Genomic DNA, 60,948 nt, shown 5'->3' on the forward strand with positions numbered 1-60,948 from the left:
AACAGAAGTCTGAGTAGGTCTCACAAGCAAAAAAAGTCCATGGTGGCCCTGGGACACTTCCAGCAGAAAACCTCCTGCAGAAATAATTTTTAAAAGATCACTTAAAATTTTACCAGTAGAGGGAAACAGAGCACCTCTGCTGCAGCATGCTCAGAGACTCAGGGCTGTCACTGCTTCTCTGATGAGGAGCTGTTCTCCTGTCCCTTCTCCTGCTCACCCACTGCACCCTGCAGCTGCACACTTGCATGCAGGCAGCCCCATGCCTGGGGGCAGCCGAGGGCCCTGCAGTGGCCACTCCATCTGCTCAGGTCAGAGATGAGCAACTCCTTTATCATCTTGCTGCCCAGGCTTTTCTCTTCCTGAAACTGGGATCGTTTGCCCTTGGTATATAAATGAAACCTTCAAGGTTTGTTCATGAAGTTAGGTTGCTAAATATCCATTAAAGCTCTTAAATACAAGTATCTTAATCTTCAAAGCTGTTACATACCTCTGACTTAATGGAATTTGTGGCTTCTTAGTACTTCTGAAAATCCGGGCCCTAAATGTGCACTTCATCACTCACATTTGGCATTAGGATCCTGCTAGAGAGACAGAGTTGTTTGGAGCGGGGTAGGTTGATTTGTTTTCCCTCAATCTGCCATGAAATATTTAAATGCTTTTATATTAAACCTATAATTGCTATTTTCACTTGATCTTCAGAGTCTGCTATTTTCATAGATGTGATTTGTGGTGTACAAGTTTAGATAAAAAAGCATTATATCTGTGCCTTGTATGGTATAAGCACAGCAGCAGTTTCTTGCAAGCAATGATATCATGAAGTCTCAAAAGGAAAAATAATTCCTTGCCCCATCCCTTGGTTGGATCCTGTCTTTGGCAGCTGGGTAGAAATAGCATGGTCAGAGGAATTTTCTGCTTGTGCAAACCTACGTGCAATTTGTGCTTCACCAGCCATCCCAGCTTCCTCTTCTGTGTTCCATCTTCTGCAGTGGCACCCTCACATCCTGAAAAATTGCTTCTGTTCGCAGTGGTAAAGAAGGGAAGCAGGCAGGCTGTGTTTTAATTCTGCCATCATAGTGCAGCAGTTACACAGAGCTAGGTCAGTCCAGTTGTTTTAAGCTACAGCAAGTTGTAAATAACTTTTTAAATGGATTTCATTTCCTGAAGTCACACAGTGGGGAGGAAGAGCTGGAGGTCAGGGTTGGTGGGAACCTCACCAAAGTCAGGAGAGGTTCTGCCTTTGGCCAGAACTTGTCAGACAGCACAACTCACTCTAGGATGTGACTGTGATGGGCACTCAGGCCTTAAGGGCACTTCTGGGTCCTGAAACTGAGAGCACTTCTTGAAGAGACCTAAACTCGCAACCACTTTTCTGTGTGCACAAAGGCAACAGCCTCGATTGGTGCTTTAGTTCCTGAAAGCCACAGTCTCACAGCAAAGTGCTCCAGAAGTGTGAGTCATCATTAGTGGAGCTTTTACAGGTTCAGTTTCATTGTTGAGTATCCCCATGCCCATTAATACAGCCTTCTTCTTAAAGGAGTCAATATTCTACCATCATTCAACAGCAATTTAAATAAAAGTGTCTCATTAGGAGGATTATCATTCTCTAGATGATTTTTCCAAGAATCTAGGTTATTTTGGGGTTTTGTCTCACCACCAAAATTTCCTTGCATTGAGAAATTGGTCTTACAGAGAACCATTGAGGAATTACTGGAAATGAGAGAGTCTGGCAGTGTTGCACAGGAAATCTGTGTTTTTTCAGTTGTGCTTTTACAGGTTTGTCAGTGAAAGGTGTACATGCAGCACCACATCAGTATTCTATGGGCAAGAATCTTTAATTTTACTCTTTCTTATAGAACATACTATTACAAAAATCACTGCTTATCATGATAAACTTGTACATTGCTGGGAAAATGTTGAACAAATGACACAGCACATGAAATTATCAGTATCATTTATTTCAAGTGAGACTAGCAGACTGTTTTAGTACAGGCACTTTTACAGTCTTTTTTCTGCAATTTTGTTCTGTTTGGCTTTAATAGCAGTCTGTGCAGGAGTGATACAGAGAAATAGTTACAACCTCTTTTTCAGAGTGAACTATAAGCTACAAGTAAAATACAACAGATAGGATTATATTAAATTGTCTCAGCCATCAAGCCTTTTTTTCTGCCAGTTATCTTTTACATTTAAAGCATTGCTTATTTGAATCATTTTTGTATCTTGTTTGTTGAGAGGGGAAAATGAGAAAATTTTCTTACACTTCCCTCATTTTAGCTGAACTTCTTTTTTTTTAAAGAGTTATTGGATTATCTAAAACTAAACTTGGTATTGACAGTGGCAGCTGTTCTACAACATGAACTAGGTAACAGAAATCATAACACTGGATCAAAAATAATTTCTTCCGAATAATTTAGGCTGAAAATTTATTTCCTTTTTAAGTAATGTGGATCATGCTTAAAGGTATCATGCTTCTAGGTAAAAGGACAAGGAACTTGCTTTCCAATGGAAGCAGTGGAGTTTTATTCCATTTTCCTTTGATACTAAAGGATAAATATTGAATACATTGCATGTATAATAATGAGAACTTCCTGAGAGCTGGAAACAAAAACCAACAGTATTGTCAAGATTTTCAAGGGCTGGTGGATAAAGCTGGAAGACAGCTTCATCAAAAGACTTTTATTCATCTATTTAGCTCTTGTATTGACAACTGGAAAGAATAATTTTGTATCTTTAAATTATTTTTAAGCCTCTTTATTTCTGTATGAGTTTGGCTGACAGATGCTTTAGGTAACAGAAACTTAACTATAGATTTTTTCCTTTTTCGTAAAATATGAACCCCTGTTAAAAAAAAAAAAGGCCACACACTGAAACCTAGAAAAATATTCTCTTCCAAAGCAATAGCTGATAGCAGTACCAATGATATTTTGCTTACCTGAGCTCTATTGCCCACCTCCCATGGTATGAAGACTACAGAGAAAATAATTTCAAGCAAGCCATTAGTATTCTTTAAAAATGTCTGAATAAAAAAAAATCAGCACATAAGGCAATACCCATAGGTATTGCCTGTTCTTTTTTCTTCTTGCATTTAAAATTGTTACAATAAAAAAACAGCAAAAACACAAGAAAGTAACAAATAACAAGCAAAAAAAAAAAACCAAAAAAAAAAAAAACCAAAAAAAAACCCCCCAAAAAACCCAAAAAACCCCAACACAACAGAAAGGCCCAAAACAGACAAACAAAAATAAATAGTCCACCTGGTGCACCCTGTCTCAGTCAGAGTGTGGCTTTTTGATCATTTGGGCAGCAGCAGTGTGTCTCCTCTAGTTCCCCTGATTCTCCTGCCATTTGCTGGAAGTTATCATCAATGCTGACTGCTTGATCTGAAGTTATTTTACATTTTTCCACCTGTTTCTCCCATGCCCTGAAGATTTAAGCAAATAGCAAGGCAGATTTGGAGGTCCAAACAAAGCATGAAATACACTTCTTATTTCACTAAACTGATCTACATTCAAATTAGCTATTCATTGCAAGAGGTACCTTCCTATGGCAATAAGTTCCAAAGAAAAAGTGCTTTGCAATGACCAGGTGAAAACCATTTTTGCTGCTATATCTCTGGAAATGTTTTCATACTCTTCTTAAGTGCTTTTAGCTTGCTAATTATTCAGATGGAAACATTATGCTGCATATGATCACACTGAAGAGCTGTGAAATGAAGAGTGGTGCACTGGGACAGAAGAGAGGTACGCAGAGACTTTGCAAGTAGCTTCTTCTGTTCCTCAAAATCCTAAATCTGCAAGGATTTCTGATGTGTACAGGACAAAATATTGCTCTCCAGTGCTTAACTTGATAGGGAATGTTCTCCTCAGCCTTCCAGGCCATTACTCCTGCTGAAGCACTGTAGCGGCAGACAAACACAGTTCATAGTAGGAGCTTCTGGGGTTTTGTGCTATTTGGTTAACTTCATAACACTAAAAAGTTTAATATTGGACCAGCTTTCTTCTCCCTTATTTTGTCCCCATAGTCTTGCCTTGTTTTTATTTTGTAAGCTCTTTGTAACACCTCAGGCAATACAGACTGTCAAAGACAAAATAAAGCTCCTGGTACCACTCAGTTTGGCTTACAGCAGTCTCTGGTACCTGGCTTCTGTGTGGACATGACACAAATTCCAGCCTGTGTGACAACAGCTTAGGACTCAAGGATTTTTGCCCTGCTTGCAGTCTTATGCATGAATTTCATGCTAACAACTCAGTGTGGCAGTCACGTACAGCCTTCCTCCACCTCCTCCCCCACTGCTGGTGTGGTAGGAGAAATAATTCTCACTCTGTGGCTGCTAGATAACAAAAGATAACAAAAAAGTCCCTGTAATGCATGAACCAGGCACCCCTCACTGATTCAAGCTCAGCTGTGACATTGTGTCCAGGATGGCCTCACATATGACCTGGAGTATGGACCACTGCTCCATCAAACAATTTTGTAAGGATGCTCACAGGCATGATTTACAGGAGGTAGGGATTGCAAGTGTGCTGCTGGTTGTAATCTCTGCCCAAGTGTGTAGCAGGGATGTTTGGGTTTTCTTTTTCTGCATGCTGGAGCCTGGGTGAGACAAGCTGTTTTTTGATTATAGGGATTGGAGCTACATGCATATTGTTCTCAGTTACACAGCATGTTAGATTACTAACATTTTAGAAATCACCAGCTCTTCTTCTGGCAAAACCAATCCTTTTCTGCAGTCTCACAGCATGAACATTGTTGTCACTTGAAAACGAATTTTTCAGGATTGTGGTTTGTATTACAGCTCTCTTCTTTCCCTAATGTAGCTTCCACCTGTGTTTTTCACAGATGCAGATAGAGTATATGCTGGAAAAACACCAAGCAGGGCATCATTCTTTTGCTTTCACTAGTAACATGCTCCTGCTGTGACAGGTGGGAGCCCTGAATCTGCAGCAGATTCCCACTGAGGTAGTGACTCCATAAACCCAGGAAATGATGAGCTACACCGTGGGAGTTTACATCAGAAGTGTGTGCAATAGGTACATATCAAATACATGAGTACGAGAAAATCTATGGAATATGGCAGAGGGGATACAAATAAAACAAGCTTAGTGAATATAGAATGGCTTGGTTGGGGAGGGGCATTAAAAATCATCTAGTTCCAACCTCCCCCAAGGCAGGGACACTATTCTAGACCAGGTTGCTCAGAGCTCCACGCAGCCTGGCTTTAAACACTTCCAGGGATGGGGCATCCACAGCTTCTCTGGGAAACCTGTTCTGGTGCCTCACTACCCTCACAGTAAATAATTTCTTCCTAATATCTAGTCTGAGCCTGCTCTCTTTCAGTTTGAAACCACTCTCCCTCATCTTGTCACTACATGCTCCTGTGAATTGTCTCTCATGGTAAACGCATCAGAGAGTACAAGTGCTCAGCCTCCCTTCAAGCCTGCAAAGAGCTTCTGGAAAGGAAATGTGTGATGAATGCTGCACTGTGCATCCCTCAACCCCTAAATGTCTCTTCTGTGAATGGGACTTGGCAAAGAGGAGCCAGACAGCCAGACACAGAGCTGTCACAGGCAGTTTGGGAGAACCTAATTACCAGTAATGTGTGAAAAAACCATGGGTTTGGCATGCTGAATTACGTGGCTGGCTGTTCAGATGGAAGATGGAGTATAAGCCAAAAACATCCAAATGGTTCTGCAATTCTAACTCCACATAGTCCTAGGTATTGGCTTTGCAATGAGCAGTTCTGATCTGACAGAGGAATCAAACCTCTCATTTTCATAGTATGAGCTTTCCAAAAGGGGGGTTGCTGCTCAGACAAGCCATTCCCAGACACTTCCCCATGTCAGTCAGGCCACAAGCCAGCAGTGAATCCACCAAGTGTGGAGCTGAGGTGAAGCTCTGCTTTTCCTGACTTAGCTCAGCCTCCAAGTGTTGGAGGAGAAATGAAAGAATGTGTGGATGGGCAGGATGTAACACTGAGGAAGGGAAGCTGGGATGCTGGAGCCTACAGGATTGTTTGAAGAAAACAAAAGCTGCTGAGGATGCGAATCCTCTGGCAGCAAGTGCAGCTAGACAGGCATAGGAGAATCTACTAACTGGAAGAAATTCCTGCCCATGAATGTTGGCTGCTTTGTCTTCTGAGTCAGGCTGGGTTTCTGACAGGACACAGTGACATGAGCTGCTTCCTGGGGAAAGACAATGCTGAGGCTGTGTGCAGGACCTGAGCGTGCGTGACATGAGTAACAGATTTCCACAAGTCAAATTTCTCTGAATAAAGAAATGTCATCTCTTTCTTCAGCCAATTACTTATTCACTTTCATGAAAGCAGGATGGGGTGAGAGAAAGAATACCAGCAGACACTGGAATTCGAGGGTAGAATTCTAATTTTAATTTGTCTTTTACTCATGAGGCAAAATTCTTAATATAAACGTTAAGATTGCATGCTCCTATTACGATGGCTGCATGAGTAGGCATTGCTGCTGGTGGTGTGGGGCCCTGCCTTGCCAACAACTGGCTTTGATGCAGTCAGGTGTGCAAGAAAGAGAGGTAAAGGGCCAGGCAGCAGCTCTTCCTCAGGGCACAGCAAGAGAAGGAGCCAAGGCTGGGATGGATATAACCTGGGGTTAAAAGAAAGTTGAAGTCAAGTCTGGCTGGAACCTTCTGCTGCAGGGGAGATAGAGATAACACTAACAGGGGCAGCAGCTGGAGCTGTCAGGGCTGGGCTTTGCAGTCACTTGGAGATGCCTGTACAATCCTGCTGAGGCTGCCTTTGGAAGGCCAAGAGAGCTGAGCAAATTTCCATCCCTTTCAGTATTGCCCCTCTTACTTCCTGCTCTCCTCAAATCCCTTCCCAAAGGTTTCCTGTGCAGAATACAAAAATGTCTGCTGTGGCCAGCCCTTTTGCTGCTTTCATCCTGCTGCCTCTCCTGCAGGCTCTACCCAGTTCCTGCTTCAGCAGCTGGATCCTGGCTCTGGGCTGTGTGTGCAACATTACAAATGTGACAGCGTGGCTCTGGATTGATCCCTGCTGATGCCACCTGCAGTGTGTGTGCTGATAATGAAGCAAAGTGCTGCTCTGCCCCCATCACTTACCATCTCAGCAATCTTGTTAATTACTACTGCTCAAGGAGCTTATTTGTGCAGTAAATTATTGATGAAAGCAGCTCTGTGAAAATTTGAAATTTTTGTGTGTCATTCTTCTGAATGAATAACAGTGCATGAATACTTGCAGCGAACACCACATCTCCCTGATCTGAAGAAAGGGAGGGAAAAATAGACAAAAGCACTTTCCTTGGGTTACTGCAAAGGTACAGAAAATATTTTGCTTCTCTCTGATCATATTTGATTTTCCTAGGAGCTATGTTCATAGACAAGACTGACTGAGCACTGGAGCAGATTGCCCAGAGGGGTTGTGGATTCTCCCTCACTGGAGATATTCAAGAACCATCTGGATGCAATCCTGTGCCATGTGCTCCAGGATGGCCCTGCTTGAGCAGGGAGGCTGGACCAGATGACCCACTGTGGTCCCTTCCAGCCTGACCCATTTTGTGTTTCTGAGTGTAGTGAGCTTCCAGCAGCTATCAGGAGACACTCAGCTTGAAATGAGGAGATAGCAGTGGATTAAATATAGGATGCTTCCTTCAAAGTGTTGCATCCTCATTGTCTTATTTGGGGAGTATGTATAAATGGGATCTTGCTTGCATAAGCATAGTAAATTTATTTAAGAAAATAATCTGAGTGGAAGAGAATTGTCTGCTGATTGATCCAGAGCTGCCCCTTCTAGAAGCACAAGCTCCAGGCTCTGGGGCAATGTACTTCTCAGCATCACTGTGGTGTGACTGGCAGCCCCATGGGTGACTTCTGTCTTTAACACTTGCTTTCTTCTGTTACTTTGCAACTTTGGACAAAAAAATTACTCTTGAAGTATTTCAGAGGCTGAATTCTGTATTTCAGGTATGGGTTTGCCAGCAAAATGGCTATCTCTATTATAGCATGAGAAAAAATGCCCAGAATGGGCCAAGGAGGGACAGAGAAAGCAGCTGCCTGTTCTGTTGGAGCAAGAAGGCTGGCACTTGCCTGGAAAGGCAGGAGCAGGTTGGGCAGCCTACACAAAGCAGCCGCAATACTGTCAAAGAGGCAGTGCTATTCCTTTGCTCCCCCTCCAAACTGCAGTTAGGCAGCGAAATGCATCCCTTGTCCTGCTACTGCTGGCAAGATGAAAAGCTGGAGCTGTGCTGGGAGATTCCCACATGGCTGTGGGTGGGGGGAGAGCAGGGGTGATCAAAACCTCTGCCTGTGCTCCCAGCCAAGCCCCAGCTCAGGATGCTGATCCAGCATGGGAGCTTTGGCAAAAATGAAAAGAGCAAGGTTTTAGTTTGGCAAATTACTTGCTGTGGAGTCCTGGGGATAGTGCTGTGTGGTACTTTCAGGGTCCCCTGTGGCAGGAAGGAAAGATGAATCTGACTCCATGTTCTTAGAAGGCTAATTTATTATTTTATGATATTATATTTTATTAAAGAATGCTATACTAAAACTATACTAAAGAATAGAGAAAGGATAGAGACAGAAGGCTTAATAAGATACTAACGAAAAACTCATGGCTCTCCAGAGCCTTGACACAGCTGGCTGTGATTGGTCATTAGTTAAAACAATTCACATGAAACCAATCAAACAATGACCAGTTGTTAAACAATGTCCAAACCACATTCCAAAGCAGTAAAACACAGGAGAAGCAAATCAGATAATTGTTGTTTCCATTTTTCTCTGAGGTTTCTCAGCTTCCCAGGAGAAGAAATCCTGGTGAAGGGATTTTTCAGAAAGTATGACAGTGACAGTGCTGTGACCCTTTAAATAATAAACAGACAGCCCTGGTTTCTGGGTGACCTGACATGATCACATCTCTCAGAAATGGCACGTGGAGTCATGGCTCAGACTGCCCTGAGGGTCACAAGGGACAGGAAAGACAGGAGGACGCAAGGGCTGCCTGAGGAGGTGACACAGCCTAGGCAGAGGGCAGGACTGGGGCAAGAGGATGCAGTGCTCACCCAGTTTCTCCACTTTTTCCATGGAAGTTGCTCTGTGGACCGGACTCTGCAACAGGCTGGGCCTCAGGAAGGAGAAAAGAGTGGAAATGAGGACCTGAATGGGGAAAATGTGGAACAGAGAGATCAGAGAAAGGAGAAAGTGCAAGGAGCCAGGGAGGAGGAAAAGTCAGGAGCTAAACAAGATATGCAAGAAGGAAGAAAATCAGCCCAAACCAGAAAGCCAGCTTCAGAGGTGTCCAAAGAGTGGAAAGGTGTGAATAAGTCGGCCACTTTCAGCTTAGAGTGTCCTGACAAGGACATTTGCACATTTCATAGGGCTGTGGGGGCTGCTGTGGGAGCACTGCTCTGCACTTCAAGGTGCTTGGGGACATTCCCACCTGCCAACCACTGCTCAAAAGCTGCTCTCAAGTCCCAGGAGGGGCTTTCTGGGCATCCAGAAAAAATTGTCCCACTCTTGTGTACACAAGATCCCTGACTTAACCTGACACCTTTAAAGGACTTTACCATACTTGCGTAGAATTTTCACAAGCTGCAAACTATGCTTTTCTCAACAATGTATTTCTAAGGAGCCTGAAACTATCATAATTTGTTTTGTACTGCAGAAAAAGCCCTGGGCTTCTTTCCTGGCTTTTGTTTTCCATCATTATTAAGCAATAATTATACTACTGTATCCAGATGTCTAAAAAGTAGCCAAAGAGGTTTTCATTTTATTCAATAGTATAGCCAGGTTAAAAGAAGAAGGGAATTAAGCCCTGTTGCCATGATCTGCTGGAGTCTGGTGAGAGGATCCTTCCCAATATCCTAAGATAATACTAAGCTGGAATTTATTGACTACTGTAATAATCAACTCATGATGGATTTAATAAAATTATTGTATTTCTAGAGAGAATTGTTCAGAAGTGCAAGCTCACATTAACACACTCATTTATGAGTGATCCTTAAGCAAACCCAAAATAACTTTTCTCAGAAATGTGTCTTCCACTCCCAGGAGCTGGAAATAAAAGGCCATAGGTCAGTGCCCGTGGAGAAGTTCAAGTGGGTAATAAAGAAGTGCATGAGTCCACATAGCACTGTCTGTGAACTACAATTTTTAAAAGCCTAAAAAGCAGGACTGCTATTTGCTAAAGCATAGCTCTATTCTGTGCACCTAATCCTGAGGACAGGAGATCTTTCAACAGCAGTACAATATTGGAGACACTGAATTGCCCAGAATGCTCTGAACCCCAGAATATTAGCAATTTAAAAATATGAGAGAGCTATATTTTAAACATACATTTTTCTCTCCATGTCCAGAGTGGTTACTTGTTTATGGTTATGGAATGTGGGAGTGTAAGGTGTTTGCCTTAAGTAAAAGCTATAGGACAACTCTGCAAAGAGTATTACACAGAATTGAGATACACTGATATTTACTTTGTCATGACAGATATGACATTTTAACGTAAAATGAACCCTAATCTGATCTATATTTGGGGAAAAAATTAATTCCTAAAATTCTGATACTCGTACGGACATCAGCATGAAGACAAAGACTGTGAAACCATACTATTTCCAGCTGAGTAAAAATCTGCTCTGAACATAAAACATTCTAATTCAGTTACTCTTGACATAATGTCTGTGTCAAAGTTGTATCATACATACTTTTCAGAGTCATAGTCAAGTTGAAAAAGTCTTCATGGAAAATTCTGCTCTGCAACAGGAAGAATTCAGTGTGTGTATGCATGTGGGACAGCTTTGGGGTCTTGTAGTTTGTTTTTTCTCATTTGGAGGACAAGTCTTTCAAGCAAAAACAGGAATAAGAGCTGCAGCCTCAGAAGTTCATAAATAGGATTTTAGTAAAGGTTTGCAATATATCAAAGAGAGGAAGTATTACATGAGATGCAAATTTCACATTAAGATTCTCCTGTAAGATGAAATTTTTCGTTCTATTTTAGGCAAGATATTGCTTGGGTTTTGTACAAATTGAGAAATATATTTGGAAAATTATACTTATTTCCTGATCCTGCTCAAGCTGGCTCAAAGGCAGGATCCACATCACTGTCCCTGCTTCTTTCCCTGTGCAGCAATAATCACTTGCTAGACACTCTTCTAGAAACCACAGGAGCCTTTCCATGACACTCCCAAATGCAGCCATATGTTGTGAAGACCTGAGGCAAGGGTCAGCCCCACTGCCAGAAAAGGGAGCTGTGGAATTATCCCTGGAATTATCCCTTGATTTGTCCATGCCATAAGCGATGAGCAGGATGCGGATCCCGGGTGGATTTGATGTCTCTTCCCTCTCCATTGTATTTAACAGGAAGCTGCTGTGCTGCACTCAGCCTGGTGAGGGTCACATTCTGTTTGTCTTCCCTCTCTGCAGGGTGTCTGGGGTGTCCCCTCAGCTGTGTAACTCATCATGTGCTTTTTTAGGTGGTGACTATTCATGTGTTTTTTAGGAGGCTGCCAAGGAGAAGCCAAAGTGGGTGTTGGCTCTCACTGTTTGACAGTGCATCAAACTCCTTCTGGGAAGAGAGAAAGTGGTCTGTGCTTGCACTATTGTGTGCTATTGTGGCAGGAAGGAAATGATGAATGTGACTCCAGATTCTTAGAAGGCTAATTTATTATTTTATGATCTATATTATATTAAAGAATACTATACTAAACTATACTGGATAATGGAGATAGGATACAGACAGAAGGCTAAAAGATACTAAGGAAAACTCGTGACTCCCTCTTCAGATACTGAAACAGCTTAGCCCCAATTGGCCAATAAGTAAAAACAATTCGCATGTTGGATAATCAATCTCTAACCACATTCCAAAGCAGCAAAACACAGGAGAAGCAAATGAGATAATATTGTTTTCCTTTTTCTCTGAGGCCTCTCTGCCTCCCAGGAGAGAAATCCTGGGCAAAGGGATTTTCCCAGAAAATATGACAGTGACACTATTGAATCCCCCGGGCCTTGATATCAATTCAGGTCTTATGTGATGTTCCTCCACAATATGCTGTTGGATGTACGAAGCTGTAGCATTAAATAGGTCACTTTGTCTCTCTTCATTATAGTCTTAATTTTATCACTCTACTCACATTATGTGCTTGGGTGTTTATTGACCTTGAAGTCAGACCCAAATGGTAGTGTATGGCCGCATCCTGCCCTTGATGTGAGTGAATGTGAAATCCAGCTAATGCCTTTTGAGGGTCTGCCTCCAAAATATTTGGCACTTAGGCATGTTCAGTACAAATGGGAGGTGACACTGATTGACAATACCAGTTTCCTAGTGCTTAGCCATTCCCTGCTTTAAGCTTGGGATGGAGGAAAATGTTTTACCTCTCCCAAAGAAAGGCATTTTGCCTTCTGCTGTGAGAATTGGAGGCCATTTGCCTGAGGAGAGCAATGGGTAAGTACAAAATAAATTTATATAAATTTGAAAGGAAAGCCCTTACAAAAAGCAGGGTTGGACTCAATACAAGAAAACGTCCCTGTTAACTACCGCGTGCTACACCAAACATCCTGCTGTTGCAATAAAATATTTATAACTAATCATTTTGTTAAATGAAACATGTACTTTATGACACCTTTTGTAATTAACAAGCCATGTTCCAGCTGATTGTGCACATGGTGTTCCAGGGTTTATTACCAGGTACTACGAGGAGACATAATAAGCACCTACAAATAACCGCCCATATTAAGATGTAGTATTGCAAAGAGAAGCAATTAAGCTCCTGGGAAGCTTAGTGTTATTTGTTTGTAAACAAGTGCAAGGGTAGGACCTTTGCCAAACAAAAGATTGGGTTAGTGGGATGATAAAGCAATAAACCTCGCAGTGCAAGAACAATTTGTGGCAGAGCTACAGTCAGGGAGTGATGAGGAGGCTTTAGCAGAGACTTTAATCAAGCTGGATTTTGCTGACAAAGGGTGCTTAAAGATATGGTATGGTTAAGCTGTATTTAATGATGCCTTAGATGTCCTGAGTGCTGGGATTAACACTGAAATAATGGCTCATGATCTCAGTAAGGCGATCTCAGTGGACTTTGGTCACACAAACATATTCAACATTCACCATTAAATTCTCTAATTTGCAGATTAAAGACTAAAGTAAGAGGCTTGAGGGTGTTGTGCTGAGGAGAAATCTCAAACACCTGTCCTTCATATTGTCATCGACCAGTTGTAGGTACAAGGGACTCTGAGAGATTCATTTTAATCAAACCAGAGAGCAGTGATGTTGCAGAGGTCACTGACTTGACCACAGCAATGCAGAGAATTAGGTCATCTCCTAAATTTTCCTGCTGTGCATGCACAGGACAGCCACTGCCCACTGGCCCCATTTTCCATGGCTGCCTGTCAGGACAAACCTAATCAGGATGGGATTGCTCATGTGCTTCATCTTGGAGTCAAAAGCTAGAATAGGTTAAAACAACTAAAACTCAACATTTTCAAATAGCAGATGTGGTCTGAGGCTCCAAATGCTAATTGAAGCATCTTCTGAGGAAGAATTATCCCTTGATTAGAGCCAACAGAATAAGTGTCTTTTTCCTGTTATCCCTGCCTGGCAGAACAAGCCGGGTGTGCAGCGCTCAGGGTCAGCAAGGTGGGACAAAGCCTGCTCTGGTGCACCCAGGCAAGCCTTGCTCCATCAGTGCTCCCAGCACACACCCCAGCACTCCTGGGGAGGGATGGAGTGGGGAATACCCCTCTGATACACACAGATGCCCTTCATCTCTCCTGAGCTGTGCCTGCTTGCCTGGCTGACATGTGCAAGCTCCATGGCAGGGGGACAAGGCACCTCACCCCAGAGGGGCACTGCTGCCACTCAGGTCAAGCCAAGGGACAGGCAGGGACTCTGCACGCTCACTGCCAGGCACGTGCAGTGGTCTTGGTGCTGCAGGACTGGGCCACCCTGTGAATTAACCAGAAATGTGGCATCTTCTGTCTTGCTCTGAATGTAAAGGCTGAGGCTGGTACTGTTGGCTATTTGGAAATCGGCAGTCCTCGTATATTTTTACTTTTATTGGTGCTCTGGGTTCAGTTTTTGCAAATTGCTGAGAAGTTTTGCCAAACCAGTGGCAAAACTTCAGCTCTCACTGGCTTTATTGGTCCTTTGGTAACAAACCTCTATAATGGGAATTAACCATCTGCAAAATGCTGCTCCACTCTATTTGTGTCAAATCCCCACATCCTTATTTGAGATCAGAGACTGAGGGGGCACAACACATCTACATACATGGTTTTCTTGCAAAACATTCCCTGGCCGTTTCTTTTTTTAAGGCTGTGTTAACATTTGGCTCACATTCTCTACAGGGGTAAGCTTTTGTGTTTCAAATATAATGCAAAGCCATGTAAAAAGTTAAGGCTCAGTTTGAATGCTGGCAAAATTATTGTGAATTTTCACTTCATTTAACTTTTTTATCTTTGTTCTATCTTACCTTGATCTGTCTGCAGGATTATTTATGTTCCCTGGATAGTCTTTCTCTGGTTAGTTATACCCATCCTGGTTGGCTTTTTTGATGTTGTGGGATCAGTTTCTTTGAATTTGCCCTAAAACTGGAGGCAAAAGAGCTGAAGAGACATGCAACTGGATGAAAAACTTCTGTTTTTTTCTTTCATGCTGAAGCCAGCAGATGGTGCTTACTGCCTTTGCACATTTCTTGGAGAAGCCCCACATTATCTGTCAGCTTGTTTATGGTATTTACCAGGGAACAGCAATGAGGCTCACAGCCACTTGTCACTTTTCAGAGAGATGGAGAATTGGGTTTTGAAAGCAAGACACATCCCACAATGTTGAGAGCTTTAGAATTTCAACTCCCTACGATTTGGGATGTTTTCAAAAACTGTTTTCTCAAAATGATGCTTTGCTGCTATCATAATAATTGGTGCAGTTTGTGTTGTTGTTGGGAGTTTTCTCTCCTTAAAATTGGAAGTGTGAGGAAGATAATGAGTCATAGCATCTCCTTGGATGGGTTTTAAAGTGGAGCTTGGAGAAGTAAGCTCTAAGGGACAGGTTATGCCTCTGGTACGGGGTAGCTGAGGCCCAGGGGAGCCAGTTCAAGTTGGGATGATTTGCAGGGAATAGTGAGGAGTGTGCGCTTCCAGGAGGGGTGCTCTGAGACCTCTTCAGCCCAGAAAAAAAAGGGTAATAAGCTCTCAGAAAAGCATCTTCTCAACCCATCCCCAGCACTGGTAAAGAAGCACTATCTATCCCCGCTGATGAGTGTTGTGTTCCCACGTGTGCTTTGGGAGACTTTTACAGCCTGAATATTTTCCCAGAACAGCTGTTCTGTAGCTGTTCTCTCTGCCAGTGTGGCTGATATCTGCTGAAAGGTGCAGAGAGGTTGAGTTACATGGGGTTTAGAAAAACCCCATAAGCGGAGGTTCTCTCTCATGTGGTGATGGAGAGTGTGAGCAGCAGTGCTGAGGATAAAAGGCTCAGTTACACATTTGCACTCATTTCTTCCGTGCAAAGAGCTTCACTTGTACATTTTATTTACCTGTGTATTTCACCTATGTATTTCCTTTCTATGGCCACAAAGCAAAACAGGAACTTACCTGGCAGACTGCATCTTTCTGTGAGCATCTTTTATTCAATATTAATCTCATTCTCTTCCTTGTAGCTGAATCATTATGTCTACATTAAAGCAGTAATTTCTATTTCCAGCCACCAGCCAACAGCTTTATTAATAGGTAACAAATTTGCTTATGTTTAAAACCAGTAGGAATTTCTTTCAAGATAATGTGTGTCCAATTTCTCCCTGCTCCCAGCCCCAGCACTGTGTCTGTCAGTGCCATCTGCATTTCTAGGAGCAGTCTCAGGTTTAAACCTTTCATTTGATGATGCAAGCTGAAGAAGTATTCTCTTTTTTATTTTCTTTTTCATTATGGATTACCTGATGTACAAACCCAGCTAGGTTTTCTACATGGGAGGGCAATTTCCAAACCCAGCAAAGCTTATTAGAAAAGTCAGCAAGCTGACAGCTGGCCTGGATGAATTTTCTGACCACTTTTACCAGATTTGGCAGCTAACTCCTGAGAATGAGAGCTTCAGGGAAGCTGTGCTGCTCAGTGCTCTACTCTTTCAGTCCTCAGGTTTTCTCCAAAATATGTTTTTCCTCCCTATCTGTGTGTTTACACTGGAAACTTGGTGAAATTACAGAAATATTTGTATTTTCTGTACAAATGGTGTTTTCCTGAGGATGACAGCTAGTTTATTTTACCTCACTGACAATTATTAAGATAAAAGATAAAAATCTCTGATTATTAATATCTTTATGATTTGGTCAAATGTGGGTAGCGTGAATCAAGGATTTTCTAAACAATAGAGGAGAAGAGTGTGGCTAAGCTTGGGCAGAGGAACCAGGCAGGGTCTGGCCCCTTGTGAATCCTTACTGAGGAATCGGTGTACTTCAAATACTTGGAACTGATATCTATGGCTCTAACAAAAAAAAAACCCCAAAAAACCTCTTGAGATAACTTTAGTTTTCATCTGTGTCCAGGAGTGCTGAGCACCTGCCCTTCATACTAACATTCTATCACTGTCTGAAAAAATGAATATTGGAAGCAAATGACAAGTGGTTACTGAGGTATTATAAAGCTACCACTCAGTTTTTGGTTTATGTCATGTGCAGGCTGACCCACCTTGATCCTTAAATAACCTATCTCCGAGAAAAAGGCTTGCATAATCAGGTTTTTTTCTGTCCTACTTCTGGGAGAAGGTGTTGTTAGCAAAGGCAAAAAGTGCTCAGCAATTCCGTGGCCCTGCTTCTGCACAGCACAGGCAGCTCCTGAGCACTGAGCCCCACAGGAGATGTGACAATGGCCTTCCTTGCTTTGAGGCACTGGAGACATAGAAAGGTCTCTCAAATCTGCTTTGCCCCCAAAGAAATCAATTACAGAGTTCTTATTGATTTCAGTGAGGGGGGAAAAAAGCAAACACTGTTTATGGGTAAGTAAGTAAATTTATTTCACAGATTTAGATATCAGTCCTCACAGAGCTTTGTGATGTGAAGCACTGAGCACCTCTAGCACCACAGTGAGGTCAGTGCTGCCTTGCTGTGGTGTTCTTTATCACTCAGTCCAGACCTTCCCCCATCCAGGCTGTCTTCATCTGCCCACAGGAACAAAATGAGAGGAATCACGTTTCCTCCAGGTCACCTTGGGTTTCCATAGTGACTATTTGAATGTGATTGTCTTATCAATCAGAACCTTCTTTACTCTCATAAGCAACTATAAAATCTCCTCTGGTTTCTATAGCAACCATCTTTAAACCCATATATTTATTTTCTCTAGGCTTAGCTGAACTGTTGGAAATAGTGCAAATTAACTAGTAGTGCAATATTTCTTATATGTTTTCCTTTAAGCTATCCTTTACTGTCATCCAGAGCAACAATTATGATGAGGCTACTGTCCTTTTGTTTCAGACCCCCTTTGCTGACTAACCACATGAGCAATGCCTCTTAAACACCATGGGTTTCATGAGGAGCATGGTAAACCCCAAAATCTCTGGAGTTCAGTCTTTCCCTTCCCTTTCCCTATGCCATTCCATCCCCATGCACTCAGCACAAAAAATTGGTGTTGTTTTGATACCTCAAATTTCTTCTTGTAATAATATGCCAGAATAGTACCTTCCCTTCAGTCAGCTCAAAGAAAACTACAGCGTTACTTAACAGCAACCTTGTGAATTACTTACTTATTTTTGGTGCAGCACAATGTAATGGTCCATTTACACTCCAAAACCAATAAATGTCAAAAATTTTATGGAGTTTTTTCAACTAAATGTGGTAACTGGAGACAAGGCTGATACCATATTGCCTATGGTTTTCTTTCACCAGGCAGCAGGTTCACATGAAGTTTTCTGTAGAACTGAGATTGGTACAGTCACAACTACGCTTTTAGTTCATGATATGGCCACGAACACCCATTGCTTTCATTCTCAAAGTTCCTCTTCCTGATGCCATGGTTTGACTTGGCAGGAAGTTAAATGCCATAAAGCCACTCTCACATTCTCCCCCACTGCCCCTCCAGCAGGATTGGGGTGAGAAAAAGAGTAAAATTAATGGGTTGAGGTAAAGACAGTTTAATAGAACAGAAGAGGAAGTGATAATAGTAACAGCAATTAATAAAATATAACATAATATAATATAATATAATATAATATAACATAACATAACATAACATAACATAACATAACATAACATAACATAATATAATATAATATCAAAACAAGTGATGCACAATACACTTGCTCACCACCCACAAGAATTCAAGGTTATAATGTGCCTAATTCAAGATAGATTATAGATAATTTTTCTGCTCTGTGGCAGTGGTTTCTGGAATCCTGTTGGTAGCAGTAGGTTGCAGACATACCATATCTGCCTCTGTGCAACCTCCAGGTTACAGGGCAGGAGAGGCTCTCAGCTCCATCTCTAGTGCTGCTTTCTAGCTGTTCTGGGCTTTTCTTTCTCCTCTTTCTCTGTAGAAGGGAAATTATTTTGGTTTTGGCATGAGATGAGAGACTTTTTTGTTTTTCTCTTAATTTCTAACTTTTCTCTAGAAAGGTTTGGTCCCACAATGTCTCCATCTGCTCCCCCTTGCCCAGAGCTGCTGGGTTGCTGGCAGAAGGCAAGTTTGTGCCTGTTCTGCATGTGCAGACACACCAATAAAGCTGCAGTCAGTCCACCTTGCTTCTTAGGAAAATGCTTACCAACAAAATTGAAGTTCAAAGAAAGGTAAAAAAAGAGCCAGGAAGTGAGGCTGTGGTCACATACTAGGGAAGGACAAAAGATTTTTGTGCCAGCTGGTGGGAAAATCAGGAACTGAAATCCTATGGGTATGAGAGGAGGAATACATCGAGATAATAAAAAGGAGAGGAGTTAACTACTTCTAAAATTAAAAGGAAGAATGTGTAGTGACTCAGGATCATACTGCTGAACTCACAAAAGGTGGTTGGTACTGCAGGGGCTTGGGCCCTGCAGCTGCCTGGCTGTGCTCAGGGAGGCTTCCAGGCTTTTCCAGGGTGTGTTTCCCATTGGTGTCCTGATGCTGAGCTGCAGATGAACGAGAGGAAGGGAAAAGGGGATGCCTTGAGGCTGGCTGTGAGAGCTCCTCCATGGAGAGCTGTAGGGGACCAGACTGTATTTAGAACCCCCAGGAACTAAAAGCATTTGTGCTCAGTAAGGCTTACGGCCTGCTTGTGCCTGCCTTGCTGGGCCAGGGGCTGTGGAGTGCCAGCACAGAGCTGGGGGCACAGCTGTGGATGCCTGGCTGCCAGTGCAGGGAGTCACTGGTGTCCATGCTGACGTGAGCTCAGGGCCAGGGCTCTGTTGCATTGCTTCAGACATGGCCAGACACCCCAGAGCACAGCACAGCAGCTCTTTGCTCCCAACACAGCAATTCCTCTGCTCACACAAATCCCAGAGTAAAATCACTCCTATAAAGAAATGTTCTGCAGAAACACAATTTTTTTCAGTGGGAGCTTGCCTGGAACTCTTTTTCATCCCTAAACTTTCAATCCCACAGCATTTTTTCCCCACAGGTGCCCTCCCCCCAGGTGCACAGGGCTTTCAGCTCTGTGCAGGGTCCTGCAGCACTGCTGCATGCTCTCAGGGCAATTGCAAACCTGGTTACAAATCTGCTGGGTCCCAGTCAGAGTGGGGATGCCAGGAGCCCAGGTGACTTCAGGTTTGATGTGGAGATGGCTGCAGGCAGAGGTGGGGCACAAGGAAGGCACAGAACACAACTCACCAGCAGGAAGATCTGCTTCCTCCAGGCAGACACTTGCAGCTCCTCTGCCTTCCTTCAGTGACTAAACCTTCCTGAGGAAAGCATCACAACTTCACTCTCTAAAACACAAGTGTTGAGAGACTTGGGACCATTACATTTGACTTGGCATGGTAAGAAACTCACAGGTTTATATAAGAACTGTCTAACCTGAAGCTGTTCTTTACTTAACTTCAGCCAACCTGCAGGCATGTTCAGAAGCCATATAGCCTCCCATATTTTACTTTCACATGTCTGAAGATACTAAATCATATAGTGATAGAATGATTGTATAAAATACTGTATATATTCACTGTTGAGGTCTGTAAAAGCTACAACAATCCAATTTTTTCCATGCAGATTTCCTGAAATTGTTTAATATCTGAATGTGTAATTTGTATATAATCTGTAAAAAATAAGCACATGCCCATTGCTGGCAGTAGATGAATATTTGCAGAGCTGAAGTCAAACACTTCAGAACAGGGAGATGCTGAAGTTATCACTGCAGTTTTATCTTGTAAATGCTCCAAAGAACAGAGTGTTTCTTGCTCCACTTCCCACCTCCCTCCCCAGGCAGGCTGAGCTTTTCTTCCTTCTCTTTTCTCTTTTCTCTGTGGACTTCCAGAGCTGCTGGCTTTCAGTTTGCACAAGGACAAGCAGGGACAAGCTCTGTGCTTGCTTTTATGCACCTGGCATGCAACCCCTTTGTGTTACTGCGGATACATTTGTTCTTCACTTTCTAAAAGTGAGGAAAAGGGGCAGCTGGGGAGAAGGGCTGAGAGAGGGTGTTTTTGCACTGTGGTTTTCCCCCGAAGCCTGTGGTTGGGCGGGTGCAAGGCCTGTGAGAGCACAACTCAAAAATGACAGCAGGACTGTCATATCAGGGGCAGATAAGGGCCACATTGCTTGCAAGGACTGAAAGCCTCATTGCCCTTATCTCAGTTTTCAGAGCCACTGAAGCCCCGTGTCTTTCTTTCTCCTGTTTGCTTAATGTATTGGGAAACTGCTGCTGAGCAGCTCCACGTGCTCCTGTCTTCCTTGGGGCATGTGCAGCATGGCCTGCAGTTCCTCCCTCCCTCCTTCCCTGCCTGCTTCTCTCCCCCCCTCTCTCAGGAGCGTGGGGGCACAGGCTGTGCTTATTTAACACCCCACTCTCTAGCTGCATCTTCTCAGCAGCTGCCCCCAGGAACACGACTCTGTTATTTATGCTGCTCCCACTCCCACCGCGCTGTGTGGGTCCAGAGCCTGCTGTGGGTTTTCCCTTGGGTGAATGACTCAAGTGGCAATAAGACCCAGCAGCTGTGCTGGAGACTGCCACAGCACTTTCCACTAGATAAACCCTGGAGGACTGCCAGCAGGATAGAGGGTCTGGCATGCTGCTCACTGGCATCTCACATCCCTGCAAGGTGGCTTCAGCCCCACGCCTTGAGATGACTTGACTTCCAGCCTTCCTCTGAAGCAGCTGAGCAGCTCCCACAAAAACAGGAGCAGTTTCTGTAGGAGGGACTGTGAAAAATCACTGGACTCAGATTTAAAACTAGCTAGCAAACCACTGTCTCCATCTCTCACTGGAAGAAAGTCGGGTGTGCTCTGAGCACAGTCACAGAGCAGCTCTTGCAAATTATGTGATGGGTTTCCTCTCCTGTGATACCCACCAGTGATACCCACCGTGTCCAGGGAGACACAGCCTGTCCACCCAGCAATGCCTGCTTACATGTAGCCTCTAGACAATCAGATCCAAGCTCCTATCCACCCTCTGGCCAGCACTGTAGGACTGGTCAGGGACCAGAGATCTGAGCAAAGATGACATAAGGACACACCTTTTCCATGATGTTCAACAAAAAAAGAAAGTCATGGCATGAAAGTGGGGACAAGCAGTGAGAATTTCAGCAGAACCTTTGAAATACCTTTCTAAGTCCAAATTTCCTTTCATTTCTTTTTAAATTTTATTTAAAGACATCTGAAGTGTGGGATTTTGAAATAAGAAAGCAGTTATTTGAGCCTCCTGATGCTCACAGAGAGGCAGGAATCACCTGTTTGACTTGGTAGCAGTGGGTGAAGCTACATTTCCTTTCACATTGGTTACACCTCTGTAGGCACTGTAGCTGGTGCCTGCAGCACAGAAGGCTGTGTTTGCACCCTGTGCTAGGCTGGCTGCAGGAGGCAGAGATGCAGGCCTGGAGAGAGAGGGTTACAACAACAGGCACTGTCTGAGTGCTCTGAAGAGGGGCAAGCAGTTAGCAAATTTCTGGAAAACTCAAAATCATTTAAAGGATATAAATGAGAGTGGATTGGGCTTTTCTTTTTCCTGCAGAAGGGAAGTGTGATGAGATCTGTGACTGCACCTATGAAGAGGTGAACAGAAGTGAAGTTTTCCCTGACATTGTGTAAGTCTTGTTTCAGGGTCAGATGCATCTGGTGGGAGTTTATACTGCAAGTAACTGTGCCTTTCTGTGGGAGGTTCCTCCTCTGAGACATTCCTGAGGGATTAGTCACATTTGTGTGCCTCAGGAAGAAATGTGTACTATGGCTTTTGGAAAGAAAAGAGCAGAAATCTACCCAAGCAGAGCTGTGGTGCAAGCAGAGGGAGATGCCCAGCCTGGCTGAGCAGGCTGAGGCTGCCCATGGCTGGCTCTGCCCACCCACAGAGTGTGTGCAAGTCAGACACAGCTCTGAAAAAGTGAATTGTCTGTGCTGTTCAACAGAAAACAAAACTGGGGCTTGAAGATGGGGATGAGGGTGGGAAGTAAGTTTGCAGACAGCACCAAGCTGGGTGAGAGTGTTGATCAGCTGGAGGGCAGGAAAGCTCTGGAGAGGGATCTGGACAGGCTGGATCAAAGGGCTGAGGCCAATGGTGTGAGATTCAGAAAGACCAAGAGCTTGGTCCTGCACTTGCATCACAGCAACCCCAGGCAGTGCTGCAGGCTGGGGGCAGTGCCTGGGAATCTGCCCAGTGGAAAAGGACCTGGGGGTGCTGGTGACAGCTGGGCATGAGCCAGAACGTGCCCAGGTGGCCAAGAAGGCCAATGGCATGCTGGCCTGGATCAGCAATAGTGGCCAGCAGGACCAGGGCAGTGGTGGTCCCCCTGGACTTGGCACAGTGGGTCCACACCTCAATTCTTGTGCTCAGTTCTGGGCCCCTCAGTACAGCGAGGACATTGAGGGGCTGGAGTGTGTCCAGGGAAAGGCAACAGAGCTGGGAAAGGGTCTGGAGCACAAGGCTTCTGGAGCCCTGCTGAGGAAGCTTGGAGTGTTTAGCCTGGAGAAAAGGAGGCTCAAGGAAGACCTTTTCACTCTCTGCAATTGCTTGAAATGAGGGTGTAGCCAGGTGAGGGTTGGTCTCTTCTCCCCGGTAACAAGTAACAGGACAAGAGGAAACCGTCTCAAATTGCACATGGGAAGTTTCAGACTGGATATCAGGAAAAATTTCTTCACTGAAAGAGTGGTCAGGCATTGAAATGGGCTGCCCAGGGAAGTGGTGAAACCACCATCCCTGGAAATATTCAAAAAATGGGTAGATGTGGCATTTGGGGACATGGTTTACTGGTAAGCACATGCTGCTGGGCTAACAGCTGGATTCAATGGTCTTAGAGGTCTCTTCCAATCTTAATATTTCTATAATTCTATACATTTAAGTGGAAAGTTTGTGCTATTTTCCAAAATCCAAACTTTCTTTGTTTCTGTTTTCCTTTAAAGACAGCTGAACTGGTGCTATTTAGTCTTACACAGCCTGGTTGTGCTAAGCAGAGAACCATCATGCACCATTAAGTGCATCAATAAAAGGTTCTGCAGTTTCCGAGAGGAACACTAATTCCAGAATGGAAAATTATTACTATTTCATCCTTTAGAAACCAGTGGACACATTTGCTCATGTTTGAGTACTTGAATTAACAATGTGTAAGTACCACAACTCTTTCTAATTTCTGAAAAGTATGTTGGTAAATCAAAGACATCCAGAGCTCTGTCTGTCCTGAATGTTTTTCTGGGTGTACTGTGGCTGTTGGGTGGAAATAAATGTGTGCTTTCTAAGTAGAAAGAAAGGTATGATCTATTAGCATAAAATAATGTAAAATTGTTTTAAATTAAAACCCAAACTTGGTGTTTAGAGCTTGGTAAAAAATGAAATGGACCAAAAATCACTGCCACCAGTAGAATTGGCTTTTTGGGCTAGAAACCAAAACTGTGCCCAAGATACACAAAAGCCTCGGGGATCTTCCCCCAGGGTAAGTGGTGCTAAACTGTCCATCTGCCCTCTCTGTCCCACTGAGAAGCCACCCAGTTGCTTGGCTGTGGGCTGACTTTGGAAGATGGAAGCAATTTTGTTGAGGCCAGCTTGACTAATCAGCCCAGAGAGCTGGGTGTGTCTGTACATTTTTGCAGAAACACCATGAGGTTTTATTGTCCTCTGAATGCAGAATTGTGGATGAAGATTTGGCAGATGAGGTCCATTCATGCTCAGAAGTGTCAGCCCTTTGGCAGAACAATGTGGTAAGGGTCCACTTTGGGTCAGTATTTTGAGTGGATTATTTAATTAGAGAAATAAGTTATTGCATAGGATAAGGCAGTTATTGCATAGGGCACAACAGATAAAAACCTGGTTTTGATTTAATTCAGGCAAATGAGATTTTTGTGTTATGATGTTAATTCAATCATAGCATTGCATGATGCTCAGTCACTGCCTTTCATAAGGTCTAGGAGGAAAAGTCAGAGACAGAAATAACAAAAACCTGGGAAGGGCCAGGCTGTTAAAACTGCATGGTTGTGAACTGGGATGGGAGGTGGAAATCAGGCACCACCAAGCTGGGGGCAGGGTCAGGTTTATGTGTATGGTCTGAGCAAGCTGAAGAGCCTGCCAAAGAATGAAACAGGAGGACAAACATTTTTTCTTTGGTGTTTTTTCTTTGCTTCCATCCCGCCTCACAGCTACAAAGGAGATATCCTGTGTGATAGCCACCCACTCTCCTTGCTTCCCTTTGTTACAGAGGTGACTGTGCTTTGGATCTTGACTTCCAGCTGCAACTGCCATGGAATTCACTCTTCTTCCCTCTGGCTGTGCTGGTGGAAAAGGCAAGTGCTGCTTGGGAAAATAATAAATATCATCCATCTTCCAAAAATCTCTGCAAAACAAACATTGAGAAAAGCATTTAAGATAGATTGAAATGGTTGGGTTTGATATGTATGTTTGCTTCTGCCATATATTTCTCTTACAAAACTAATTTGAAGTGTATTTCTGAAGGAAAACAAAACTGGCTTTGTTCTGAAAATGCTTAAACAGCCTCTCTTTGAGGTTTGCTGGACTCTACAAAGGTTTTGCCCTGAAGTGAAATCTTAGTAAAATCCATCATTCAGAAGACTGTTTTGCATTTGACTCAGGTTTTCTGGTGTGAAATCTTTCCAGGTTTCTTTGACCAGCCCCATTGAGAGCTGTCAGTGGTGATATCTGATGCTAGCAGTGGCCTTGTGAGGCTGTGAAGGGAGCTCTAAGAAATGCTTATCAATGCGTTACCACTTGCTTCAGGAAAAGATTTATTACTTTACCTTCAACACACTAATGGGGATATCTTGCTGTGTCAACATGATGTGTTTTATTCATTTAACATCATTTGTTAAAGAAAAGTAACTCTGAATGCTGCAAGTGGAGTAATTCTCATGTCTTTTCACACTTTAGCAGGCTTGCAGTGGCACATACAGGTTTTTTTCTTCCTATTGCTTTCCAAGCTGCAGTCACAGGTTGTACCCAAGAAATATTTCTATAGGCTTCCATGGCTGGGTTGGGGTCTGGAGCAGTGAATTTCATTTCCAGGGGGCCTCAAGGGAGGAGTTAAGATTAGACTATTGCCCACGTCCCAGCGTGTGTTACAGCTGTGTGCTGTATGTGGTGCTTTTTTTTTTTAAAATAAAAGACTATGCTTATGTGTTTCTTGAAAACTGTGAATTGTTTCTCAGTTTGCAGTTATAATTATTCTTCCCTGACGCTCTGTTTTTAATTCATGAACATGTAGATGCAGATTATTGATCGTGCAGCATCTTGAAGCAAATCTCTTCATTTCATGACAGTGCCACACACCTCTCCTGTGGGGCAAAATCTGCAGGGCCTCTGGCCCTGCCATGACACAGTGATCCAAGAGAGCTCTGATTTTTCCCAAATAACAGGACTTGCTCTGATGTCTTTTATCTATTTTAAGGTTGAGGGTTTTTTCATCAAATATGTATATTTTATCAATCCCTTCCCTTTTTTTAATAATAAAATTTTGAATTAAAAAATTAATTTCTTAGAAGACACCCAGAGAATACTTGAGGTGGATGGTAAGACTAATAAAGGCAGTGTGCTAGGGAGATTTAGTAAATAAACACCTTGTAAGCATGCTGATCAGTGGAGGGAGGTGTGGGATCACTGCTTCTTACTCTAATTTCAGCCCCTGTGTGTTCCCCTTCCAACAGACTCACGTTCTGCCATCACTGAGAAATGGTTTTGCCATCACCATTTGTTTTCCTGCAGGTTTCTTCCATTCCTGGAGCCTGCTTGGCTTCACACCTCTCAGTGTGTGTACACCACGTAGAGCCAAGCTTGGCACTGTGTGTGTGACTCCAGACAAACCACACGTGAAAGGAAGGAGGAAAAGCATTTTCTCTCTGAAAAATTGCTGCTGACATGCATCCAGCCACTCTGGGTTTTGATACAGGCTTCCACATGATGCAGTGTATGTCCATTAAACAGCCTGTGCTGTGCTATCACAGACTGTAAATTGCTGATTAATCACACAGCCAGCCTGGATGTCCGTCTCAGCCCGGGCTCGGCTTCTCCATGTGACTGATGGCAATGGATGTGCGCATGCTGACAGCACCAAGTGTCACATCCTTGGGAATTCAGAGCAGGAGCCACCACAAGGAATATGGAGCAACTTGCTCCTACCTAGATAAACTGTCTGAGAGCTTGTATGTGTGTGTGCACATTTAAGCAAACACGATAAGAGAAAATAAGGATTTAAATGAGCAATGTCCTGCCCTGTATAACAATAAACCAAACAAATCAAAATCCCTTCTTCTCCCCACACATTAATCTCTTTTCTCCTCTTGTTCATTCTCACAAATCTGTCCTTGGTATTGCAGTGGCTTGTTTACAGCATTGCAAAGTTTGCCCCTGTGTAGCATTTCAAGCAAAGCAATTTAATGGCCCATTGGCTAAATGCTGACTAACCTACTTGAATGCAGTGGGAGGGAAGGACTGAGCATAAGCTCAGCAAGAATTTTGGCATAACATCCCATGACACTCACATCCTTGCAGTTTAGTGGGAGCTATTTCACCATGTGGGGCTTTTCCATGCTCTGCATGAAAACTGTTTTAACATTTTGTTGCATTGAAACAGCATTACTGAGGCCCTGTCAGAACCCAGGAAATTCCTCTGGCTGCCTAGGAGGACTTGAGCCTCTGCTCAGGGGACTCAGAGACCTTGGCACAGGGCCCAAGATCCCTGTGCCTTTGATTTAGCCCCCGGAAAAAACAATTACCAACCTTATATGAAGAATTACAAGCCATGAAAGAGTAAGTAGAATGATAGTGAATTTATCACGGGGTGAAAAACAGATTTTTGGGGTTTTTAGAATGGGGGTTCAGGGAGCAAGATGGAGGAATTTGGGTGTGTCCAGCCTTTCTCCTTCTTCTTCTTGGTCTCCATCTTCTGCTGTGATGTTGGCACTTACAGATTGGTTTAGAGTAGAAGGTCACTGTCCAGCATAGGTGATAGGTATTGGAAAGTTATGGTAAATAATGTATATGTAGTTTTAAAAGATAACACTGCCCTGGGGGCGGCTAGTGTGCCTCTGACTGTCTGGCTGAGCAGACCTCAGCAGGTCAAGAGAAAGGATTTTATAGATAAGATAGAATAAACAACCCTGAGACCAGGAATAGAAGATTTCTGACTCCTTCTTTGACAGCTGAGCTGGGTGAAGAGACTTTCTGATGTATCTCGGGGTCACTCTGAGCAGTAAAGTCCCGAGGAGACCCTTACTCAGTGTTCACTTGTCAGGGTTTGTGCTTGGCCCTGCACAAAGTGTGGCCTCTTTGAGATGCCATTCATCAACACATTCTTTTCTACTGACCTCTATTTGTGTATGACTGGGAATTGTATGGAACATTACACATTCATTCCCTGATTTCCTGTAGATAGGAATCACAGGCAAGCACACAGGAACACTTACTGTGTAGGTATGGTCTTGCATAGCTCAGTTTGGGCTGGAAATATCCAAAAGCACACAGGCCTATAGCCAGCTGGTTTTCAATGGCAGTGTGATTAAGTTACTTAACTACCATCCCCTGACAGCACAGGAACCTCAGCTCAGAGCTAACAGCAGGCAGCACCAGGCAGTGATGCTGTCACAGGGCTCCTGGTAGGCACCTGTGCATCTCTGTGCTGCTCTGCCTCTGCTTTGATAGATCAGAGTCGATGTGCAAAGACAGAGTCCTGCTGTCCCTGCCTTTGGATGGCACAGCTCAGCTCTGGAGTCTGCCTGGAGCACACTGGGTAAGCACGCTAAGGCCTGAGCAAGTGGCACATAGCAGGTGTACAGGGAAGGAAAACCTGCAGGAAGCCAGCCTGGCCTTTCCTAACACCCTCCTGCTGGAGCCATGGGTGGGTGAGCCCATACAGCCTAGATTCATGGACTGCTCTTGGTGTTCAGACCTGTACTTTTCTCATGTCTCATCTGCTTTAGTCTCCATCTGCATTTTAAATCACTAGGGCCTACAGGTGACAGGATGAGGTTTCTTCATTCCCAAGGGAGTGCCTTTGGGATTTGTCTAGTTTTTCTATGCAACTTTCATTCTGAGGAGGATATAATTTTTACTTCCTTTAGCCAGGATAACTACAGGCCACTTTATAAGACAATCTAAAATGTTAAGAGGTTTTATTGTGCCTGCTATGCCTTTTTAACGGTAACAAAACATGGATATTTTATGCTAAAGTTCTGGTTTGTTCTGTTCAGTTTTGTCTCCTTCACCACTTTTGAAAGTCAGCTGAAAGCTCTCTGAATTAAAACTCATTGAAATCAATACCAGTTTGGGGGAATTGATCAAGGTCCATGGAATAAACAAACACATCTCTCTTTTTGGAGTATTTTTCAAGGAGCTGTACTGTGGTTTAATCATAGGGAGGTACAAAGCATAAATATATGCATGGAACACAAACATTATCTGTACCAGAGCAGTGGACACCCTGACAATCAGATGCTCAGCTGTAACAACAAAGTTAAAAACTCCACTCAAATTTAGCAACTCACCTATAAAGAGCCAACCTGATAAATGAGAACTTTATTATAAATTATACAAGTATATTTGGTATTCCAGAGAAATTATCTTATTAGGGCTCCATCATTTGCAACACACACCCCCTGAGGAAAGTCAAACCTATTACAAAATGGGAGCAGTAAATAATAAAATGATATTTCACTGAGGGCAAGGTACCTGACCAAGAATTAAAATGTATCACTTAGACTTCAATTGTAGCCGGTATATGTAGCGGTAGGCTGCCAAAACACACAACATCAGACCTGTGTGAAAGAGGTTATACAATGGATAAATGTTAGGACTTTACCCTTTTTTTAAACTTATTTTGTCCATATCTTTTATGTGGTTCTAAGCTTTTCTTGGCTTAAAATACTTTAAAATTTCATGTAAAAATATAGTTTCTCCAACTGTGCATAATCTCACAGTTCTTCATTCCACTAAAGCTTTCAGGAAAAAAAAAATGGCAAATGAAAAGACAACAGTTATGACAAGTCCCATGTATTTTACATAAATTTTAGTCATCTAAGACTCCAAATTGGACAAAGAGCAAATTTTAGGCAACCTGATGTATGCTGTGAGTTTATAAATTTTAAAGAGTGAGTTAACTCACAAGTCTGTTATGCTGGGAACATAAAGGTGGTTAAGGAATACTTATATATGTAATTAAGGTTAATAATGGTCCAAAAAGGCAATCTGATTAGGTACAGTTTGAGTGTTTACCCCTAATATGACCTTAAACATTTTTAGTGGGGCATTTGAGTTTTTTGTATACAGCACACATTTTATGAATAATAAACAAACATATGTATTCATAAGACACTTTTCTATGATATGTCAAAGGACTCTAAAGCATTTCAGAACACAGCTTGAGAAAGGCTGTGCCTCAAAAATAAAACCACACTGAATACTGACATAAATTCCCCCCTATTAATAATGTCACTATAGTAAAACAGCTGTAAAGACTTGGGTGAAATCGGGAACTCTAAGATACACATTGGATGTGAATGCAACAATGCACAGCACCAAAAATCCTTTTTGAAAAGAATTGCAAAAGCTTGCTTTAGAGGAATCAAGTTAACTTTTTCTCTCCTTCCAAAAGGAGAGTCAAACCTTTGTGCAGTATTCAGTCAGTAAAATATTAAGGCCCTTACACCCTTGTACCAGTGAGATTCAGCTGGCCAGTAATCTGTGTCTTGTGGTACTGTTTTTGTGCTATGCTGCAGCATGAAGGGAGCTGCCATCCTGAACCTCCTCACCTCCCTGTCATTGATACTGAGATCAAAGTGGAGCTGGCACACAGGGTTTCCTCATGTTCTGGTAAAAGGTAAATTAGAAAGCAAAGTCCTTAAACTGGGGTAAAAGGAGGGAAGGTAAAGTTGTATCACTGACCTATTCTTGTTTTCTTTCTTCCCCCTCTCAGGGTAAAGCACAAGCACTGTAAAGATTTAAATAAGCCACTTAATCATAAGGGATTCATCACTTGTCACACCATTAGTTGGTATGAAATAGTTAACAGTGCAGAAATTAGAAAACAAATCCAGCCCAGATTCATCTGTTCTCAGTGCAAACTTTTTATGAAGGCTTTTTATTAGAGGAAAATTAGAGGAAAAATTCAGTACTTTCTGTAGAGGTAACTCAATACATGGCAATCCATCAGGACCAGAAAAGCTGCTTTTTGTAGATTCAGGACTAGTTTTTCTGACAGAATTATACTTCAAATGCCTCTACAAAATTTTCCACTGATTAAGCTAAGCTTTCTCCTAAGACATCTCACTCATTTTGCAATATAAGTCAATTTCCATATCAGCAATAATGTAAGCAAACAGTAGTCTGTTAGTAACAGTTAACCCTTGATGAAACCACTCTACTGGTACCATCACAGAAATATTTCTCCATACCTCAGACATGGTTTTGAAGTCCGGTCTTTCAATCCCTTAGTGCTAGGAAAAGGAAAAAAATCAAAATATTTCTATTGTTGCTAATTGTACACCATTGTCTGATGAATCAGCAGAAGTGAAAAAGAGGCAACTCAAAGCAGCCAATAACAGTGATCTGCATTTTGATAACCCACTTATCAAATGGGTTATATGCAGTCAATTTGTCAAAGCAGAAAACTGGGCACTACTGCATGAAACTGCACACACTGCATTAGAGCTCCTGCCCCTGGCTGTGAGAAGACTCATGGAAGGTGATGCTAAAAACACCAGCTAGAAGAAAAAGACTTGCCTTAGATAGGATTAGCTGGCCCTTGAAAGCACCAGTCCTCTCATCTGTACTCCCTCTTTAGTAGCTCCCATGGCGCCAATTTATCTTTTCTCCATTAGGTTTTGTTGTTCCAGATGAAATACTGCTGTAGCCACAATTAACCCTTACTAAAAAAACAAACCAAAACACTTTTGCATTTAGTGACACTGATCTTTAAGCATCTGGTGCCACATGGTTACATATGGGATCTGTGCTTGCATGCATCAGCAGAGTTAACAGCCTTCAGAATATGCTTCCAAGAAAAATTCTTCCCACAGCATTTCAGGTGCCTAATATTCCCTAGTGTAATCTGATGTTTAACACAGAGTATCCTCCCCTGCACCAAGTATGCAAAAAAATCTTCTCCAATAGACTAGAGAGATTTACTTGAGAGGAATTCTTAGTTTTTAAAACCTTTACTAAGGTTTGATCAGAAAAACTTGAATGGGCTGAAAATATCATTATTTCAGTTTAGTCTATAACAAAAAGCAGAGCCTAGCCTAAGTATTTAACCAGGTTTTAACACCTTATTCTGAACCATGGATTACAATTTCTAAGTTACATGGTTCCATTAGGCTGGAAATAAATCCCCACAGACCAATGTCTACAGAGCAGCTATTTGCTTCTTGCAGCAACGGTGATGAGGGGGATTTCTCCACCTTACTCACCCACTTTTGTCAAGTGCTGTGGTGTACTTATAGAGTAAGTACTGCTTAGTATCACTATAACATCATCACATGTGTGATCTCATGGTTATTAGATAGTTTTTCTGCATTGCACCTGTGCCTCCCCATTTCAGGGTCAGCAGGGGTCTTTGATGAAGGCTTCCAAGGTCTTCTTCACATCTGAGCTTTTCAACCTTGTCTTCAGAGCATGTGCAGTTACAGTGTTCCTTGGTCAGGCTGGTCTTAGCCAGCCTAAATTCTTTGTTTTGTGGCTAATTGCCTTTACATTTGCCAATTTCTTATTAGTAGTATACTTATGTATCTCTAAAACTGCCCACCTGGTGAGTTTTTCCTTCTTTTTTGTCTATTCAGCATTAAGCAACTAGCCATTACACTGTATAGAAAGTTATTTATATCAGGTTACATAGGTATAAAAGTTATGATTCTGGTTATATTGGTACCAGGTTATACAGATACATTAGGTTATATTGATATCTTCTAACTCAAGCTATATAAGTATCTTTTAACCTAAGTTATATAGGCATCAGTTACAAACACTGTCCTATGCTCTAACATCTGTGAAGTTTTCGGGTTCTTTCAGGTGTTTACAACGCTTGGGCCAAAGAAAAGAAAGAGGCATTACTCATTAAGGGGCTAAATTACATTCATCTCACTGTACAACTGGTTCTGTGCAAAGTGTGAGAGTTTTAAGTGTGTTTATAACTCTCCTGCACAGAAATACAAAGCAATGGTCTGTCAAACTGTAAGGAGGGCAACACTTAAGAGCAGAAGTACTGCAAACACTTACACTCAAGAGGTCAGGAGATACCAGTAAAATGAACTTTATTTCAAAGCTCTTTAAAAAGCTTCACAATAACACTAACAGAATTAGCATTTCCTTCATTTTATGTACCCCACATGAAAATGTATTGTTGAGCAAGAGATGAAACGTAAGCGTTTCTGCATGCTACTAACACATTTCACCATCTCATTACCTGATAAGTACTTTGGACTGTAACAATCAAAAATCTCAGACAGAATGATTTCTTCTGAAAAGTTCTTGTGAAGGGGACAGACACTGGCTTTTTCTGACATACCCAATTAGATGTCCAGACAAAAGAAAACTACCTTGGCATCTACAAATGCCTACGAGTGTTTCGATTACAACCTTTTAAAGGAGCAGTACATTTCAAAGCAAGGGCTTCTTTTCATCTTTAGTGATGCAAATGGTTAAATACTGCACAGAAGCTTAGTATGAACTCACAATTCCACAGGAATCTGAAAGTTACCAAGGCAATTTTCCTTTTAGGATAGTCATGACCAACACTTTTACTATTCTTCCTCCCACAACATAACATACTCCCAGACAAGTCTTAAGAAAAAAATATAAATAGTTTCCAAAACAATGCATTCCCACCCCCATCACATATGACAGCCAAAACATCTTCTGTCATGGGATGAAATAATTTGCTGCAAGTGCAGTGGCTTAGTCCAGGTCCATGTTAATGGTGTTTTGATCATTTGGATGGCATTCGCCGTTTTGCTGAGGCATTTCAGAATTTTTATCATCTCCCATGTCTTCAGTTTTATAATCACTCTGCTCACTTAATGGGTTTTCCTCCTTAGGAGAGTCAACTTTTGGTTTTGGTTGTGTCACAACAGGCTCACAGACATTGTTTAACTCCTAAAAAAAAATGGAAGAGATGTGGGCAGAATGTGTATTAAGAAGCCACCAAGTTCACTAGTGCAAAAAGTCCTGTGTCCAAAAGACTGCTTGAAATTGGCTTCTGCATTTGTTCCCCTGAGTCCAAACTGACAAGTACTTATTGCACTCTGAAATAAATTAATTGGTATATTTTCTGATGTTCTGTGGGCAGAGTTCAACTAAGTATTTTGGATTTCACATTGGTTTTTCTCAATACTATTTTGTCTCTCAGTAAAACACTGAAAAACAACCTGAGTTTTTAAGGGGACTGAAAGACAAAATATCAATGAGCTCCACAGAATTGTTTACAGTACACTAGAGCTCCTCTTTCTGCTGAATCTCCTCCTTTCCATACTTTCTACCTTTCAAGAACACTAGAGCAGCGAGATGAAACCGGGGAAGACAAAAGGCACAGATACCAGTCTACTTTTAGCACCAACCTCTAAAGATAGTTTCTTACGGTACTTACCTGTAGCTTTGCCTTAATTTCACTTGAATGCACAGCTGGATCCTGATCTAAGCTCTTCTTAGCCTGTGCACTCACAGCATTATTCATCCACTCTACCACTTCACTAACACACTTCTCTACTTTCATCATTTCCATCTCATCGATATGGATGTATTTCTCATCCTGTCCAAATACAAACATTTTGTATTAGCTAATAACTGTCAAGTGTTAATAACACGATGAAGGTATGCCAACAAGTCTATCTCAATCATTTATAACTTGTAAATCTCTTCCAATGGTCAAAACAAATAGAAGTTAGCCACAAGGGAGATCCATTACAGCCAGAGACAACAGGAAATACAGATGTGAATATAAAGCTTCCTTTACCCAAATGAACAAGAAATCTGGTTCACAGAGGGCATAGAAGCTTCACAAAAAGGTCATGTAATAAAATATAACATACTTAAAAAAGCTGATATAAAAAAACATTCCCTCCTGTTCTGGAGGAGCTACCTGTGCCCAAGATAGTTTAGACATTGAGATTCTGATGTACAGGGAAAGGACCACAGTTTCCAACTTTAGCATTCCCTACAATGCTACAGTTACACAATTAACTACTATCAGGAGAAGGACCTACCCAGGAACACAACCAATGAATCCACATTTAGAATTCTTAAATAAAACCAAGTTTTTAAATATACTATTTACAATGATGCTAGCTATTTCACATGTAACACTACTAATGATTTCACTTAATTTTGTAATCTATAGCTGTGAAGACATAATTGTTTCTGATGTTAAGTATCAGGTTTAATGAGTCTGAGTGTTGAAAGCCATCCTATTAAAATTCTTTAAAAGCGGAATTTCAAGGAGCAAATTTTCAGACTGCAAAGCTTATCAAGAACATAAAAAAAATGAAAAAAAAACCAAACAAAAACCCCACAAAAACCCAAACCCCAAATATCCACATATAACAAAATTGTGTTTTTTACTTTATCTGCAGCTAGGTTTTACACTAATGCCTCTCACCATACAATAATTCTTGTCCCTGAAAGAGGAGCACATTTCTAAAAAACAGATCAGTTTTTTAAAGGTCAAGAATCAGACCACAAGTCTAAACTCTTTATTAGAACACCCTCTTTAGCCTGAAAACATCCAGAAGTATCAAGCAACTGAAGATATGACACACTGCATGAGATTTTTTGAGTACTGGGAAACATTTGTGGTGTTAAATTTGTGACCTATATAGCAGTAGTTCACAGCTCATCTGAAAGTGCATTTGAAGCCCTCCAGCCAATGAGCCTCACAGAAGCACTGTGGTTAAAAAAAGGCCACTTACCTTATTCCTGAATTCCCCAGCTATTGTAGCATAGTACTGGAGCCTGTGTCCCAATTCTTGTAATAGCTTTGGTCGCTCCTCTGCCTCTTGGAAGCGCATTTCAATTGGAGTACCTAATTTCTAGAAAAAGCAATTCCTCCATGTTTATGTGATTCATTAACATTCATTAATGTTGTTTAGCACAGTCTTTTGGAAATTTTGCTTTTCGGGCATTTTAACAGGCCTACCTTTAAATTCTCTAATTTTTCTACATACACCTGCTTTGCTTCATCCTCACCCTCTTCATACAGCCAGCCTTCTGTCTCTGCTAGGAGGGCAGAGAATCCCTGCAGATCCTGCGTGTCAATATAATTCAACACATCAAACACTGAAATACACACCAATCAACTATGTTTGTCTTGAAGGAACATAACAGAGGTAAATATACACATGAATCCTTAGCCTCCTGTATAAAAATTTAATTTCTACTGCAGCTTTTGCCTAATTTAGTTACTTAAACCATGCCAGCTTCTGGACTAAGGAACACACATCTACAACAAAGGTAGCATTTACAGACTTTTGTGTTTGATTAGGCCAATGCTTGGAGTGTAACTAATTCATGGTTTTGGTTACACATAAAGCAACACAGTTCCCCCTTCCAGTCACCAGTTCCAATTGGAAGCAAAACTTCACTCCATTTGTGACAAATTCTTTTTTCAGGGATATGTATTTGTTACACCTAAGCCTTATTCTGGGTTAGTCACTGCCATCACTCAACTGAAGCTCTGGTTTTGCAGCTATGTTTAGGGTGGCTTTGACCAAGTTTAACCAAGGTATACAAAACAGATACTTGGTATTTTCAGAGAAGTTCCTGAAACCATAACCTACCTTTTCACAAACAAACTTTTCATATGGTCCAGACAACTTGTCCCTGAACTCATATACATATTCCTCCACTGCATTCTTTGCATCATTTCTTTCTTTCTCCAGTTTATCTTGCATAATCATCTTTCCCTGTATACCACAGAAAATATTTTAATTAAAAAATAACAATGTTCAAACAGCATTCTATGAAGCACAGCTCCCGTAAAGTCTCCCAGAAGCCTTGGTTCACGTAACTGTTGAAATTCTCATTATTATGCAGTAGATTCATCTGAAGAAATGAGTTGCACTTCTCTGGATTACAACAGTTTAAATGAATCTGTGATGCCATTCCACGGATCAGTGCTCTGATACTAATTGATGCAAAGGACACTTCAGTCTTTCTGATAAACATTTGTCAGTTATGTGTTAGAAGGCAGACAGCGTGTTAGCTCACTGTTAACTGAGCCCACACTCCAGGGTGGCAGAACAAGAACAGAGGCTGCCTTGAGAAGCAGGTGAATGGTTAATAACTGCACACAAGAAAGCAGTCTAAACCACACTAACTCACCTCTGTTTCAATATACATATTGAGGAGATCTTTTCCTAACTGCCAAACCAAGTTAGCTTCAATGGGCAGTTCCACATTCTTCACTTTTATCTTGGGTTTTTTAGCTTCTGGGGGCTGATCACCTTTCTTCTCATTTGTCTGAGTTAGAAAGAAGAAAAATAAGATAATTTTTCCGACTTCTTTCTGATGAAGTACTGCTATGATGAAAGATACATTCAGAGGAAGAACACACAAAGGTTTTTCCATGTTCTTTTAAAATCTTCAAAATATGCTCGTGAGGCACTTTCCTTTTGGGGATTCCACCTCCTATCCTAGTCTCCTGAGAGTCTGTTTCGAGACAGAAAGCACCGAGCTGCAGCAAGGACATTCCTCAGACATATGCTGTGTTTGCAGATTTTCCAGAAGTGTTCATGTGTAATGTAGCAGTTCACTAATGATGCTGATAGGCCTTAAGACTTTAACCCAAGCATTTTTCATCTCATACAGATGAAAAAAATGAAATCACTAGCAATAACATGCAGACAAATGTTTCACACTGATTGCTTCCTTTTAGGTTTATGAATTCCTGATCCCAGCTTCCCTCAGCAGGCCTAATAAGCTTGGCCTTTAACTGCTGTTTAAATTGAAATGTCTGCAACCCAAATAAACGAGTTGTACAACACTGCAAGAAGACATGGAAGTGGTACAGAAAGACTTCTTGCAGGAATCCTTTTGCAAACTCTGTACAGAAATCATCACAAGATACAGATATTATTTTTCACTATAGTAAAGGTGTGAAAATGAAAAAGGTTCCAACACCAAGTTCCTACTTTTCCTGAAATATATTACCATTTTAAAAGCCATTATATAGGATAACATTTTCAACAGAGTTAAAGGGTCACTCACTTTCTTGACATCTGGGATTTTGTTTTCTTCAGAGAGAGGTTCTGATGAAGGGGGAGACTGTGACGTTTGCTGACCATCAGTTTGTACCTGGGACTGTGTTCCAGCCTCACTGTTCTCTTGCTGGATATTTTTCTGAAATGAAAGCCCAGGCACAAAGGATGTAGAAGGCATGTGCACTTGCATTTAAGTATAGGGCACGTCACTTCTGACGCACGTACGGTACAAAGTGCCCTACACAGCATTCTGTGCACACGCAGAAACACACACGCTTCAGCTCTGGAGATACAGACTGGGTGCAAGTTCAGAAGGAGGTCATGAAAATGTTACCAGTGCCAGGCTTGCTGCACAATACTTGTGCGTGTGTGCACGTGCGAACACTTTCTCTTACAAAAAGGGGCTTTTAATTTCTTGAGTCATAATGTTTACTTTTTCCCCCTCAAAACTATTAAAAGATCAAGTAGACTATAACAATGTGCATTATTCCCCAGTGCTCCCCTCTCCTTCGATGCTGTAGAAAACAATTCAGCTTTCCCTTTCACAAAAAGTTTCAAAAAACTTTACTGATACAAAGGGTTACATACAAATTCTTCCACCACAAAGTGCATGGATAATTAATAATCCAAATCTAGTTTTCCTGTTTGGAACAGTTGGATAACTATGGCAGCTATAAGCAACCCCACCCTCAAACAACCTGTCACTATTTGGCACTTCACACAATAACTGATTTCGAAATCCACACACTTTCAAGATAGCACAAATTATCTCCTGTTCTTGTAAAGACAATTTCCTGACAGCTACACACATCTTAAAATTAATCTCCTTTTGCTTCCTTAGAGGAAGGTATTTTTCTTCCAGAGTATGTAACAGCAGAACACACTTTCATCAATCATTAAGGACATTCACACACAAGAAAGGTCAACTTACATCACTGAAGTTTTCAATAGACCTCTGGTCCTGAGCTTCCACTTCAGTCTCAACACTGACATCTTCACATTCTTCACTTTTAACTGGTTCTACCATAGAAGCAGTGGACACACTGAAAATGCCATGAGTATTGACACGGACTTTCACTTTGACTTTAGACTTCTCTCCATCTTTCTGGGCTGCCACATTCTGGATAACATACCTACCTAAAACCAAAAGAATCAAAACTCACACAGTGGAATTAAGTAGGTAATATTACAGAGCCAGGAAAACATCTCCCTTTTTCATAGACAAACTGTTTTCTAAATATTTAATGAAGCCTCCATGCTAAACTCATGGTCCCTCAAATTTAATCAGTACTACCAGAAAAAAAAAACCAACAAAACCAAAGTACACTGCTTTTCAGCTAACTTCACCTTATAAAGTGAAGAGTAGGTTCTCCTGACACAACTAATACAGAGTAAATACAAAACCGGTGCTCTCTGTGTTACTAGTGGGCTGAAAGAAAACTACTGAAGGGCTTAGTCTAATGTCAATATTAAGTGGTGCCTTTCTAATACAAGTTACTGCCCAACACAGAAAGAATATTTCTAGAGGCTTTCCTTACAGCTTCTAACATCCATGCAAGTCTGCCATTACCTTTTATTCTTGGGCAGAACATAACTGTTCTGTAACTACTGTAATACTTGAAACAAGCATTGTGAAACTAATAAACAGACAATTAGTTCAACAGTAAATGAAGAATCAGATGTCCTTGACATTAACTGCAGACATTTTTCCTTATGCATGGATTACCAAAAGAGTGACCTGGAGACCAGAATGCTCACTTAGCTGCAAAGTACAAGCTGCCCAAATTCACAGGCCAAACATACATATTTGCACACACCATTCCTTCAGCAACAGATCTAGATCACAAATGCACAAGCTTTTACCTGCCTTTCTCACAGGAATATAATCCTCTCTCTTGTAAATCCAATAATACTGGAGTTGTGTGACCCGTTCTCTTTTTTGTGAGTCTCATTAGAACTACTACTTCACCCATTAGTCATACCAATAATTCTGTTCTGAGCAAAGAATTAACTGGCAACTGAGTTGAAACAAATCCGATTTTCAGTTCTGTTCTTACCAGTTTTCAGAACAGCGCATAAACAGTTTCTCATTTGTCAAAGCCAAATTAATTGAACACTGACAAACCCCACCATCAGTCTTCATGGTAAGAGTAAGCCACAAAAGGCAGTCTGATGTTTCTGTAACTACAGAATACAGTCAGAGAATCGTAGAATGGCCTGGGTTGGAAGTGACCTTAAAGACTGCATTTCAAACTCTCTCTCTTTCATTGGACCAGGTTGCTCAGGACCTCATCCAACCTGGTCTTAAATACCTCCAAGGATGGGGCATCCACAACTTCTCTAGGAAACCTATTCCAGTGCTTCACCAGTCTCACAGCAAAGAATTTGCTCCAAATATCTAATCTAAACCAGGCTCTCTTGCAGTTTTTAAAGCTATTCCCCCTTGTACTGTCACTACTTGTGCTTGTAATAAGTCCCTCTCCCTTGTGCTGGTTTTTCAAAATACATGGCATGCAAACAAACAACATTTAATTGCATGTTTAGAACTCAAGAACAATTATTTAATTGGCCTGTCTTTACCATCTTCCAGCTAACCATGTTGTAAGCTCTTTGTAAGTATCAACACTGTCAAGTGCTGCAATTTGTCAAAAAGTATGAAAGAACTGCTTAGAAGTGTTACATAGACAAATCAATACTGTAGTCTTGTAGCTGCCACTATTTCAGGCTGCTTTGATTAGAAGTTACTCAGCATTATGTCAGTCCCAGAAGGCATAGGTAAAAACAACAACTAGTTATTCAAGACATGTTTTTTTTTATATACAGGAGATATTATTCAATTATTCCTAGCTTGCTTCAGTGATAAAACAGAAAATATTAAAAAAGTCAAAAAGCTATCTTTAGTAGTCATAACCACATTTTAGTTGTAGGCATTGATTTGCTCTCCCTCATTTCTTCCTTCAGCCAAAGCAACACTATAAGCAAGAAAAATAAAAAATACCGATTCAGTTGTCTCAGGAATGGGAACATTCTGAGTCCTTCAGAGACAAAAGCCTGAATATATACATCATAACCATACTGCACAACAGTTACTCTTCGATTTCAAATTGTTCTATTGGAGACAACACTATTTCCAGGACGACTACTTACCAATTTTTGACTCAGGATATGGGACTCCATCAGGATCAGAATAAAAAGCTTCTAGCTCAAATGGACCTTTCCTATAGAATGTAAGTACCTTAGAAAAGGGTGCTGCATGATTTCTGCTGAAGACCTCATGAACTCTGTAATTAAGGGAAAAGTATCACTTTTAGCAGTGTATTTGAGCTGGAAGGTTTTGATATAGGGTCAGAACTCTTTAGAGGAATATCATGTTTTGAAGCATTTACCCTTCTAACAATTCCAATAAAGACACTTCACTACTGTACTGCAAGGAAAAGGATTTACTGTTCTCTACTGTAATGAGAACTTGTCCTATTCCACTATTTGAGCTTGAAGTAGTGTATTTTGAATCATAATTTGCACCCTTCCTTAGTCTCAAAGGGATAATTATAGCCCTGTTAATTCCTTGCTCATTTACATTCCATGGCTCAGTTGAGAACCCTGACACCAGATTATTATTCATTCCTCAACATGACAGAAAAACAACCAGCTTTACTTCATGTTCTATGGCATGTCCGCTATTATGCCAGCCTGATCCCAATTTCCAACTAAGTTTTGTCTCCTAACTGTGGAAGATCTCATCTAATAACCCAGATGTGAGAAAATGAGAGCTTTACCTAGAACAGGAACCCACAGGCTGCTCTCATAAGTGACAGAACAATTAGCCCCTGCACCTCCACAGAAAACAGACAGGAAGAAAAAAAAAGGCTGAACTACAAAGAACATGAAAAAGGTAAGAACAGATCCCTCTAGAACCATGATTTTTCCACAGGTTGAACTTGGAGCTCTTTACATCCTAGAAAACAACTGCATTTCCCACAGGCATGGCACAATTAGTAACAGATTTCAGTCATAAGAGACTGCAGCAAGAAATCACTCTTACAAATGTTAAATTTTTGCTAGGTGTTAAATTGCTCCTGCAGTCAGATAAATAGCATCCATATAAGTTCACAATATTTCCATAGTACCTAACATTACTAATAAATCAAGAATCTTAGGTGTAAGGAACACCTTGAGTAAAAAATGAAAAGCCAGAAGGCAAAGTGGAATCACGACCCAAGCACTGATCTAATTTTATATTTCTAATCCTGACAACCAGATAAAGGCAAGACCAGATACTAGTTGGTAGCTCTCTCACTTTTTTAAAATCTTTATGTTTTTACAAATGAGGAATTACAGTTCAAATTTCAACCTATGTCTTTACAATCTTCCCTGTAAACCATCTCTGGTACATGCCTATGGGTTTTCTGCATGAGAATGCCAAAATCCTAGTTTAAGTGCAAGCAAGAACATGACCCCTGAATTATGAAGGTCAAAGGCTTCATGGAATGGTAGTCTGAGCTACCTACCCTTCAGTGTCCTCTGCTTCTGTGTTCCACAGCAGAGATATTGGAAAAGGTGTAGCATCTGTCACAGAAAATTCTCTCACTTTAAAAGCTGGAGAAAGAATGGCACACTGAAAAAAAAATAAAAAACAAACAACAAAAAAGCTTGCATTAAAGCTGGTTAACTCCTCTACTCCACTAGACATGACAGCAAAAAATTTTCAAACAAGTGAAAACTGTATTGATTTTACTAGACAGAACTATTTCAATACTCAATTTCAATGCAGTATGAGAAGAGAAATCTCACACACAAGTGTTTGTGTGCTGTGTTAGCAGGTCTTTTGCAGCTTGCGAGTAAAGGTAACACTAAGGAAATAGCAGGACTATATAAAAGAGAAATTCTACAGTGCTTACTCCTAAAAGAAGCGTTTATCCAAAGGGTCTTGCTTCTTTCCCTGAACACAACTGATTGCTGGCAATGGAAAACTGTCAGTGAGACAGAGTAAAGAAACAAGTCAAAGAGAAGAGGGTGAAATAAGACAAGAAGTTAAAGGAGAAAAGGAAGAATACAGAATGTGTGGTTTGCTTGTAAAATATAGCTGGAAACAGTAAAAATGGGAGGGAGACAGAATAAAACCTGTTTCACATTAATAGCAAGCTGGATACCAGGAAAGTCAAACTTGCAGTAGTTTGGGCTCTCCATAGATCTTATACCTTGTTGAGTAAAAGTAACTTTCAGCTTGACAGCAACTTGAATTTTTGGCATTAAAGATCTCTAGATTGTGTTCTTCTCAAGAGCAGAGTGGGCTGCTTACAGAATGCACCCTGCAATAGGGTACTGCACCAGGGAGGAGTACTCTGGTCTTTTTAAACAGTACAGTCCCATAAAAAGACCTAGTGAACATGTATGTTCCCTTGAGTACTTTAAAATGGACCACTTCTACAATTCTTCATAACTGCTTGACCTATTCTTCCTATTCATGGAAGAAATACATCTTTTAATTTCATCAAGTGCTGCCAGTACTATACCTGCAGAGCACAGCCCCTAGCTATGGCTTCATCTGCATTCAGTGTTGTACTGACATCCTTGCCAAAGAATTTAGCAATCTTCTCCTTGACAGCAGGAATACGAGTTGCTCCTCCCACAATCTCTACAGCATTTACATCTTCCACTTTCAGCTGTGTTTGTTCCATTAATGAAAGCAGAGGCATCTCTATCCTCTGCAGCAGGTCAGCACACAATTCTTCAAATTGTGACCTAAGAGGAAAAAAAATGGAATTAACTAAAGAATGCCTGTCCCACAAGAACCTTGCCTGGTATTTGTTTCCAAACTGATGCTGACTAGGTTGGTTAATGACACTACAGAGACCTAAAGCTAAACTCCTGTGAGTAGGCCAAAGTGGCAACCATAGACAGGGTAGTACACAAACAGCTGCTTTCAAATTTTCCTAAGCCACTATCAATGCAGTTAAATAAGATAAAAGTTTTGTTTGGGCAGCTGCTATGTATTTGCCTCAGAGCAAAGGTTACAAATAAATCAGAAAACACTGACACTTCCTTTATCATGAAAAACTGTTGCCTAAACACTGGAAGAAAAACAACCCACCACTCTTAGCAGTAGCTACAGAACAAATGAAGCCATGCCTGTAAACATGTGTATGAGAGACAGACTTCATTTACACTTGGACCATAATCAAGTCATCACCCATCAGCACTGTTTCTGCTCTCCATTTCTCTATCAATATCCATAGTACACTAAGAACAGAAAAAAAGAAACAAAGCTGAAATTGTTGCTATCTTAAGAGAGTATGGGATTTAAGTTACCTAAAATATGCAGAAAGTCAAAATATGCAACCAACCTTCTGGTTTGCAAGCATCAATCCATGGTTTTAAGACCACATTCTACAAAAAGAATCTAAACTTCTGATGTATGCTTTATTGCACTGAAACATTACTCAGGTAGCTGAACATCCCATTTCCCAGCCTTAGCTATTCTAGCATTACAAAGCGCCACAGCTATTCGGCACTTACACTTAATTTTAGCACATTAAGTTTCTTTCAAACACAGAAAGAAACATTTCTTTAAAAAAATGGCCACTCAAGCAAATGCCTGTCTTGTACAGAACTCACCTGTTCATTTTTCCAGATACATCAGTATCATTCATGAAACACTCAATATTTAGGGGAATGTCTGTGCTATTTGAACTCATTAGTTTCTTCAGTTTCTCACATTCCTGATACAGACGAAGAAGAGCCCGAACTTTGGTTTTTGGATCTAGTTTGTACTTTGATTTTATTTCTGCACAAAAGTAATCTACCAGCTTTCCATCAAAGTTTCTCCCACCAAGGAAAGGGTCAAATGCTGTCCCAAGTACCTGGTTTAAAAGAACACAATTATTTAGTTTAACACTAATAAAATCACAAGGAATAGCAGTCTTCCAGTATCAGCAAGTCCTTGCTTCAAAATAATGTTGGGGACAGGTCAGCCTATCTTCCAATGCACAGTCACATCAGCCAAAAATTGATCTTCACTTTTACAGAGGAAATAAGACTAAGTAACTGACAATCCTAAGTATTCAAAATTTTCATCCATACACACACTCATTTAGATAAAGCAAAATAAATTATAGCACTAGTATTATTTATCTTACATTTGTGTATTGCAAGAAATTTACATCCTGTTTGAAACAATTCTAATGAAATGAAGAACACTGATGAAAACCTTTGCCTTTTGACTTGTTGCCACTTTCCATGCATTAAATTATTTAAGAATTTAAAAAAGAAGGCAGATTGGCAGGCTATTTGATTCTAATTGCTGGTAAACATTTTTATTTCCATTTAATCTTACTACCTTCAGTTTACTCTTGTTGAATGCACAGGCAGATACTTGAAATGCAGAATGTCCCATATCAACAAACACAACTATCCGTGGCTTCTCTTCAGGAGCTGGAAGGTCTTGTTTATAAATTCCATAATTCAGAGCCACTGCAAAAGAAGTGTCAGATATTATCCACACAATCTCTAATTTCCAGTGGCATACCACAACAACCCTGTGAACATAAAGCTATAAGATCAAAAGCATAAAGACAAATCCAGACATACACCTGTGCAACATACACTATCTTTGTGGAAGATTTGTTCCATTAATCTAAACTGTAGGACCTGAAAAGCAGAACATACTCCCTTAGTCATGTATATGCTCCTTCAGCATTTGTTTGGGTTTGTTTCTTTTTGCCTTGCAAAGTAATCAAAAACACAGAACATCTTAACAACAAAACCCAAACCCAGTTTTGTATTTCCAGTGAGTATTTTCCAAGCTGGGAAGTTTTGTATGAGAGTTGTATAAATGGTCACCAGAGCCATGTGTCTGTTTAAAACCCTGACTATACTGAAAAAAAGCTTTGGAAGTTATGAGGTGTTGATGTTCAATCAAGGAACTTCCTTTAGGAGTGTCTAACTCCTGCAACTGTGCATCTGGGCAGTACACCAAAAGAACAAGTAGTCCAGGCATATGCAGTGGCTTCTAAATAAGTGCTCAGGGAGATAATTATCAATGGAGCTTGATCTCATCTACCCATTCACACAGAAGACATTAAACCAAGAAAAGAACAGCAACTTTTTCAAATATTTATGTCTTATATTTGCCTTTTCAAGTCAGTCCTTTTTCTTAAAGTAATTAAATGGACCCTCTATCCCACTTGTCAATTGCAGGAACTGCTATTTTATCCTACTTACCTGCTGTCATGTCATTCATTAATCTAAGACAATTCAAACCAACAATCTGAGCTGCATCCAGAAGAGATCTCCTTTCAGCATCTGTGAAAAATGATGGAACCTGAAGAAAGTAGGTGAGAATACAAGTTATTTCCAGAAAATGAGACATTAGACCACTTATTTGAAAGTATTAATTTAAAAATTGTATCTATTCCTCCACTTTGAGGAAGATACTTCCTTCAAGCCTCCAAAATGCAACTACCATACTGAATTGACGCTTCAAATATTCTACTCAGAGATGGAATTAAACCAGCATCAGCTAGTTTACATGAGCACAGACTAGCAAGAAACAAATGAGTTATTTGTATACAAATGCTAATAACAGGAAGTGCTGGCCCAAAAAGCGAAACTGGGTATTATGAAGACAGTGACATGGAATACCTTAATCAGAACTAGCAGGCAGACTCCTATCCAAACAAGGAAAGAGGGAACTAAAAGCACACAGCAATACTACAGATGTCAGAGATGCAAAGAAATAAGGGATAACAAATGAAAAGAATCTATTTTGGCGGAAATTACTTCAGGCAAGAAGTGCTAAGAAATTCTGAAGGAATTTCTGCTGAAAATTTTCTACAGATCTCTAGCATTGGCCTTGGACAGTGCCTTCTGATGTTCCCCCTCCAGGGAAACATGAAGAACAAGCTTTCCAGGTTCAACTGGAGAATCAACATTTCTAATAATAACAGAGCTAAATATTCCTAGATGCAACATGAGACAGACTTGTTCAGAGTCATTGAGAACAGAGAGGCAGGTGTTATTTTATACTGGGGCTTTGCAATGGAATGACTGATCTTGATCTGAGGTCATTTTCTGTGCAGTCATCACAGTGAAAGAAACAAAGCAAGTTTGCAGAAAGGATGAAGATAAACAGGACAGAAACTGAAATTTTCAGCTGACAGAGGGCAAATCTTCATAAACAAAGGAAATTGTTCAAAGCTGTTATCAAATTGTTTTAAATCCAAGGAAAAACACAAACATATGTATTTACTTCAATGAGCAATTAGTATGCTTAGTCACGAAAGCAAGCTGTTCCAGAAGGATTTATACCTGGATCCAGAAACATTTTGGGTCCAAAGGTCCAGACATTTCCAAGAGAATGAGTTCATTAAGTTAGTCAGGGTCTGGAATATGGCAGCAGCCCTGGGATTTCTTTAAGTCAGAAGCTCTAAACCTAGTTTGGGTTAATCTCTTTGTAAGTGCTTAGCAAAGTTCTTTTTCACTCTGCATGAATAGAAACAAAATGCCCTCAATAGCTGAAGTTAAAAGACATAATGTTCCTGTGCACTACAATTACTTACAGAAATAACACAGTCTGTTACTGGCTTTTTCAGGTTACTCTCTGCAGTCTCCTTCAATTTAGTCAATAGCATAGCTGAAATCTGCTCCACACTGAAGATGTGCTCCTCATCCATGTACATGACCTGGATAGAATAGGTAAAATAATTCCATTAGTTCAACTGATGGAAAATTGCATACATTTAATGTTCTTTGATACACTGCTGCCTAATACTCCATGAATCACGACATGCTTCATTATTTCATTATAGAACTTCAGTTTACAATTTAATTTCCCAGCTGAGTGTTTTTAGAAGCAATAATTCTATCCTGTCTTAAAACATCAAGAACTGTATCAACTCCATAGATTAAGGAAATTGCCAAAAATGACACAAGTTTAAAATGTGGCACACCATTAAGTAAAAATAGCCATCATTTTTCAAACTGACACCAAATGCAAAAAATGTACAGAAGTACTTGCTGTGTATTTTTCCTCAGCATTTTTATCCTTCTGCTCAAATACATGAGACGTCTCTGAAAGGAAGAACTGCGCAACAACAATTCACCTATGCACGTGAAACAACTAAAAGCTTAAGATAAAGCTTAGCAGAAAGTTTATTTATTGCTCTCTTAGCAAAAAATATTCTGAAGCACCATTTTTATCATGCAATAGAATACATGACAATGATGAAGTGAAGTAATATGCTACAGCTGAGGCTTGAAAGTAACACTTCTCTTTTATTCCCTCAGTATGGTTTGGGGAAAAACTAGGCACTTTGGTTTTAATAGAAAAATTGTTCTCTAAACCTCCCAGTCTTATTGAATTTTACGGAATCAATTATTAAAACTTTTTAACCACAGTTAAATAGAAATAAATACTAATTTGTTCTCCAATCAGTCTAAGAAAAAAAGGTAGTAGAGTTCACCCAACACTAGACTCTCATAGTGCAAGACTACTACACACACTGATTAAAGGAAACCAATAATTTCTGTCTGAATTTATCTGTTAACCTCACAAATCACAAACAGCAAAAGAGAAAGCATCTTCCCTTTTTTTCTGTGATCTACTCACTATTTAGGACTGATCTATACTGAAGTTATGAGGGACCAGTTCAAGTTAAAGTCTTCAACAGGGAAGCAACACTGATTGTTATGCCAGCAAGGCTTCATTATCAGTAATTGTACATATTTCTGTAAATGGATACAATGTTATTAATGACACCTATTCTATGAAAAGCTGACATTGTATCAGTGAAGTCCTTGAAAGGCAAGCAAGAGCAAAACCTGCAATGTGGTAGGACCTGGTATTGAACACCTTTTTGCAAGTAACTGACTCCAGGCAGTCCGCTAAAGACACACTTGCCACTCTCCTAAGGCAATCATTCTAAAGAAGAGTTCTGACTATTTTCTAAAGCATTTGTAAAACACCTAATAGGTCTGCTGCAATGAATTCCACACAAGTGGCAGAAAGTCATACTTTGAAGTAAAACCATACAACCTTGTAATTATCTTAGCAGTTTTTCTGCCAGTGCATTTGAGCTAGATGTGCAATTTGCCAACAGGGAAACTTGCATTTCAGCAATTATTTGTAAATGAACCTTAATTTGAAGGTTAATATCCACTATTTAAAGACAAAGCTTTCTATTCATAGAAGAGCTCTTCTTTAACAGAGAGAATAAAACAACCTACCTTTAGGATAATTAAAAGAAACTCATATTTTCATTTCAGGTGCTGAAATGTAAGACTTTAGATTTACCTATACAACACAGAAAGATACACTGCAGATTTACCTTCACTCCAACTCCACCATTCTTCATGGGAACCAAATCATAGCTCAACTTTTCTTTTTCCTTCTGAACAAAAGGATCATTAAATGCACGGCCATGGAATCTCTTGAAGTTAGATACAGTGTTGTGGGCATGAGTAATTTGCTGTAAAGAAATACAGAATAGTTAGAAATCCACTCTTAATCAGTCTGCAATGTTCAGTGCTGTTCTGTAGGCCCCCAAGCACAGGTCAAGTTTTCAGACTACTGCTCACTCCCTTGTCACAGCTTTATTTAACACTGTAATTGCTGTCTGGTACTTTTTATCAGCTCATTAATAGTTAGACACAGACCATTACTTATTAAGGATTATAAAACTATCCATCTCTGAAACCTTGAGACAACTGGGTGAACAATAACATGATCAACAGAGTCTACTACTTTAGTCAACTAATTTAGAATGATAGAGCCGCTTAAATTGGAAAAGGCCTTTCAGATCAAGTCCAGCTATTAACCTAACACAGCCAAGTCCACCAATATCCCCAAGAGCCACATCCACACACCTTTTACATATCTCCCAGGACAGTGACTCCACCACTTCCCTGGGTAGCTTGTTCAGATGTTTATAAACCATTCAGATAAAAAATCTTTTGCTAACAGCTAATCTAAACTTCTCCTGGTGCAATTTTGTGCTCCTTTTAGATTATTATAAGGGCACACCTGAGCTTCCTTTTCTCCAGGCTAAACACTCCCAGCTCCCTCAGCTGCTCCTCCTCAGACTTGCTCTCCAGACCCTTCCCCAGCTCCATTGTCCTCCTTTGGATTCACTCCAACACCTCAGCATCCCTCTTGTAGTGAGGGGCCCAAAACAGAACCCAGAACAGGATCTGAGGTGTGGCCTCACCAGTGCCGAGTACAGGGCACAATCACTGCCCTGCTCCTGCTGGCCACACTACTGCTGATAAAGGCAAAGGGACCATTGGCCTTCTTGGCCACCTGGGCACGGCAGGCTCATGTTCAACCACTGTCAAACAGCACTCCCAGGTCTTTTTCCACCAGGCAGCTCCCCAGCCACTCTGCTCCCACCCTGTAGTGTTACATGAGGTTGTTGTGACTCAAGTGCAGGACACTGCACTCATTAAACCTCACACAGTGGTCCTCAACCCTTCAATCCAGCCTGTTTACATTGTTTTGTAAAGCCATCCTGCCTCCAGCAGATCAACACTCCAGTCCAGCATGGCCTCACCTCCAAACTGACTGAAGGTGCACTCAATCCCCTTTTCCAGATCCCTGAATAAAATATCAGATAGGGCTGGCCCCCAGTACTGACCCTTGGGGACACCATTGGTGATAGGCTGCCAGCTAGATTTAACTCCATTCACCATAACACTCTGGGCCTGGCTATCCGGCCAGTTTTTAACCAGGCAGGAGTAACACCCCAGTTGTGCCCGTCCTCCCGCCACGTTGCCATAATGGCAACTGTGTCAGAGTTTTACTGCTGCACAGTGGTGTCCAGCTCCTCCTCTTTATTGCCTGTGTTGCAGGCATTGATGCCTGCTGGCATGCACTTCATGGGCTATTGATCCTGCCCCTTTTTGCACAGGAGAAGTCCCAGCTCCTATGTGACCATTCTCAGGAGCTTCCACAGTTTTTAAATGCATCAGTAATAACCCCTGTGTCACTGCTGCTGAATGGATCTCCATCCCATCTCCACCAAGGCAGCAGAGTGAAGGACCTCACTCTCTCTCAAACACTGCTGTAGTGCACCCCAGGCTTACCTCTAGCAAACTTGGTTGTATGTCTTCCCCCCTCCAAATCTGGTTTAAAGCTCTCAGTGATCCCTGCTAGCTCCTGTGCAAACATTCTTTTCCCCCTCTGAGACAGGTGTACCCTGCCTGTTGCTAACAGTCTGCTGTCACGTAAACTGACCCATGATCAAAACCCCCAAATTCTGCCAATGGCACCAAGCTCAGATATTGGTCTGCTGGCTCTTCCTGTTTCCTCCATCATTTCCTGCAACTGGAAGGACAGAGAACACATGATAGCACTATTTGTGCTCCTGATCCCTTAAGCAGTCATTCCAAGGCCCTGAAATCTTCCCTGATTGCCCTTGGACTTCCTGGTGCAACCTCATCACTGCCAATCTGAGAAACCAATAATGGAGAATTATCTGACAGCCATACCAGGGCAGGAACTTGGACCCCAGAGAGGCAGCAGACTTTCCTAAGCAGTGGTTTCTGCCTGCATATTTCTCCCTTCTGAAGGGAGTCTTCTACGGTAATGTCCTCTTTTTCTTCAGGGAAGCAGTTTTGACATAGGCCAACTTAACCTTGGTGACAGATTGATCCCTATCACTTCAAGTCCCTGTTTTCCAGCAGGTGGAGGAGAGAGAAAGGAATCCTCTGTGTGTCAGGTCTGCCTCCCAGGCACATCCCAGGGAAGGCAGGGTGCAATTCCACTATATCATCTCTCTCTCACACACTCCCTGATAGTCCTCAACCCACACACCTCCCGCCAGAGTTCTTCACTAAGTGGAAGAGTGCCTGGGCACATTCCCACATCTGTGCTCACAGGTGCCACCCACTACTGGCACTGAGAGCAGGGCTCACCTTGCAGGTGCCACCCAGTACTGGCAGTGTGTCCCTGCCAGAGCTGTCTGGGCAGCCGTGCCGGGTGTGGAGCTGAGTGGGGCCGTGGCTTTCTGCCAGGTGGGCACCACTGCTCCTGCCTGGGCTGGCACTGCCTCTGCACCTTCCTGCACACTGCTGAGCCACACCCTGCTCACCAGGGCTCCTTTTGTATTTGGGGAAAACTGCTGCTGTTGCTCCTGGCCCCACCTAGGTCCCATCAGCCACTGCCACTCAGCTGCAGGCTTCTGGCAGCTCTCGTCTCCCCGTGACACTCCCCCAGTTCAGGAAACCGCCCTGTGCACTGCACTGGAGCACTCTGCTGCTGATCGTGCTGGCAACCAGAGCCACTCACCTTGCACCTCACTGCTGTCACCCAAATTCAACTTAGACCAAATTCAAATGTTTAGAGATTGCAACTGCATATGAAGCTGGCTTCTCTCTCTGTAAGCTGGCCCTCCAACCCAAGCCACACCACCTCCACTTTAAACATCATTACATTAAGTGCAAGCAAGGGCTTTCCTAGTTACTAAGTGTCAAGCTTGAGTGTCCCTGTATATTTCAATAGTTACTTTTTTTCCCTGAGCTACTTTGAAATCACATCATTTCCTTGCTCACACTCATCAAGCAGAAACTCAAACTCCTACACTAGACCAAAGAAGAATACAGTGCATAGACAACTTGGGACTTTTTTTGCTAACATCAGCTTGAATATGTGCTAAACTCCAATGCAAGCTCGTGACATAAAAGAAGCATTCGTTATCAGAAATGCAAAGCACAACAGAAACCAGACAACTAGAGCAGCCTAAAAGATAATGCAAGTATCTCAGAGTAGACTTAATTCTATTTCATTAGAGAGAAATTACAAAAGTGTGTTATTATCTACAGAATAGATTTAGGCAGGCACCAACAGACTGCATGATAGCAACTCAAATGATGAGCATACCAAGGAATATTTCTAGCATTCACTACCCTCAAAGAAAAGCATCAATTCCTAGTTGCATTAAAAATTTTCCACCACGGAATAGAAGAATTTGAGCTACATCTTTATTAAAAAGGTACTCAAGTAGGACAGTTCTCCTACAGAAAAGCTCCCTGACAAAAAAAGGAGGCCATACTCCCACTAGCAAGCAGTAACTCTCAGACAGCTCTGTCTGTGGAAAGATGTCACACTTGGGCTGCCTGCTAAGAGTCATCCTTGGTTTATTCCAATCACCAAACAGTGCTCAGCAATTAATAGTACGAGCACAAGTTAACGCAGGCCAAAAATCATGCCAGGAACTATTCCAGTACTTAAATGTGATTGAGTAGTTAGGTTCCTGTGTTGAAGATTGTTGCCCAGCATGGTTTTATTTATTTGTATAGCCACAACTTCAGAGTGCCTGAATGTTACGTATTTCACAGCTGTATGGCTGAAGAACGTAGCAGCAGGAATTATTACCATGTAGTGGGTAGAGAAGCACAAACATTCTGGCAGCTTTTATAGCCTAATTTAGAATTAACCTCAAAGCCTTTTCTGAGAGAACAATCTTAAGATATTTTTAGAGTAATTGTATGCCATTAGGTCTGTAGCATGTTTTAATATCTTCTTGCTTAGTCACAATTAAGAAAGCTGAGAATTATGATCTGTTAACTAATGTACTTTTCTCATCTCCAGAGCTGCCATGCTTACCCAAAGGTTACAGAAATTTGCTGAAAATTTGCTCCAGCAGCAATTTCTCAAATATTAAAGACAGCACCTTTGAGTATTTTGAGCTCTCTCACAAAACCACACTGTAGAAGTCACCAGTCAAAACCTCTTTTTATTTTGTGGGATCTTTTTGGTTTTTTGCTTTTTATTTTTCAACTAAAAACAATCATTGTACTCCTTGATTTAAGCAGCTACTACACCTGAATACACCAAAAACATAACTCTCAGTAGTCCATGTCAGGAAGCTTCCACATTTACAGAAGAAACACAATTCACAGCTTAGGTCATCAGCCAAACTGGACCACTTAGAATTACAGAAATAAATGATCTGTCATCTTTTATCATTTAAAGTATTGCATTCTTTTTTCCTGGCAAAAATATTTAGCTTCAACTTCTAGGAGAGCCAAGCATGAAACACTCAATCAAGTAACCTCATACAGGTTAGTCTGAAGGTAACTAAAGTCAAAGGTGTTCATCACTGCAAATACACACTTGTAAATGCAATCAAAGAGAGAATCTACCTCACTCTACCTCCTTCATGTTTTCCACAGCACCTACTGGAACAATCTAACAATACTGAAACATGCCTGAGAGTACATCAGGTTCAGATCATTTCTCATTTTGAGTAAATCATTTTTGCACACTAATGAATCATACTAGTTTCTGACTTGCAACAATGTCAGCAGTCAACTGAGCAATGCTGAAATGAAATTTAAGAAAAAAACCACAAACACATGTATTTACTTCATTACTCCAAATGCTAACCTGTAACTGAATGTGCCCGTGCTTGTTAACATGTGAAGTATTTGTATTGCCTCGGCTATTCAAAATTAAGAGGAGTGCTATTATAGTGGAATAAAGTCTCCTCCAGTGCTCTCTCCATGGAAACCCACTGCAGTCCTTTGCTACATGAGAGAGATGCACAGGCCAGCTGAGGCTGCATGCTTGATCTCCCAGCAGCAGTTATGTAACAACGCACAATACCTAAGGATTTGTTTAATCATTACAGTTTGTTATTCTGAGACTTGTTGGAATCAAGTTCTCCTTCTAAACTGAAAATACTACTTTAACAAAGAAAACATTCAATCTTTCAAAGCATCTCAATTAAAAAAAAAAAAAAAAAAACACAAAACCAACAAAAAACCAAAATAAGGACTTGCACCTTCAAAACCAGCAGCATTTAATTTACAGCAAATCCAAAGGTAGTCAGGTACCCTAAATAGCTTTAAGAATCTGAGCAAAAGCTCTCCCTTTACATCTAATTTTAAGAGACTATATACAGAATTTAAAATGCTTTCCATCAAGTACAAGGAAAATCCTGTATACAATCATTAGGAAAAGAAATCCAGCGACCTTAACTTGTCAGAATATGAACATATTCCACTGGAAAGTATTACATTAATGAAGGAGAGAGCAAAAGCATTCTAGCAAAAACATCCCACATTTCTCCAAAGAAAGCACGGCAGCATAGTGCAGCATTTCTAAAATAAAAGACTCGACAAGAAACTGAGGCTGTTTGGCTTTAAATACACACAGCCAACTCACTTTACACACACACTGGTACTTCAACAGTTTGCAGCAGGAAATGACCTACCTGGTTTTTAGCCGCAACACCGATAGCTCTGTTTTTGGATCCAAATGAAACCACTGACCTGGAAAGAACAACAGGCTAATTAACTCGGTCCTGACAACAAACACGACTGAGAACTCTCACGGACTTATTTTCTGCTACTGCAGATAAAACACCTTAGCCTTTCTGTCAAAGTGTCATTCCTCTAGTAAAAAAACTACAGGAAGACTTTTATCCGTCTTAAAGCCTTGGCCCAAATCCAAGACTTTTCCCAATGGCTTATCCGAACGGTGGAACAGGATGATCGCAATTCAGAGCTCACAGCCGGACTACACCCTACCCGTCTGTGCATGGCTGCCTCCAACTTGTCAACTAACTCCAGCTTGGAGCCAGAGGCTTTCTATATCTAACCTCTGACTAAGGGAGAGCTGCCCTGAGCAGCTGGCAGAGCCCACCCTCCGCAGCACGGGTGGGAGCGTGTCCGCCCGTGTCCCACCTACCCCGGGCTGCCCCCCGGGATCCTCCCGCCCGCCGCAGCACGGCCCGAGCGGCTCCGCACAGCTCCGGGCACTGCCCGCGGGACGCGCTCCGGCTCCGGGGCACGGAACGGGCCGGGACCGGGGGAACACAGAGGGTCGGGACCGGGGGACACAGGGGAACAACGCGGGTGGGGTCCGGGGGCACAGAGCGGGTCAGGGGGCACAGCGGGACCCAGCGGCTGAGGGGATCGGGGCACACAGCGAGTCGGGGCGGGAAGGGGAGCACGGGGGCACGCAGCGGCTCGGAAGGACACACAGAGGGCTGCCGCCCGGCCCCGCCACCCTGTACCGAACCCCCGCAGCCCCCGAGGCGGCGAGTGCCGGGGAACGCGCTGGCCCCGCACAGCGGGAACCCCCCACGCCCCACCGCGAAACTTCCAGCAGCTTCTCCACGGCGGGCGCCCCGCCGGGCACGGACCGGCCCGTGCCCGCTATCCCCCACACTCACGGCGTGCACCGGTCGCTGAACTCGTTGGCGACGGTCTCGATGCCGCCGGCCCGCGCCACGGCGATGTAGCAGCTCTGGAAGCCCAGATCAAAGCCCACCACGGCCATGGCCCCGGCGCCAGAGGGAGGCCCCCGCTCTGCCCGGCTCGCTCCCGGTGCTGCTGCGGCCGCCGGTCCCCGTAGCGTGCGCGGGCGGGGAGGGGACGCAGAGGCGCCGCCGCCGCTTTAAATATGACAATGAGGCGAAGTTTCCAGAAACTGCGGCAGCCACTCACCGGCTCCACGTGCGGCTTCCGCTTCCGCCCTCGGCGGCCTTCTCGAACAGTTCCCGCCAATCGGAGGCGCCGGTTGCGGTGACGTAGACCGTTTCCAGGGCGATCGCGGACGCCGCCGGCCCCCCGGGGGCGGGGCCAGGCGCGCGGGGCGGGGCGGGGCCGTGTGGAGGAGGCGGCGGGGGCCGGGGCCGGGAAAGGCGGCGGGGGCTCCCTGGCTCGGAATGTGCGGGAGAAAGGGATACGAGCCGCTTTCCCCGTCCGTGCCCTCACTTTAGTGCACTGGGTACCCTCTCTAGAGCTCTTTGTAGCGTTATTGTGGGTATCTCCCTCCCGCGCTGGCGGGCGAAATATGCTAATTGTACGCATCACTGACTCTCTGCAGAGGGCTTTTGTCTCGGCGTGCCACAATCCGCTATAACATAAATGTTCTATCGCCTCCTAGCAGTCCAGCTCTAGCTTTTTGTGCAGGACCCCATCCCTGCTAGAAGAAGCCTTAACCTCCTGCAATCCGTACGGAGGTGTGGTGGGTACACAGACCCTGGTTCTGTTGTCAGCAGTGCATCCATCACAGAATCAATCCGGCTGGAAAAGTCCTCTGCAATCATCGAGTCCAACACGTAACAGAACCATAACAACCAGACCTTGGTACCGAGCGCCTCATCCAGTCTTTCCTTAAACCCCTCCAGGGACAGTGAGTCCGCCACCTCCCTGGGCAGCCCATTCCAATACCTAATTGCCCTTTCCGTGAAGAAATTCCTCCCAATGTCCAGCCTCATACTCCCCAGGCACAGCCTAAAGCTATGTACTCTCTGCATGTTAGGGGCTGCCTTTCAGGTCCTGGCTGTTACAAAGGGCAGGGAGAGATGACAGCATTCACTGTCCTGAGTGTCCCTGCATGGAAGAGGCAAGATATTTCCACTCCCACCCCCAATACCCCTTTCTAGGAACTGTGATTCAGCAATTTCTGATAAAGCTTTGCTTCAGTGTTGAGTAGCATTCAGCTCTGCTGGATTTTGACCCCTCTTGGGGGTGTATGGGGAGGATTTGGTCTCCTAAAATAGTGCTTGCCTGTTTCAGAGGAGACACAGGGCTGAAAAATTCATGATACCAGCGTGACTAGCTAAGGATGCAGCTTCTAACTTCGGAACAAACGGATAGGTTGGCCTGGTAGATGTGTGTGTGTGAGCTGGTGAAGTTTCATGTCCTTACTTGACATGGTAAATATTCATGGTAATGTATTTCCAGCTTTGAATGAGGAGACAGACTTCATCAAAGTATTTAGCTGCTTAAATATCCTGATACAGAAATACTTAAAGTACTTAAGCGCCTTCATGAGCATCCAAAGTCCTTGTATCCTGGATAACACTTCTGTAGAACTTGAATGTTAAAAACCAGTCTTTTAATTTATCAGCTCACCTGTTTGTCAGCTGTCACCCTGCCCGACAAGAAGTAGGGTACCTAGCATTTTCAGTGATGGTTTAGGAATTCCTGTTCTGGCAAATTATGAACGTGCAGCATATCTGGTGGTTAAACTGTTGCCATAGATGATAAAAGTAGATACCAAACACTCTTTCTGCTCTTTCTCTTTTGTTACAAACTGTTTATCCTTCAATAGAAAAAGAAGAAAACTTGACTGTTTGCCCAGATTTGCAGCTGCTCTCTAAAGGGAGGAAAAGATCAGCAGCAAATTTGGAAGTTACTCTGCTGGCACCATCTCTGATGGTGCAGTGCAGTGGTTGAGTTATGCCTCCAATGAACTGGAATCCCAGTATAGGAATAAAGTTTATTTTTACTCAGCCTAGAGCAGAAGCACATATTGGTAGCGACTCGCTATGCGTTCCCACTATGGAACTGTAAATGGTGTTGAGGAGGAGTAGAGAGGAGATAGGAACTGTTGAGGGAGGTAAAATTGGTAAGGTGCTGCTAGAGATGGTTCCTGCCTCTGGGCCTGGGGCAGCTGAGGCCATGGTGAGGGCTGTTCTGAAAGATTGGGCATGCTGCCAGCAGATCTGTGGGCTGAAACCCTGTGGCTGTGGGCACAGCCCAATGCCAGCAGGAGCTGCTTTGTGCAGGGGTAAGTTTGAATGTTCTGGTGTGAATAAGAACCCCCTGGTTTTCATCAGAAATACAAGATGGAAGAGGCATCAAGAAATGCCACGACATTGACTGGCTGAGGTTAACACACTGGCAAGCCTGGCAGTGAGAACACTTGCATCTGTCTGTCCAGACTGATGCTCTGGATAAAGCCAGCGGGATGGAAATCCTTAAAACCCTGATTTACCAAGGGCTGTAAAAATGAGATTATAAGCTTTATTTCAAAAGTCTAGGAAAGGATTCTGAAAAGTCTTGGTTATTTCTTCCAGCAGTGTGGAGACTGTGTGTGTCTTCCTACTAAACTAGAGACAGGAAGGGTTACATATGGACAGTCAATCCTCTTGTAGGGTGGATGAGGAAACACTGTAACCTCTGCTGGTGTTTGTGTTGGAACACTAACCATTCAGAACTGAGGCTAACCAGCGTGCTGCCCTTCTTTCTGGGTGTCACATCAGCCTTTACTGGATGTCCATGTGGACAGTAATGCTGGCCTGATGTGAAGTTTCTGTTAATGTTCTCCTTGGTCGTCTAGTCTGTGATCTTAGTGCTGCTGGGAACGGGAGAGTTCTGCTCCTCCTGCTTTCTCAGTGTTCAGTGGGGTATTTGGTTCTTTCATATTGGTGCTCTGTTTTAACCTTTGTGGTTTTGCAAAACATCAACTATTGTAGTTTGTTACCAGAATACAATGACTGAGCTGCGATTTTCAAATTTTTGAAGTTGCCTTGCACATTTAGGATGAGTGTTGATCAGTTTACCCAAATATTCTGTCTACTTTTGTGTTTAACCTATGATAAATGAAGAGAGAGTTTGGTGACAAAAAGGTGCTTCTGGCGGATTTTTCCTCACCCCTCAGTACATGCAGGGAGTTGAGTTCTCTAAGTGCTCTTACTGTGGCACTTAATGGCTTCTGTAAACATTCCCACATTCTGACCTGGGGAAAAGAGCAATCTGACCTTCTTCAGTGCAAGCAATGCTTTAAAATGGTTGCTGATCAGGCCTTTAAAAATTATTTTCATATTTGCTACTGTGGCCTCTACCAGAGCATTGATAAGGGTGTTCAGAAACTGAATTTAACTTGGGAACAGGAGTTATCTCATCTGTTAAACCAGTCCTAATGTTGGTAACCTGCCATGGAGAGCAGAGATAGGATGACATTAGTGTCTATACAGGGAATGTTACCATTATAAAACATGACCTCAGTCAGCCAGAGGATGGGCTGATGTCCCTGTGGAAGGCCAAGCATAGGCACTTATTCCAAATTAACATAGGAATCAATTGAGTACTTAAAATTTCTGCTGTATTGCCAGAGGCCCAAACAGAGATCTACAGGATCTCTGCTGGGACAGTAGAGGTGGTGTTCTTTGCACATGATCTTCATATTTTAACAGACACAGAAAACAGGAGAACCCATCCCAGTATAGGCAGGCAACGTGGAAACGTTGCACTCCAAGTAAATAGGTCTCTGTCATTTATCTGGGGACTTTATATATGTTCTCACTTTCCATTTGGGGATTGAGCTGCGTTCCAGCCCACGCTATTGTTCTAATCTGTTTGGAAGTTGCCTGTGCCAGCTCTACTGCAGCTGCCTCTGTAAATGTGAGCAGCTGGCCCTTGTGATAGCACATGCTGGTCAGTCAAAGCTTCTGCACTGCTTCTGTCTCTCATCATTTGAGAAGGTCTTTAATGCAACCTAATGAGATTAGGGTTCATTTGTTCCTGGGTTCCCAGCTAAGTTTTAAAAGGGTAAAGAGCATTTCAGGTCATTGCTTATTCCAAAGAAGGACTGCCATTCCTATCAAGCTGTGATTCTCTGGAAACACGAATTAGTTCACTAGACAGCTCCAGTAGTCTCACCCTTGTGGTACAATCCAGTACTTCAGCTCTTGCTTTACACTGATTTTCATACCACTGTGTTACCACCGTATGGTATTTATTTTCATGTATATAAACACGTTGTAAATCAAGTGAAAAAGAGGATTGTGTCAAGGAAAATAATATGAGTTGCCAAAAGTCTATGCAACTATGAGACTGACACATGATGCTTTTATTCTCACTTAATTTTTTTTTTTTTGGCTCTTCTGTATAGTAAATGTTAATGATAATTTCTACGGTATTATCTTTGCTAATACCTCCATTCACATTCTTATCCTGGAGAAAGAGGAAAATTGAAGAGGATATGTCACCGATGTGGTAGTGTAAGTAGCCTGAAGCATAGCAATCTATGGGCACTGCTTTCTGAGTGTTTGAAATCTGAGCTGAGCTGTTCAGAGCATCCCTACCGAGGGGAATATCCACTTTGTACAAAATGCACAGGCTCTCGGGTAAGGCAGATAAACTTAACTTGATAGATTTTTGCATGCTTCTTGATAAGAGCTTTAGCACTTGGCAAATTCTAATGAGACTCTTTGCAGCTCTGGCCATGTGTCAGCACTTGTACACACAGCACAGCAAGGATCCAAATCCCAGAGTAACCAACAGGGTGATGATGGCTTTATCTTCCTCACACTCTGAATAAGACTCTTAACCCAAGAAACCTTCTTAATCTGAATACAAGGATGTTCCTTTTCTTGTGACTTTTTTCATTTTCATGCCTATTAATGTATTTGTGTTCTTATAAAACGTGAGTTAAAATGGAGCACACTTTGTTTTTGAGGTTAACATGAATTCCTC

General features: G+C 42.1%; 1 protein-coding gene across 2 annotated transcripts; it reads right to left on the reverse strand.

Moving 5' to 3' along the window:
- Positions 1-32,782: 32,782 nt before the first annotated feature.
- Positions 32,783-56,100, reverse strand: HSPH1 (heat shock protein family H (Hsp110) member 1). 2 transcript variants are annotated; one of them, XM_054271406.1, is made up of 18 exons: positions 55,911-56,100; positions 54,948-55,005; positions 49,062-49,202; positions 47,295-47,417; positions 45,958-46,057; positions 45,074-45,207; positions 44,353-44,597; positions 43,251-43,479; positions 42,246-42,352; positions 40,885-41,018; positions 38,669-38,874; positions 37,745-37,876; positions 36,860-36,997; positions 36,316-36,441; positions 35,676-35,783; positions 35,449-35,568; positions 34,131-34,292; positions 32,783-33,640 (listed from the first exon to the last, which is right to left on the reverse strand). In XM_054271406.1, exons 1-18 carry the CDS (start codon positions 56,015-56,017, stop codon positions 33,443-33,445), a joined length of 2,568 nt encoding a protein of 855 aa, XP_054127381.1. In that variant the 5' UTR covers positions 56,018-56,100; the 3' UTR covers positions 32,783-33,442. The 2 variants fall into 2 exon arrangements, with proteins under 2 accessions (XP_054127381.1, XP_054127382.1); XM_054271407.1 differs by lacking the exon at positions 37,745-37,876.
- Between the last annotated feature and the right edge of the window lie 4,848 nt (positions 56,101-60,948).

The sequence above is a fragment of the Melozone crissalis genome, unplaced genomic scaffold (genome assembly GCF_028551555.1).
Source record: "Melozone crissalis strain CALT ecotype California unplaced genomic scaffold, PUWL_Pcris_2 ptg000013l_1, whole genome shotgun sequence".
NCBI lineage: Eukaryota > Metazoa > Chordata > Aves > Passeriformes > Passerellidae > Melozone > Melozone crissalis.

Excerpts from the sequence above, each read along its gene's own strand:
- HSPH1 (XM_054271406.1), bottom strand. The coding sequence starts at position 56,017 with ATGGCCGTGGTGGGCTTTGATCTGGGCTTCCAGAGCTGCTACATCGCC. Across the intron at positions 55,006-55,910 it reads TTCAGCGACCGGTGCACGCC|GTCAGTGGTTTCATTTGGAT; the intron begins GTGAGTGTGGGG and ends TGTTCTTTCCAG. Across the intron at positions 43,480-44,352 it reads GTATCTGGAAAAATGAACAG|GTCACAATTTGAAGAATTGT; the intron begins GTGAGTTCTGTA and ends TTTTCCTCTTAG.